Consider the following 72089-nt stretch of genomic DNA (forward strand, 5'->3'; position numbering starts at 1 on the left):
ATTCTAAGATCATATCGCAATGGAATCTCTCATCAAACTTAAATAGTTTGCTTCTCTTGTTATCCACCTTTTGTTACCACAAGAATCAGATTTACACCATACAATCATTTAACTAAGTACAATAATCAAAGGCTATACAATTTACTTTCAGTAATTTTAATTCATGCTCCCTTCAAGAGACTTATTCTACTCCTCTTAGATAGTATAAAAAAATTAAGTAAATAAGAGAAATTATGAACTAGAAAATTTATGACTTACATGTAATAATGTGGGAAAGAAAGAATGATATAGTGCATGGCATAAGTATCCTCTGGCAACTTCTCCTTACATTCTGATACATAAACATCTACAAGCAAGCAAAAAACCTTGGAACAGTGGAAATAAACGTAATCTGGGAACATTTATAAATAAAGTAAAACAGAAATCAAATAACACAAAGGCAACCATACCAAACCAGTGCGAGTGAAAAATGTCGACCACAAATCTCAGCGTCTCATATGGTTATAGTCGCTTATTTGCTGATGCAGCATCATCAAGATTCTCATTAAGGATCAGACTGCGGCTGCTCAGACCAATGTGAATCTTGATGATGCCACACCTGCAAACATCGACTGCCTCCAAGCTATCAAATATTACTGAAGAAGCAAAGGAGGAACAAGGAAACAACACGAAACATAAAACCCAAGAAGGGGACCAAATATCCAAGGTGAGGTTTTTTTTTTTTTTTTTTTTTGTGGAGCAAGAGAAAGGTCATGAAGATAAACGAGACACAGTACTAAAATAGTGATAGAGAGGAGGATTATATACTGTATCTTTGGATCAAAATATCAGGAAAAAGATTGGAAAAGATAAAAGGAAAAACAGGAGAAAGAGAGAGAGAGAGGAGATAAAAACTCTGAGGTTCATGCACTCCCACACATGGACACGAGCGCAGGCTGACGTGGGGGGATGTGAGTGGCAGGACTGGAAAAGGACGGTGGGCGGGCCCCACAGCCGAGGGAATCTAACAGCCCCCAAGCTCCAACGAAGGGCCGCCCATCTCCGATCCCTGCAACCCCTAAAACGGAAAACCACCATAGATGTGAACGAAGAACTGGGAGAAACGAAGAGAAGGACAAAAACAGCAATCAAATCCAATACACTCATCCATACTTCTTGATCCTCTCTTCTTCTCGAGAGAAGAGAAAAGATCTCTGTTGAGAAGAAAAAAAGGATCTCAGGATGTGGCATAAGAATATTTTCAGGATTTGGATCGCAAAAAAGCTATACATAAAAAGAAAGAAGAGAGAGAGAGAGAGCGCCATGGGAGAAGAAGGGAAGAGAAAACATCTCTGTTGAGCAAAAAAAAAGGATCTCAGGATGTGGCATAAGAATATTTTCAGGATTTGGATCGCAAAAAAGCTATATACAAAGATCTTTGAATCCTAAGAAAGAAGAAAGAGAGAGAGAGAGAGCGCCATGGGAAACCTGACAAGATCTGATAGACATCCAGCCGAACCGCCATGGCCGAGAAGGGAGGGACAGAGAGGACTCAGAAACGACGGAGGACCCGGGGGGAGAGAGAATAGGGGGCAGAGGGAGAGTGGGTTACAGGGGGTATTTATAAAGGGAGATGGATAGGTGTGTGGGATGATTTTGGTGTGCTTAGCTTTTTAAGTTGGTGGTTTCTTTGGTTATTGGGTAAGAGAGAAAAAAAAAAAAATTATAATAAAAGGGAGATTTAGACTGGCAACTGCTTAGCTGTAGTGAGGTGGTATTGTACTATTTTTTTTTTTTCATGGTTACCTGTTCCCACCACCTTTCCATAAAAACCCTAATTCCTAATTTGCCCGCTTAGAATTAAATATTCAAACCTAGGAGCTTGCCACTCCGATGTGCTCTCCGCCTTTTACTCCCCTTCCCAGGCTCCCAGCGGCTGCAGCAGAGAAATTTCACGTGTTTACCAATTACCATGCCTTGACATTTGCAACTCCCTAGGGAGAACGTCCATGCTACTTTTTTGGCGGTCCCCTTGACCAAGCAATTTTTTTGCTATATGTGTAGGATGAAACATGATCATCCATGCATTCAAACGATCAAAAATACAGATACATGTCATGTCAACTATGCCTATCCAAATACTATGATTTGATCCAGAGCATAGCTCAATTCACTTGGAGTATCATATTCTGAGCTTTGAGCTAGGATTGAATTTGATCTCTTCTACTTAAAACATGGGGTAAAATACTTAAAAAAATGTTATGGAAATAGATTGCTGTCAAGTACACTATTTCAACAAAGATGCATGAATCTAATAAAGATCGACAAAAAGCCTCTTCAGTTTAATATAATTCTTGAATGAAAATATTAAAAAAAAATACTTTAAAAAAAAAGGCCATGGAACTGTTCTTGGCAATACTGTTTACCATGTGAAGCGAGAGCAGAATAGGAAAAAGGCCATCCCATGGCGCTTCACGGTCAAAAAATTTGTCCAAGAGAAAGTAGGGTCATTATGGAAAATTCACTCCATCTAATTAATAAAAGTCCCATCCCACCATCTTCCCTTCAAGTGAGTACCCAAGCAGCCCCTGCAACATCACGGAACAGCAGCCATTCAACCCCCCCTCCCTCCTTCTCTTTCTCTACCCTCCTTTTCTTTTGCTAAAGACCATCTCCCCCTTCAAGTGAGCACCGAAGCTGCAACTGCAACATCACGGCACAGCAGCCATTCAACCCCCTCCCTCCTTTTCTCTCTCTACCACCCAAGAGGGGAGAAGAAACCGAGAGGAGAAAATTAAAAGAATCTCCACCCTCCAAGAAGTCCATCTCCAATCCCCTATCTTGCTTCCTGATGGCCCAGCTGGATCAGGAGTAATGTGAGGGAAGGAAAACCAAGACCAAAACCAAAAAAGAGAAGGGATGATAGATACGAGTGGCTTCAGGTGTGTATGAAGCCAACCAAATCCCTCCTCTCTCTCTCTCTCTCTCTCTCTCTCTCTCTCCACCCAAAACAAAACTACTGTCCCCAACTTCCCCGATTGCCCTCTGCAGGCCAGGAAACCCTCCACCTCCCTTCCATCAAGAGGGAAGACTCGTAGCTAGCTTCTGCTCCCGGAGGCCTTCCATTGGCCCGGGGCCTTAGGCGACCGCCTCAGTCGCCTAGGGCTCGGGCCGGCCCTGGGGCTAGGTCAAGTGAGGTATCTCACCGAAATGTGTGCATCTTACTACGAAGAAATTTAATTGAGATATAGATCCAACAATAATGTCAAGGATGATTAATTATAGTAAGATTTGTTTAATCGATATTTATCTAACCCAACTTAATGAAGACGATTTCAATTTCATCAATTAGCGGGTCATATTCATGTTGATATCTTATATTCGGCTTAATTCGATTTAGGTCTTCCAAGAGCTGGATTCTTGTCTGTCCATCTACCCCTTGGCACACTGTGGGTTACTTTGTGCCTGCCACTCATCAAAAGGTGCTTTGAAACTAAAACCAACATGCTGGCGAGTGAAGAATCTAAAAGTGACACATAGAAAGCTCTATTTAGTACCTACACATATTCTATATGTCCAAACTCGATCAATAGGGCTGTCTAGTGAAATTGAAGTAATTCCAAATTAATTAGTCAAGAAAATGGTAGAATCTTACAATGAAGTGCTTGCATAGATTTTTATGATTGACTAATACTAGACATTTTGGCAACGCATATTAGCCAAATGATTTTAATTTATTGATTACCGCTGTAGATGTAATTAATTTTTGTTCCCCTATGCAATATAATTTTAATTAAAATCTGGGGGACTATTCTTTTGCAACACCAAAGCTTACACTATGTGAAACCAAAAGATTAAGCATGGGCGTGACATTCAAAATGATATGTGATTTTTAGCCCACACTAAACCAAAATCATACGGCTCCCTGAATTGAAAAGGAGAGCGATAAATAAAAAAAATTAAGAGAAGAGATAATCAGCATATATAAATATGAGTATAATAAGTTTATGGTAATCTGGTTTGCTGGTGCAATCACTGAAAGGTTGAGCTTGGTGTGTGCTTGTATCAGTTGCAAATCGGTTGATGAGAAAGAGATACAAGAGAAAGCATCAAATATTATAGGAAAAGAACTTTCTTGCAATGTCTTCTGAGTTGGTTCAAATAAAATTCTGCTTTTGGTAATTCTTTGATCACAATCTAATCTACGACTGTCATAGTGAAACATCTAAGGTGGGAATGAGAAAGAAGAAGATGCATCAATGCACATATCTAGAAGAAGAAGATTATTTAAGAATAAAATAATTTGTGAAAGCAGAAAAGAATATCTAGAGGCAAACATTGAGTTATTGAATTGTTTTCTGCATAATTATATATTTTTTGTGATTCACCAATTGATTAATTGTATTATGGACTATGGACAAGAAACTATACATAACCTAAAGAATTTCAAGCATAAGTTTAAAAGACAAAAAAAATATTTATCTAAGAAATTGTAACAAATTTTAACTTTAAATGCTTGCATGCACCTGAAGTTTGCTACTTAACTTGTAAAGTCACGCCATATACAAATGTGGCTCGAATAATTTAGCTCTCTCAAGTTAAGGAGATGCCCTACCAACTCCACTGACAAAGGTATAGTAATTAATTTGTAATTTTCTCCATGTTTTGGTTTATCTATATAATATTCTGTGCTTTTCTCGTTTTATAGTAACAAGGCAACATTTCCTCAAAAAAAAAAAAAAGTAATAACACCATGATGATTCTGTTTGAGACTCACGCAATGAATGAAAAAGTGGTCATACTGAAGCCAAAAAAAAAAATAGAAAGTTGTTTTCGGGGCCCTCAATCATGGTTTAGATCCATGATCAGTATGATTGGTTACACCAATTCATGCTAGAAGGCTTTCTTTTAATTATTATTTTTTTTTTTGATGCAAAGCTTGTTAGAAGTTAAATGGCATGGTTAACTAATCCATATCAGGAATGTGTTCAATTCACACGTTCCTCATAATTTTTCCGCAACGCATTATAATTAATGCTCTCTAAGTCAATCATAATACTTTTGCTTATGGCGTATCGTGATTGACTGGGCATTAGTGTAGAATTGTCTCTTCTAAAGTGTAGAGTATATATCATGGCTGAGACAGGCCGGGTGTTGCTGTATCCCCCTCCTTTTCTTCTCCATTCTTTTTCTCTTCGCTTTTTGTTTTTCTCCCTTTCCTTTTGTTGGATTGATCTCTCTGAGATCTCCTTTCTTTGTGTCATTTCACATACTCAATGAAATGGAGACAAATTGTCACCATTTTATTAGAAAGAATTCATTGGAGGTCAAAAGAAAAATCTAAAGTATATATATTGGAGACCTGTAGTTAAAGGTGCTTTTGCAAAGTCTGAGGCGCCAAATGTCAACGGGAAGGTCAAGTTTTCCAACTAAATTCATGTCCTAGGCTGATAAAACCAATGTTCCACATAGAATTTTGTTGTTTAAGGAGATTTAAATACAACATAATGAAAAGTGAATCCATTTACTTGATCCTCGATAGATCACCCATCGAATTAAAAATATTTTTGCCATAACATGTTCCATAGAATTCCATTTCTCACGAAAAATGAAGCATAGGATTCCTAAAACCTATTTTTCACTTCACCAAGCAAATTGATTTTGGGCTGAATGCATAGTTTATCCAACCATTTCTTAAACAAAATTAGGTTGAATGTGTCATAACCCTCCTTTCCATGGAGTGTTGGGAATGTGGCATGGATGGTGCATGACACGCGCGCGCTCACACAGACAGAGAGAGAGAGAGCTTGGTTATGTTATGTTTGCACTTTTTTCCTGAGTGTAACATTACTTAATCCATATTTAGTTACATTGGAAATTTATATCCCAGATAGACTATATTCTTCTTGAGAGAGGAGAATATCTATTACTGTCAAATTCAAAATTAGTAACCGGATCATCCAAGTTAAAGATCTGTTGATCACCACAAAAAATGCCTAGAAACCAAAAGCATACAATTTAACGATTTCTAATCTATATATTATATGGATAAAAAAATGAATATTTCTATCATGCCGACATGCTAAAATATATAATAAAGTATGTTAACTGAAAAATCCATCTTATTTATCATAATCTATACATGTTAAAACATGTATACATTAATTTAATCAATCGATTTTGTTGCTTAGCTAAAACCCAATCTTCTATTATTTCAAATAAATATATTAGAGACTATTAAAATATATGATTTATGATTTCTAAATCTTTAAAGAAGATCTACCAACTAACTAAATTAACAGTTATGCTCAAATGCGGTTGTTGGGAGAACATATGTTGTTTTAAAAACCTAAAACCTGAACCACAGCTAGTGGGATCGTGCCTCCCCTAGCTAGAAAGCTTGTAACTTCATGGACAATAGTCAATAGGCTTGGAAATGAAGATATTTCTGGGACCCATAAGGACCCGTGCAGAGCTGGATCAAAGTTCAAGCGAGGTCAAGTCTGAACAAGCCTTACCTACCTTCCCATCATCTTAAAAAGGATGCAAGATGCTCCTCATGTATAACACCATCAAAGGCGAAAATTTCTTGACCAAGTTAAACCGGACATATGGACTCAACTTATTAGGTATCAACCCTGCTATAATAATGTTTCTGAACAAAACGTTAGCTGTGTCCAACCCTTCTCACTGTTTGCATCCACACGGGGACCCCATAGTAGATTTAAAAGTACAGAAACAGATTTGCAATCCCTTGTTTGTTGATCGTAGATTAGCTATCCAAATGATGTAGGTGGCGGTGGAACTTTTTTTTTCTTTGGCTTATCGAGTTCTACTCATAACTTTGGAAAAGGAAGGAGAAAAGAAATCCAACCATGATGACACGGTGGGGCACGGTAGCCGAATAACCGTTTGGAATGAATTGAAGAGTAGATTCCCTGCGTCCACGCCCTCCACCTGAAGCAGGCCCCGCAGCCGGCCGGTCTGACATGATCTCTGCCGGTTTATTTATTCGATCATTTATTTCCTTCTCCGATCCATGGGAACACCGACTCACCATCTTTTGTGAAGGTTCGTATCAGGAAATTATTATTCTTTATTCGAGCTTTGTTGCTTGTGGATCACCATGAACTCAGCACAAATCCAGCCAGGTGACTTCTCTTTACTTGGGAATGTAAGCTTGTTTGGATGCTAAAATAGCTCTCCCGTCGTAGACTGCTACTCCGTAATATATAGGGATCCGTTATGCAAATTTAAAAGATATAAATAAAATATGGTATAAAACTATTAATAAAAATAAAATAACTAAAAGTTAAAGCTTATATGTAGAAGTGGAAGAGTGGATCAAATTTGATCAGGGTGTCTCCTTATTCCTTACTGAAGAAGGAGAAACTAAGAAATAAATAAATCGGACAGAATTGTTAAACAATTATTTTTTTCTGAAATTGCAGTTAAGTAATTCAAATTAGATTATATTCGATGTTATATGAACCTCGGATGTTTGAATTGCACAATTATTAAAATCTTGTCTGTATTCATTTCAACCACTCATGAAATGATTAATTTAATGGCTTTCCATCCTTCTATTAGGAAAAAGAAAGTTGCACAAAATAAGCCAGTGGCAATTAGATAATGGAAAGTTACTACAACATGCATACATCATTGGAGAAAAAGCCCAATAATGAAGTTTCACAGGACAATGCGAGTACCAATTAAGCCTGTTAGGTAGCCCAGCATTGCACATGGTCTATAAATCGTTTGGCCTACAGTAATAAATTACATTGTTCAATCTAAACCCTCGTTGGTCGTTGAGATCGAGTCACAAAGTTCCCATTATCTTGTCCATTCTCCTGTCATGTGGTGCCCAGGCCACGCAATCTCCAAGCTCCTGCACACTGTTCATTTGATCAGGTGGGTGTCGGCAATAAACCTGAAGTTACTGCCAAAGAATCTTTGAAGTCCGGACAAGGAGCTGCCGCACAAAACCTAAAACTTAGAAAACGTAGTTAGTATCACTACAAAAAACTGATCTTTTTTGGGGCTTTTTAGAGCCAATACCGATGCTTATAAATGTCGGTAGTTTTGGCACTGACGCTTTCAAAAGCGTCGCAAAAGCGTTGGCTATATATGAGTGGAAATTTTTTTCGTCGATGCTTTTTGAAAGCGTCGACAAAAACGGAAGCTTTACCGACGCTTATAAGCGTCCGGCTATCTTGGCTTCCACCGACGCTTTTAAGCATTGGGCTATCTTGGCTTCCGCCGACCTTATAAGCGTCGGCCTTTGCCGAGCAACCTCATATATAATATCCTTTCAAGTTTTACCTCTCAGTCGATGAAGAAGCATGATCATGCTCAAGGAATTCAAGCCCGGAAATATGTTTCTTTTACAAATTCTATCAATGAGATGCTGCAACAAAAGAACAAATAATCTCATCTGGGTGCTAATGATGTTTCTTTTACAAATTATAATAAATTACATATAATATCATCAATGGTGTTTCTTTTACAAATTACAATAAATTGCAAAAGATCCTCTAAGCCCATCCCCAACCCCATCTGGGGTTTCATTTATAAATTACAAATTACATCACCTAACCCTACCCCCAACCCCATCTGGGCGATTTGTTCCACGGCCTCCGACGCCATCCAGGTATAATCCGACACCATCCCCAAACTCCGTCAGGGACCAGATCGATACCACTAATGGGATTCGATCAAGCAACGTCGATCTAGCTACCGGAGAACCACTCAAAGCTCCCTCGGCGGTCGGAGATCAACGGAGCGTGGGGTCAGTGCTCGTGGTGATGTCGCTGGAGAACACGGTGGCGAATCTGGTCCGAGCAGCGGTGGAGAGAAATAGACAAAGCAGGGCCGCCAACCGCTGCTCCCCCACATCAATTTGGTCCTAGCGACGGTGGAAATCTGGTCTAATAGTCACTCCCCCACACTGATTTGGTCCGGGCCGCCAACCGCTGCTCCCCCACATCGATCTGGTCCGGGCGAGGATAGATATCTGCTCTAATAGTCACTCCCCCCACACCGATATGGTCTAGGCCACTGATTGCTACTCCCCATGCACGCACTCCCTCCTCCTCCTCCTCCTCCTCCTCTCTCTCTCTCTCTCTCTCTCTCTCTCTCTCTGAGCTGCTAGGGTTTTCATCGATGGGGGGTTGGCTTTTTTATAATGGAGACTTGGCAGTTGAGCGTCGTGGTTGGTTTGGAGGATTCCGACGATGCTTTTAAGCGTCGTTTGGCCCAAGTATGTCATGATTCCATTTAAGCGTCGTCTTCTGCTTTCCCTTTTTGGCATCCAACGATGCTTAAAAGCGTCGTCTTTCATGTAGCTCCCGATGACACTTATAGGCGTCGTCGGAGGCCAAAGCATGGTGGTAGCTTTGGGTTCTGACGACGCTTGTTAGCATTGTCTTAATCTTGGATTCCAATAGTGGCACAAGTACTAGCATCGTCTTGGTTTAATTCCTGCCGACGCTACTAAAAAGCGTCCGCAAATTTTGATGCGGTCACCAGATTCTGACGCTTCTTTCTGGTGTCGACAAATAAGCATCAAAAAATCTTATTTTTGTTATAGTGTATCAGTGTAGTAAGGCTCTCACTAACCGTAATTATCGACATAATTAAAAGAAAGACTTAAAGAGGGACATGAAGAATAAAGAAAAGTGGACAGGGACTCTTCCTCTCAATACTAGCAATATATAAACAAGAGAGATGATAGCATGGAGTATGTGGATTGCAAGCACAAGAGGGTAAAGTAGACAACGAAGGGGAAGCTTTCAAGGATTTAATGGGAGAATGATGTCAATTGGCTACTCGATGTTAGCGGCCAATTAATAGTAGAGATGTTCCATGTTCATACTAAAAAGGATATACACGAGGCAATTTTTAATCCAACCCATCACATTTGCGAGGCGAATGTAGGTCAGCCAATCCTGACATGTCAATGAATTGGGTTGCATTCATGTCAAGGCCTCTCAATCGATCGTGTCATAGTGGGATTATACTATATGTAAATTTTTAAATATTTATATTTATATTTATTTTTTAAAAAAAATACAATATATAACATTGGACATTGATCTAATGACTTAAAACTAAAATGAAAGATAATCGTAACATAAATAGTCTAGAATTATGAAAATAGTATACCCATTTAATATAGTCCAAAACTAGATAGGCTTGGGCCTTGAATTAGTTAACAGATTAGTTGAGGATTATTGAGCTAGTTGTAGCTCAAGTTCGGTTTAAGATTTGTGACCTGTTAGCGTATCGGGTCGGATTCAGGTTAAGCCCTATGCATCTTGATCAAAAAGTTAATCAACTTGACCTAAATCCAACCCGACCCACTAATTTCTTTCCTAAAAAGATGTAACACCTCTCTCTCTCTCTCTCAAAAGATGTAAAACCTCTCCCTCTCCTCTTTTATTTCATAAGTTTATTCATAGCCATACCAACGATAAACATTTAGTGATCTTACTAAGATGTTGATAAATTTGCTTATCATAATAGGACTTGGGATTGCTATCACACTTGAATAAATGACTTTTTTTTTGAGAAAAATAGGAGATATCATCACACATTTCATTTAAGTTTAAATAGACAAAAAAAGAGAGAAAAGAAGAAGAAGAAAAAAGGGGAAAAAAGATATAGAGGTGTTCAACTAGTTTAAACACTAAAATGCAGCTTGATGATTAGTCCATATAATTCAATTCGAACACATATTTCAAACTACATGTTGGAACAAATCTTAATAAAATTGAAAAGAATAAAGATATTCGATGAAATAGAAAGAAAGCATATAGCATACATAGATTTATGTGGTTCGGCCAAAGGTCTACATCCACGAGCAAGGATGGAGCCTCACCAATGAGTCATGCAAAGGCTAATAGAAGGTATGGAAGATCGCAAGCAAGCTTATAGAATCAAAAGACTCTATGGTGAGAGAGCAAGAGAGTGAAGAGAGAGTGTTTGTGAAAAAGAAATGAGTCAGTAGAGAGAAAGGCGAGAAGGGGCAAAATAGAGGAGAGGAGAGGAAGAGGGAGGAGGGTAGAAGAGAGGGGGCTCCCTACCTCAAAAGGCCGAGCGTTTCTCTTTAGGAAGAGGAAAGACTTATGGAGTATCTTCAGAAAAGTTTAGAGAGATAGACGTATAGAAAAATCTACATATAGCAAATAAACTGTATTTTTAGTTTAACAAATCTAAGTTGACTCCTCTCCAATTTAGGTCTAAACTTAAGAGGTTAAGTCTTATAATCATAACTATCTATACATTGTAAAAGGCGTGATTGCAAGAAAATATTAAACCTAATACATTGCTATACAAAATACAATTCGTCACTAATAAATACCATTCGTCACTAATAAATACCAAGACGATTAAATAAAAAGTGTATTATGAAATATTATTTAAATAGTATTTTAGCAATAAAATAATATTTCTTTGCCTATTTTTATCACCAAACTTAAGGCATCAAATACTCTGACTCCGACCTTTTGGTGAAATTTTGTTTGGTAACAATATATGATGTCTTTATGATGAAAAATTATTATCATGAGTACTAGAAATTTTAATGAATACATATTCTTTCCATGAATTAATTATTTATTTTGACGATGATGTTAGAATCATTCTCAAATATATACATATGGATACAAGATATATAAACAAAAAGTAATTTTTTGTGATGAATTAATTTCATCACTACTATTTTTTTTATTTGGCAATAAAATTATATTTCATTGCATGTGAATCCTTAATTTTTTATGGGAATAACATTTCATCATTGATTATTTATTTATTAGTAACATGACGATTTTATTGCATGTCGATTATTTATTGATGAAATACTATTTCATCATACATTCTTCATTGTATAAATTTACAATAAAAATTAACTTTGTTGCTAATTATCTATTTAAATTTTAGCAAAGATAATATTTCATAATTAAATATATTTTTATTGAAAATGTATATAGTTTTACCACAAAATACTAACTATTTAATGATGAATTAGATTTTATCGCCTATACATCATTGTATAATTTTATAATAAATATTTTTTGCCATAAATTACTTATATATAATTTATTGGTCACTGTTGCTGGTGGTCCAAACCGAGAACGATTGGCACAGCGGTGTGAACGGGATTCCGTTTGGGTTGCCTTGGTTGGTGTTGATTGCGCTCCACTTTCCACCGGAAAACTTGCAAGCAAGCCTCGCACCACCACTGGGGTAGTGGGGGCCCTCCGACGATCAAGTCAGAGGAGATTGGAGGAGAAGGAAAGATAATAGTAGCCAGTAGGAGAATGCACTGGAAGTTCTTGCTTACCTCCCCCCTTCTCCCCCCAGCAGCATATATACCAGGCTGGGGGGTCCTTCTGGGGGGTTGGTCATCGTGTGGCACGATGGAGTTGCCACTGACATGGCCGTTACAGGGCGTCGTGGGGCAGCGCTGGGTACGGCCATGACAGGGCGTAGTGGAGCTCCGCTTTGTACGGCTGTTACAGGAGATCGTGGAGCAACGCCGGATACGACCGTTGCAGGGAGTAGTGGAGCAGAGGGTCGCGGCGTGCTTCAGGGGAACAGCCTGTCGTTGTCGAGAGATTGCCGACTCGGGGTCGGATTGCTGGATCAAGGGGCAGCCGACTCGGGGTCGGGCTGCGAAGCCGAAGATATCCGACTCGGGGTCGGACTGCTGGATCAAGGGGCAGCCGACTCGGGGTCGGGCTGCGAAGCCGAAGATATCCGACTCGGGGTCGGGTTACTGGATCAAGGGGCAGCCGACTCGGGGTCGGGCTGCGAAGCCGAAGATATCCGACTCGGGGTCGGACTGCTGGATCAAGGGGCAGCCGACTCGGGGTCGGGCTGTGAAGCCGAAGATATCCGACTCGGGGTCGGTTTACTGGATCAAGGGGCAGCTGTAGTCTTCTTGGGCGCGCGTGCCGGTCACGTGGGGCATGGTGGCTGAGTTCCCCCGTAACAGTAGCCCCCCACTTCCGAGCCTGGAACCAGAAGGGGAACGGGTGAAGGAAGTGATGCTTCGAGATTGCCGCCATCCCTCGGAGAGGCGCGCGCGCTTCGAGCTCCCCGGCGCTAAGCCAGGCATCCGAGGGTTAGGCCTCAGGAAATTCTTCCGGCGCTAAGCCAGGCATCCGAGGATTAGGCCTCAGGAAATTCTTCCGGCGCTAAGCCAGGCATCCGAGGGTTAGGCCTCAGGAAATTCTTCCGGCGCTAAGCCAGGCATCCGAGGGTTAGGCCTCAGGAAGTTCTTCCGGCGCTAAGCCAGGCATCCGAGGGTTAGGCCTCAGGAAATTCTTCCGGCGCTAAGCCAGGCATCCGAGGGTTAGGCCTCAGGAAATTCTTCCGGCGCTAAGCCAGGCATCCGAGGGTTAGGCCTCAGGAAATTCTTCCGGCGCTAAGCCAGGCATCCGAGGGTTAGGCCTCAGGAAATTCTTCCGGCGCTAAGCCAGGCATCCGAGGGTTAGGCCTCAGGAAATTCTTCCGGCGCTAAGCCAGGCATCCGAGGGTTAGGTCTCAGGAAATTCTTCCGGCGCTAAGCCAGGCATCCGAGGGTTAGGCCTCAGGAAATTCTTCCGGCACTAAGCCAGGCATCCGAGGGTTAGGCCTCAGGAAATTCTTCCGGCGCTAAGCCAGGCATCCGAGGGTTAGGCCTCAGGAAATTCTTCCGGCGCTAAGCCAGGCATCCGAGGGTTAGGCCTCAGGAAATTCTTCCGGCACTAAGCCAGGCATCCGAGGGTTAGGCCTCAGAAAATTCTTCCGGCACTAAGCCAGGCATCCGAGGGTTAGGCCTCAGGAAATTCTTCCGGCGCTAAGCCAGGCATCCGAGGGTTAGGCCTCAGGAAATTCCGCTCGTTGGTCGGCCAAGGCTGGCGCAAGCCGAGGCGACCGGTCGGGGCTTCAGGCTAGTCTGCTCCCGGGATGATCATCGGGTTAGCCTGGCATCCGAGGGCCGAGCCTCGGGAGATTCCGCTCGTTGGTCGGCCAAGGCTGGCGCAAGCCGAGGCGACCGGTCGGGGCTTCAGGCTAGTCTGCTCCCGGGATGATCATCGGGTTAGCCTGGCATCCGAGGGCCGAGCCTCGGGAGATTCCGCTCGTTGGTCGGCCAAGGCTGGCGCAAGCCGAGGCGACCGGTCGGGGCTTCAGGCTAGTCTGCTCCCGGGATGATCATCGGGTTAGCCTGGCATCCGAGGGCCGAGCCTCGGGAGATTCCGCTCGTTGGTCGGCCAAGGCTGGCGCAAGCCGAGGCGACCGGTCGAGGCTTCAGGCTAGTCTGCTCCCGGGATGATCATCGGGTTAGCCTGGCATCCGAGGGCCGAGCCTCGGAAAATTCCGCTCGTTGGTCGGCCAAGGCTGGCGCAAGCCGAGGCGACCGGTCGGGGCTTCAGGCTAGTCTGCTCCCGGGATGATCATCGGGTTAGCCTGGCATCCGAGGGCCGAGCCTCGGAAAATTCCGCTCGTTGGTCGGCCAAGGCTGGCGCAAGCCGAGGCGACCGGTCGGGGCTTCAGGCTAGTCTGCTCCCGGGATGATCATCGGGTTAGCCTGGCATCTGAGGGTTGTCAGGCCTCAAGAAATTTCGCTCGTTGGTCGGCCAAGGCTGGCGCAAGCCGAGGCGACCGGTCGGGGCTTCAGGCTAGTCTGCTCCCGGGATGATCATCGGGTTAGCCTGGCATCCGAGGGCCGAGCCTCGAGAAATTCCGCTCGTTGGTCGGCCAAGGCTGGCGCAAGCCGAGGCGACCGGTCGGGGCTTCAGGCTAGTCTGCTCCTGGGATGATCATCGGGTTAGCCTGGCATCTGAGGGTTGTCAAGCCTCAGGAAATTCCGCTCGTTGGTCGGCCAAGGCTGGCGCAAGCCGAGGCGACCGGTCGGGGCTTCAGGCTAGTCTGCTCCCGGGATGATCATCGGGTTAGCCTGGCATCCGAGGGCCGAGCCTCGGGAAATTCCGCTCGTTGGTCGGCCAAGGCTGGCGCAAGCCGAGGCGACCGGTCGGGGCTTCAGGCTAGTCTGCTCCCGGGATGATCATCGGGTTAGCCTGGCATCTGAGGGTTGTCAGGCCTCAGAAAATTCCGCTCGTTGGTCGGCCAAGGCTGGCGCAAGCCGAGGCGACCGGTCGGGGCTTCAGGCTAGTCTGCTCCCGGGATGATCATCGGGTTAACCTGGCATCCGAGGGCCGAGCCTCGGGAAATTCCGCTCGTTGGTCGGCCAAGGCTGGCGCAAGCCGAGGCGACCGGTCGGGGCTTCAGGCTAGTCTGCTCCCGGGATGATCATCGGGTTAGCCTGGCATCCGAGGGCCGAGCCTCGGAAAATTCTGCTCGTTGGTCGGCCAAGGCTGGCGCAAGCCGAGGCGACCGGTCGGGGCTTCAGGCTAGTCTGCTCCCGAGATGATCATCGGGTTAGCCTGGCATCCGAGGGCCGAGCCTCGGAAAATTTCGCTCGCTGGTCGTGCGCCTGTCGCTTGCCGCCCGACGGAATTTCTCCATGGCCAGCTGCGATCGTGTTTCTCCTCCTCTCCAAGCGTCGCCTGGGGAACACCAGATGGGCATTAAATGCTAATTAAGGGGTTACCTGGGAAATCGGATCGCCAGTTGCTGCTTGCGAGGAGTGTCAGTTAAGCGGCCGCGATACGCGCGTTCTTCGAGGCGGATGCGGCCTGGGGCGCGAGCGGAGATACGTGGACCTAGGGGTACAGGCCACCCGGAGTGTCCAAGTTCTACTGCCCACTTCACCAGCCGTCCCGCATTCTCAGGATTGCTGAGGATCTGCCGCAGCGGTTGATCGGTCAAGAGGGTGACAGAATGGGCCTGAAAATAGGGGCGAAGCCTCCTGGTCGCGGTCAGCAGCGCGAAGGCGATCTTTTCAGCCTTCGTATACCGCGTCTCGGCATCCCGTAGGACCCGGCTGATGTAGTACACAGGCTTCTGGAGCTTTGCCTCTTTCCGAACCAGTACCGCACTGACTGCGGTTGGGGAGACCGCCAGATAGAGGTAGAGCATCTCCCCTTCTTGCGGCTTGGACAGCAGGGGAGGAGACGCCAAGTATTCCTTGAGCTGGTCGAATGCTGCTTGACATTCGGCCGTCCAGAGGAAGTCTTTCGGGCGTTTCAACACCTTGAAGAAAGGTTGGCAGCGTTCGGCCGATTTTGCCACAAATCGTCCGAGCGCGGCGATCCTCCCAGCGAGCTCCTGAACCTCCTTCACTTTGGTCGGAGGGGACATATCTTGGATGGCCTTGATTTTGTCCGGGTTGGCTTCGATCCCCCGTTGGTTGACAATGAAACCGAGGAACCTCCCGGCCGAAGCGCCAAAGGCGCACTTCGCTGGGTTCAGCTTCATGCAAAACTTCCGCAAGGTGGCGAAAGTCTCCTCCAGATCCGTGATGTGCTGGTCTGCATGGCGGCTCTTCACCAGCATATCGTCCACGTACACCTCCATGTTCCGGCCGATTTGCTCTTTGAAGATTTTGTTGACGAGGCGCTGGTAAGTGGCGCCAGCATTCTTCAGACCGAAGGGCATTACCTTGTAACAGTACAGCCCCCGGTCTGTTATAAAGGCAGTTTTCTCCTCGTCCTGTGGAGCCATCATTATCTGGTTGTAGCCGGAGAAGGCGTCCATGAAAGACAGCAGCTGATATCCGGAAGTCGCGTCGACCAGTTGGTCTATCTGTGGAAGCGGAAAGCTATCCTTGGGGCATGCCTTGTTCAGGTCGGTGTAGTCGACGCACATCCTCCACTTTCCGCTCGCCTTCCGGACAAGTACGACATTTGCCAGCCATTCGGGGTAGCTGACCTCCCTTATGAATCCTGCCTTCAAGAGCTTGTCTACCTCCTGGTCGACCACTCGGATCCGATCCGGGGCACAGTGTCTCTTCTTCTGCTTTACTGGTCGGTGGGTTGGGTCGACGTTGAGGGCGTGAGAAATGACCTCCGGGTCGATCCCAGGTACATCGGCCGCCGACCAGGCAAATACATCGGCATTGGCTCGGAGGAATTCCACCAACCGAGCCCGAGCTCCCGGGTCGAGATTGGTGCCGACCCGGACCGTCCGGTCCGGGCGACCTTCCTCGAGGGGAACTTCGATCACACCTTCGGCCGGCTCCCCGTGCCGCAAGGCCACCTCGTCTCTGGCGTCGAGGGACTCGACGCTTAAGGCTTCTACGGGCTTCTTCCCTTTGAGAGTTGCTAGGAAACATTGCCTTGCGGTCGGTTGGTCACCTCGGACCTCTCCAATCCCGGCCGCCGTGGGGAACCGCATGAGCAAGTGGTACGTAGAGACCACCGCGCGAAGGGCGTTCAGTCCGGGTTGTCCGAGGATAGCATTGTAGGCCGAGGGAACACGGACGACCAAGAACCCGAGCCGCACCGTGGCTTCTGCGGGTGCAATGCCCGCAGTCACAGGCAGCTCAACGACACCTTCGGCCGAGACAACGTCACCAGTGAATCCTATGAGGGGGGTGGATGTTTTGTGTAACAATTGTCTGGACAAGCTCATCTTTTGGAAGGCCTCGTAAAACAAAATATCAGCTGAGCTTCCACTATCCACAAGAACACGCCTTACATCATAGTTTGCCATAGTGAGGGAGATCACCATGGCGTCATCGTGGGGGGTCTGAACCCCCTTTACATCTTCATCACAAAAAGTGATTACATTACCGACCCTCTGCCTCTTTGCGACGGCTGCCCCTGATGCTTCAGTCGAGCCCCCTGCGTTCCTCTCGGGCCGGGGGCAGCCCCCAGTGATAGTATGGATCACGCCCGCGACGGGTCGATTCTGCTCCCGAGGCTCCGGAGGGGCCGGGTCGGCCGGACGCGAGTCTGCGGGGGGACGTCGGTCGTTCACATATCGACCGAGACGCCCTCGGCGGATGAGAGCCTCGATCTCGTCCCGAAGCTGGAAGCAGTCTTCGGTGTCGTGGCCGTGGTCCCGGTGGTACTCACAGTACGCCCGAGAGGGCCTCCTCCCAGGGATCTTCTTCATCTGTCTCGGGACCGGGAGGTCCTCCCGCCCCTTGATTTCCATGAGGATCTGGGCCCGGGGAGTCAGGAGAGGAGTGTACCGGTTGAAACGTCGGGGCGGAGAACGAGGGCGTAGGGCGCCGTGGTTCCTCGCCGGCGACAGGCTTCTGCGCCGACGTTGAGGCGTCGGGCTCCTCCTCTGGCGTGCCTCTTTTCGCCTTTTCTTCCCGAGCTTTGGAGGGATCTCGGCGGCCTCCTTGCTCCGGTGGGCGGCCGCCTCCTCGGCGTCCGCATACTGGTTCGCCCGGGACAACAGCTCCGGGAAGCTCCGCGGCAGGCGTTTGTCCAGGAAGAAGGTGAGTCTGCCCTTTCGGAAGCCACGCTTCAGGGCTGAAAGAGCCACTTCCTGGCTCAGGTTCCGGACTTCCAGCGTAGCCTTGTTGAAGCGGGTAAGATAATCCCGCAAGCTTTCTCCCTCGTTTTGCCGGACATCAAAGAGGGAGTCGGAGACCAGTCGCCGCCGGCTACTGACGGCGAAATGGGTGATGAAGAGGCGAGTAAACTGGTCGAAGGACTGGATTGAGTTAGCCTCCAAGCCGGCGAACCACGCCCTTGCCGGGCCACGGAGGGTCGCCGGGAAGGCCTTGCAGAGGAGAGGATCTGATGCTCCGTGGAGGAGCATAAGGGTCCTGAAACTCTCGACGTGATCCCGCGGGTCCGCCGCCCCATCATAGGGCTCGATCGCCGGCATTTTAAACCCCGGCGGATTCGGGGTCCGCAGGATCCTCGAGGCAAGCGCCGGCTGGGAGGAGATCTCCAAGTCGGCGAAGGGATCTTTGGAGTGGCCCTTCAGGACCTGGAGTTGTCGGTGGAGATCGTCCACCCGCCGGTCCAGGGAGCGCGACCGATGGGTGGGAGACAAGGAGCACCGAGAGGGGGACCGACTGGAGCGCGGGTTCCTTGAGGACTGGGGGGTCTGGGAACGCGCCCGGGCCCGCCTCTCGTACCCCGCGCAGCTCCGATGGGAAGGTCCCGGCAGAATGGACCGTGCTCGAGAATCTTCCTCGCGCCGGCGCTCCTCCCCATGGGAGAGGAAGGAGCGCGGGTTGAGGAGGACAGGTGAGCGCTCAGGGAGCAGCGGCTCCTGGGCCCGCTGCGGCGCCCGAGACATCACACCCTGCAGGTTCTGCACTGCCTCCGCGAGGGTGCGAACCTGCTGGGCTAACTGGTCGAACTGAGCGGCTTCGACCATCTGAATGGGGGGTGGAACGGTGGAGTGTTGCTGAGAATGTGTTGGAGACGCAGCGGCCTCCCGGCCGGAGGCGCGAGAGGCCCCGCGACCGGAGGCATTGGAAGCTCCACGACCACCTCGCCGTGCCATTACGATCGCTCTGAGATTCGGGCCCTTCCTCTAGCGCCAACTGTTGCTGGTGGTCCAAACCGAGAACGATTGGCACAGCGGTGTGAACGGGGTTCCGTTTGGGTTGCCTTGGTTGGTGTTGATTGCGCTCCACTTTCCACCGGAAAACCTGCAAGCAAGCCTCGCACCACCACTGGGGTAGTGGGGGCCCTCCGACGATCAAGTCAGAGGAGATTGGAGGAGAAGGAAAGATAATAGTAGCCAGTAGGAGAATGCACTGGAAGTTCTTGCTTACCTCCCCCCTTCTCCCCCAGCAGCATATATACCAGGCTGGGGGGTCCTTCTGGGGGGTTGGTCATCGTGTGGCACGATGGAGTTGCCACTGACATGGCCGTTACAGGGCGTCGTGGGGCAGCGCTGGGTACGGCCATGACAGGGCGTAGTGGAGCTCCGCTTTGTACGGCTGTTACAGGAGATCGTGGAGCAGCGCCGGATACGACCGTTGCAGGGAGTAGTGGAGCAGAGGGTCGCGGCGTGCTTCAGGGGAACAGCCTGTCGTTGTCGAGAGATTGCCGACTCGGGGTCGGATTGCTGGATCAAGGGGCAGCCGACTCGGGGTCGGGCTGCGAAGCCGAAGATATCCGACTCGGGGTCGGACTGCTGGATCAAGGGGCAGCCGACTCGGGGTCGGGCTGCGAAGCCGAAGATATCCGACTCGGGGTCGAGTTACTGGATCAAGGGGCAGCCGACTCGGGGTCGGGCTGCGAAGCCGAAGATATCCGACTCGGGGTCGGACTGCTGGATCAAGGGGCAACCGACTCGGGGTCGGGCTGCGAAGCCGAAGATATCCGACTCGGGGTCGGGTTACTGGATCAAGGGGCAGCTGTAGTCTTCTTGGGCGCGCGTGCCGGTCACGTGGGGCATGGTGGCTGAGTTCCCCCGTAACAGTTACAGTGTTTCATCGTTAAATATATATTTATGGATAATATATATAATTTTATTGCATAATACTAACTATTTAATGATAAAATAGATTTTGTCATGTATCTATCATTATATAACTAATAATTTTTATTCCAATTATTTATGGTTAATTTTGTAAAAAAATTTACTTTATTTGCAAACTACTTTGGCTATTCTACAATAATAATATTTCATCGCTAAATATATGATTGATTCTTTTCAAATATATATACTATAATATATTTTTTACTAGTTTATATTGCATATATCTAATATATTTTAGAGGTAACGGTTATATATTGGTTGTTCTATATTCGACATGCATTTAAAAGTTTTTAATGGTTTAAATATGCCATTTACAACTTCATTCGACTATAATTAATTTGATAATAGTTTTTATACTTTAATGATTATTAATTAATTAAAAATGTATTACAAATAATTTATTAAAAATGAATAATATCTTTCATCTACTTTCGTAAGAAAAGAATATTTGATGCTTATTATTTTCAACGAATTATATATTATGTTTTTTTTTGAATTTTTTTGATAAGTTAGATATATTATTTTCAACTTGATTTGATATGATCTATTTGATGATCAAGTTATATGACTTAAATTAATTTAATAATTAGAAAACTATAGGTTGGAAACGAAATTCGCTATCAAAACTATTTATATAAAATATGGAATATAAATTATTAAAAGTTTTATATATTAATAAAAAGAATCATGAGTTATCTATTTTTGAAATACTTTAGAAAAATATATATGATTATAGAAATAGATTGAATTTTTTAATTATTTTAAAATAAAAAGTTTTCAAAATATCATAAAAAATAAAATAAAATTATCTATTTATTATTTTTATCAAAAAGAAGAAGATTGAATTTTTATGAAATAAATTAATTATGAAAATATGAAATACCACAATATATTTGAAATGAGTATATTTTAGAAAATAAATAAGTTTTGAATAAGTATGATAAATCATAACTTCATGTTATAAACTATTGTTGCCATGGTGGCTGAGTATAATGCAAGATGTTTTGGATTCAATCTTTTGTATAGGGTGTATGTGTATGTGTATATATGTAACATAAAATAGAGATTTAGGCAATGTTAAGTTGAGCTATATTTAATTTTTCTAAAAAAAACTGGAATAATCATATGGGAAGTTAAGCTCGAGGCCAATAAAAACTGCGAAGAAGATTTGTAGTCTGATTGCTATAGATGAAGTTTGATAATAGTTTAAGAAAAGAAAAAAAAGGTTATACCAATAGGTTTAGCTAGGCTATATGGTTATGTGAATTTTAATTTGATTGTCAAAATTTTTAGAATAAGCTACAAAATTGAATAAGTTATTCAATTTTTCTAAAATAACAAAACTATGCTTACCATGTTATAATCTTTTATGATTATAGCATTTTGAATATAATATTATTATTAAAAATAATTTGATATATTAAATAATAGTGTTATAACATATTTTCATCGTAATATCAATATCTTAAATATTATAGAGTTTTAGTAGTATATATTTCATATAAAATTGTTGCATTATATCAAATTATTAAGAGAATATAATATAAGTGTATGATACGGTGATATATTGTGTTATCATATTAATATTTTAAATCCAATATTAATATTAAATGATCATATGATGATATTCCTACTATTTTTTATATTAATAAAGCATGTATTATACTAATATTATTATTCAAAATATTTATAATATATATTATTATTCATACTAAAAATATTGTAGTTAATTTAAAAATATTGAATATAACATCATTACACTATAATATGAAATATATTATAGTATAATCTTGTCATATATAAAATTATTAATCATATATTATTGTACTTATACATTAAAATAATCTATTCCATATATCATATGTTTATAAATTACTTTTAATTTTAAATTTTCAATCATTTCATATAAATGTTAATATAATATGATAATAAATATTATAAACATAATATAATGTATTATAGAAAATATGACTAATATATTAAACATATATTAATATGCAATATTATATGCATTTAATAAACTATTATCAAAGTAAAATATTGTAGTGTAAATTTTAAATGTAGATACTATGATAAAATTCTATTTATATTATTGAATAATTAAATATTTTATTATGATAAGTATAATATTATTGTAGTAATATCATTATATTATAATAATTATTATAAAAATATATATAATAATAATATAATATTTTATTATAGAAAGTATTTCGTGATATGTCCTAGTTCTATAATACATTATTATAATATTATTGTGTTATAATATTGATTGTTGTATTTTAATATTTATATAATATAATTAATAAGTTAAAATGACAACTCTTGGTACAATGGGCATCAGACCATTTTGAGATGCCTATGCCTGAAAATGGGTGTAAGCACTACAAAATAATTGATATCTCCCGGCGCTATATTTGGCCTATACCGACGCTTTTAAGCGTCGGCGAATTTCTCACCCACGCTCCCCAAAGCGTGGCTCCGACGTCGGGCAGGTGGGCGTGGGGCCGATTTAGGCCGACGCGTGAAGAAAGCGTCGGCGGTCTATGCCGACGCTTTTAAGCGTCGGCTAAGGTGGCATATGCCGACGCTTTTAAGCGTCGTTAAATAAGGTGGCATATGCCGACGCTTTTAAGCGTCGGCAAGCTTCAAAGGCGTGCCAGTTTTCCAGTGTTGTGCCGACGCTTTTAAGCGTCGGCAAACTTCAAAGGCGTGCTAGTTACCCAGTGTTGTGCCGACGCTTTTAAGCGTCGGCAAACTTCAAAGGCGTGCCAGTTTTTCCGTGTTGTGCCGGTCGCTTTTGCCGACGCTAAAAGCGTCGGCAAATGATTTTTTTAAAAAAAAAAATTATAAAAGTAATTTTTAATACCCTGTACACATTATATTCTAACAAAACAAATACACTAAATCACATATATAATAAAATACACGTCACAAACAAGAACTTTGATTACATTCATATTATAATATTTGATTACATTGTACTTCAAAAACATTCTAAAAATATACATCTCAAATTCCTAAGTACACAATCTACGATATGGGGGCTATATTTTAAAGTTAATACTAGTATATAACCTGCATGATGCATAAGGTACAATTTTTGTTCCTTCTTCCAACTATTCTTCAAATACAATATAGCAATATAATAATTATGATGCACTCCATCTGCTTACCCTTCCTGTAGTTTATAAGCAGCCCACAGAAGTAACTTGAAGCCCTCGTGTCAGACCAAAAACGTAGGGCAAGCACTTCACGATTGTAAGTGCCACTCCCAAGCGAGGCTCAACCACAAAAATTTACATGGTTTCCATCTTCTATAGACAAATTACTCTTATCTTTGCCACCTGATACGTCAAGTTAGTGTTGTAGATATTGGAAGGTCAAATGCAGTGGGAAATCGGAGACCAGAGCCTTTGAACTTTGATACAGGGCATAACCAACAAAAGATGTTAGGCCCTAGTACCTGCAGGAAAAATTGATTTGAAGTTAATCAATAGCGTAATGACCAGATATCAGATATCCAGGTGCATGATCTCCCCTGAGCTCATATATATAAACAGTCAAACATGAAACAAACTTGTGTTGCGCACTTTAAAGAAGACACATGATTTAAGGACCAACCAATGGCTACCCTTTAAAATTAAGCCTTCAATTGGAACCATGATAAACTTGTAGCTCAAAATACAAAATGCCTTGAAAGCTAACTAGCCTGAACTGAGAGCAAGTGCAGTTGTAGTGAAGCAGAACCCTTAATGTTTAAAGAGTGAAAGAAACAAGGAAAGAAGTCATCTAGCGTGCACAACATCTTAGTTCGAAAAGATCCACATAAGAGTGACCGTCCTCTTCTCCAATGTAAACTTCACAGAACCATAAAATAAAGTAGATGCTAAGCAACAATAACAAAAGTATATGATTGAAATAATGTTGACCTTGAAAGTAGCAATAGAACATATCCAAGACTTGAGGAATGATGCTATCAAAGTGAGTCATCTTCTTCTTTTTTTCTTTTAGAGGAAAGTTACTCACACATGTTGTTTTATTAGAGTAACTACTCTGCAGCTGATCCTTCTGTGCATCATGAATAAAATTTCCAACAAAAAGAACCTGAAATAATATTGAAATAATTTATGAATAGGATTTGGGAATTATAATGTGATGATCTATGTTTCCGTAAACTAATTCGAGATAGATTAGAAAATAAGTACAAATTGTAGCTTGCTGGCTTAGCAAAATCATGCTACGACATGAATAAATATGAAGTACTTATTCTTGTGGTGTATAGAACGTGCGATGCATGTCCGTCGATGTTAATTTAATTCCTTGTTCCCATGACTTCTGATTCATCAAGCATTGCATCTGTATCTTAAAATCTTCCATGCGAATAAGCTCAGACTGCAGGTACCCCCCACCCCACAAAAGCCCCTCTCTCTCTATCTCTCTCTCTCTCTCTCTCTGGGTTTTTTTTTGTAATTTCCGAAGCAAACCTTTTCATTTGCAGTTGAAGCTTTGAAATGCACAGTTGTTGCCGGACTAGTGATCCAACTGGCAGAGACAACTACAGTTCCCACAATTTGAAGGGATCCCTCTCGTCAGCTTTGGTTCATCGTCTCCTTGGGGCTTGGGGACCCCAACCAAGTCATCTCATTTGTCTTGATAACTAAGGAAGCAACTTTTGACTAATTAGGTAACCAGGGGTAAAAAAAAGCCATGCTCCAAGCCCAGCCCAGCCTCATCGCCATATATTTCCTCTAGAACCAACAAAGACATATAAGATAATGCTTAGATCCAACAAAATGCCATCTCTATTCCTTTCCACAACTTCCATGTACGTTATATAAAGTCCATGAATCCACTACCCTAACCCTTCAACATCCATCCAAGTCTCTGTCTCCTCACAAGCGTATCAAATGTGGAAATGTTCTTCAGCAGAATCAGCACTATCATCAACAGACTCCTACAATCTCTTCAATATATAGTTACACATGTTTCAATGTCCTTATATGTAAACCTAATTTCATGGTTTTTCATGAGACAAAGTTAGAACTTGCAATGCAGCGTGGACTATTAAAAGCGCACATGCAGAAGACGACCACTATAGAGACAGCCAACATATCAGAGCATGAAGTTGATCAGAAAAAAGCCAACTAAGTATTTTGTTGCTTCTAAACAGGTATCAAGTGTATTAGAAGCTCCAACATTAGTACTGCTGTATACAAGAGCAAAGCCTTGATTCATCACCGGTTTATACGACTACCACAAACTACAGCAGCAGATCAAACCAAGCCCAAAAATTCCAAGTTTACTGAGCAAAAAGCCAAACAACAAAGAAAGAATAGCACCAATTCTCATCGTATCAAAAATTAGCATCAGCTGAAAATCAGCATCACTAACTCTTAAAAGCCATGGCAACCCTCCAATTTCAATCAGCATATCATCATGCACCAACCAGACTTGTCAAAACCATAGATAAACCCATAAACAAAACACAGAAACATTGACAAACATTTCTTCCTTCCCAACAAAACCAAGATCGACCGAGTCAGAGACCTGGTAGCATCGACATCCAACAAAACCAAATATAATAAATCTACATAAATAACAGAGGATCTAAGTGAGGAAAGCATTAGATCAAGGCCGCAAGAATTTGAGATCTAAGAAGGGGAGTGGTGTGGGGTACAACAACATAGCTTACTTATGAGCGCTATACTGGTGTTCCATTCTCATCAGTTCCTCGGAAGAGGAGGGGGCGGATTTGTGGGGAAGGGCGCACATGCTCCTCGCCCCAATCGCCCTTCCCAGCATCCATTGCAACGATCTCTTGGTCGCAATCATTTGATCTGCTCAGCAGCAGGAGGAGGAGGAGGAGGAGGAGGAGGACGAGCAGCAGCAGGAGGAGGAGGAGGAGGAGGAGGCTTACCTCAGAGGAGAAGGAGGAAGACGGCAGCGGGGAAGCACCGGCTCGCGATGGAGGTGGGAAGTCGGCGCGCGCACAAGTAGGGCATCGACCGAATTTTAGAGGGGGCTGGGCGAACGGAAGGAGGAAGACGGGAGCGGGGAAGCACCGGCTGGGCGAACGGTTTTCTAACGACGCTTTTATGCGTCGTCGTATTTTAATCTTTTCCCACCATGCCCGTCGTTGTATGTAAACCTTTACCGACGCTACAAAAAAGCGTCGGCAAAGGCTGGATCTGAGCCAAACTTTTCCGACGCTTTTCCCTAGCGTCGGGATAAAAAAGTCGGCAAAGCTCATATTTGTTGTAGTGAAGGAAGTCGATGCCTAGATACATGATCAATTTGCAAATAGTGTTTGGTGCCTTAAAATTTCATTTTTTGAGTCCTATAATCTTACAAAACACCACTATGAGGTTTAAATATAAACACTTTTATCTTACAATATTAATATGTACTACTTTGTATATCCAAATGCTTACTTGGCAAGAGTATTAAACTAGGTTTAATATGCCAATGAGAGGTAAGTATTCTTTTTTTAGTCTTTAATAACCATTTTACCCCCAATGGCATATAAAAATTTGATTTTCATTGCATTGGGGCACTTATGAAGATATGAAAAATATTGTTTGGTACTGATAACCCTTCAAATTTTTGAATAAAAAAAAGTGAAAAAAGAATAGTTATGATACTGAAATAGCTACTTAAAAATTATTCCTATTATTATTTAGATAAAATTTTTAAAATAACTCGAGCCTGAATATATTTTTGTATGTAAACACTTTATTGCATAAAAAATTTATAATAAGTTTTTTCTTGAAATAATTTTGCTTTGCACGAACAAATTTGATTGTAATAATTATTTTTTATCTATGTATGCTTCTTATAAGCTATTTGACATGTATAAAACTTATTTTAAGGGCTTGTTTGGTTGAAAATAATCTGTTATAGAAAAATAAATCCCACGTTAGATTATCATATTTGGTATATATAAAAAAAAAGATGTGAGAGATAGTAAAATAAATGGTGGATCCCATGTTTATTTTATTAAAAAAGAAGATAAAACAAATACCATTAGAGGGCGATATTTTTTTTCCATACCAAATTATCGAATAGTGGTAATTTAAAATTGTCATTGCTTGACGAAAATATCCTCACTTTTTGATTAAAATCTATAAATACCTTTTTCATATTGTCAATCCCACAACAATCCTAAATCAAAATATAATGCAAGATAACTATTTTTGGTAAATCTCTATCAATGGCTCATATTAACAATCTTCATGTACGTGGGCCATAAATAGTCTAGATTGAATAAAAAAAAAGTCTTGAATTATTAGTTGAGATAATTATTAGAAATCTGGCAATATTTGGATATACGATTACTTCCAACTAAATATTATATTTTTTAAAAATATTATTTTTTAGAATAATTTTTATACCAACTAAATATGATTTTTTTTTCTGTAACCAATTTTTTTATAAAAATAATTTCTGAGAATTCTCAGATTACCAGCATATCCAACCAAACAAACCTTAAATTTTATGTTAATCGCTCAAAGCGTTAAAACAGTAGGCATTAATTCCATCAGCCTCCAGCTTGGGTATGCGTCATCCTCTCGCCGATAGAGCCGTGGATGGCTTGAAATTGACTGCGCGTGATGGATTCAAACACCTCATTATGATACCACTCTAACTGCCCAACAATAGATTTTGTAATCTAGCCAGTGTTGGTGGGGCCCGGTTTGCTTCGCTTTAATAGACGGATGACGTGGCACGACAGTTTGAGAAGATGCGTGAGGATTTGGTGGATCACGTGGGAGGGCATGGTAAGGGGGAGGATTTGGGAGTACGGACGGAGCCGCCCCCTCGCCGAGGCACGTGATGGGTGGAGCACTGCGCGTGGTGTCGCCCTGTTCTTCTTGGCAACTCATGCCGTCCTTAAAAAAAAAAGTTAGAGGATTATAATATCATATACCTATCCTATATCTGTATCTCTGCATCTGGGTTAAAATTTGGATTCTTGGATAGATCAAGTTAAATACCCATGAAATTTGAGCATTGGAAAGAATTAGAACTCGGGTGTAAAGATTGACAACCTTCGACATGAAATCTTTATTTCTTAACTTAAGTGGCAAGCAGTGATATCATCCGAATTAATGCTTGATGTCTCTTTCCAAATTTTTTTCTTTGGTGAACTTATTTCGAGTATTCCTTCAAGTCTTCAAAGATTGGATTCAATCGGTTATTCACATTCAACTTGAACCATAGACGGAATTCCTTCGTTCCCTTTCTCAAAGGCAATAGGAAGATATCGATTTCAAACAAAAAGGCAATCTCGAGTGCAAGCCAAAGAGAAAGACTGCCATCTCAGGCATACCATCAATCCTACCATCCTATCATCAATATTACTAGTCTGTATGCAAAGCCTCCTAGTTTCATCCCCTTCTGTAATAGGAACTCCCTGTGGGCACTATCCTATAAGCAAACGCAACTAGAAGACAAAAGAAGAAGCGGTTCACAAGCTGCTACATCCAAGGATCCAACAAAATCATTAAACCTGGCGGCTGCTCGCTCTTTGATCAGTGATTCACCGGCCACTAGATCGATGAAGAATCTCTCAAAAATATGCTTTTTGATCAGTGATTCACTAGCCACTACATTTAGGGATCTCACCTTATTCTCAAACTTGGTGGCTCGATTGATTTGTCGAGATTTTTTTTTTACTTTATATCTTTCATATTTTTTTCATCCAAATTTTTTATTTATGTTTATGTTGTGCCAATCCAACACAAGTCCTTATTTGGTTTACTTAAATTTGTTTTCTTATTGATTGGAATAACTTAATCCTACCCACCAATCACTTGGTTATGCAAAACTGAAACACCTTATATATGCAAGAAAAGATTAAGATATAACAAAGGAACATCATTAGCTGATCATTACCATTTTCACCAAAATATTTGAGAATAAACAAAACTTAGTAGGTTTGGTATGTGGTTGATTGGTTGACCATCTTTCTTGGTAGAAAGAGATCTACATGCAATGAACTCCAGAACTGAAGTTTGTCCATAACGTATTCTCAACCCTCCTAAATTGAACTAAGGAAACTCCCTGCCGCAATAAAGGAAAAAAAAAAGCTTTGAAACATGAGGAGCTGGCACCTATAATCGAAGGAAAACTATTTTGATGGTGTGCTATGTAATTTTTTTTTATTTCCATACATTTCACATTGCTCAACCTATGCGTTCACTAGTGAGAATAATATACCAACCATAGAATATAATTGGGTAGCTCTAACATGGTACCAACATGATTAAATAAATATTTATGATAATTTATAGCTTCTAGTACCTTTTAATATAGCTAACTTGCCGGTTTCTAGATTCACATAGATCTTCACGAGCATTTAAAACCATTTTTTAGGGCCCCACATCATTTTTACTATGCACTATACTGCATGCACCAACATGGCCGTGCACAATGCTAATCAAGTCATTTCATTTTCTTAGGCTAATCATCGAGATGAATGTATGATAAATAAGACAATCTGATTGGCACAATAGGGGTCTATATGGTGCAGGATATAATTTTTCATTTACTAATAGATCTGCATAATATTTATGGATATGTTGTATGTGTGGCACATACATTTGTAAAGCTAGCTAACACTACCTAATCTCTTAAAATGATAACAAACTTAGACCTCTCTGTTGGATCAAACTAAACATTGAACAGCTATAACCAATGTAAATAATAGACATGTCCAACTTTGCACCCAAATCAAAAATTATTGCACAGTAATGGACCATCCTACCACCATCCCTAGCCCATGTACACAAGTAAAAAGGAGTAGCTAGCCTTCTAATTAAGGGATTTGTCCGACTTATAAAAGTTGGTTCAGTTAACAAAGGTTGGTGAGGATTTCAATTTTTCATGTGCGGCACCAACACTTCCGTGTATAATGAATTAAATGAGAAGTTTAGCCGAGCCATGTACCAATCTGTAGCCATATACAAAGTTCTATGTATCATGATCGGATCAGGATTTTTTGTAGTGCATGCTTTTCACCATGAAAAATCGTACACATTCGGATGTATGGCATATCATCTATTTCAAAAATAGAAAGCTATTTTCGACCTCTCAATCTACTGTGTTTAGCATGCCAGCAAGTTCGACACGAAAACATGATGAACATGATAGCTTATGGTACAAAACATGCATCATAAAAGATTCAAACATATCATATTCTTATTATAAAATTAAATTTATATTTTAATTAATATTCTACCGATCACCATGTATAAGCTCGGTATTTAGATTCTATCGTCTTAAAAATCGTGAAAATTCAATCCGTATATATATATATATATATATATATATATATATATGATGCTTCAAAAATAAAATTAACTTTATAGAAATTGTGCTTATTATTAAATATAATATTCAGAAATATTCAGAACTTAGTTTGATTGGCTCACCTAACGAATAATTTAACTCCTTTTTTTTTTTTTTTTTTTTTTTTGCAGTAATGGAACCGTTTCCTGTGGGAGGACATTGAGCAAATTAAGACGAGCCGCACAACGAGAAAGCCACCAGATTTGGCAGCTCTACGGTGTGCAGACTTTGGCCCACCGTGGGGGACACGGGCGCGGCTTGCACGGCCCCCCGGGCCCCGGGCCCCGGGCCACGGGCCGCTCATAGTTTTCATGAATCCCCCCCTTTTGCGTTAAGTGTGGGGCCTGCAGGTGAATGATTGTCATTCGGAGTCTCGGCAGGAAATCATAGCTTAGCGTACGGATCATGTGGACTTGGCCCCCTCATTGGCAAGGCTTTTGGTCTAAAAGGTGGGATCAGCGTTTACTCAGAACAAAAATAAGGTGACATCAGCGGTGGGGAACATTAGGAGGTGCACAACATTTTTCAAACTTTACCTTCTTTGATATGAAAGAATTTTAAAAATAAATTATATTTTTTATAGTTACATCCAATAATTTATAAAATCTACTCTTACATCCATTTAAATTAATAATATTAATAAAACTATTTATTTTAAATTAAAAATTAAAATTGCTCTTAAGTAGGAAGAAGGATACATGAATTTTCTTACATTTTTGATCTTGTCACTTAAAATTATTTTAGCTATTTTTGAATTTTTTTGACGTAGCATCTGGATATTATTTAAGATTAAAAGTTTGACTAATACTCTGTTAAGTTATGGGTTAACGTGCTGATAAAAAAAATCTAAGATAGATAAGTAAAGATTTTTCAAACCATCGGGTATAAGTGTAATTTATCTATAATCTTAAAAAAAATTTTGCAATTTACTCAAAATAATAATTTAAAATATCAACATATTGTTGATATAATGATATTGATATTAATTACTATTTTAGATATTAATTTTGATGTTTTACGAAATATGTCATTAATGTAAGATAGTGTCATAATGTTTATTAAGTAATATCTCTCGATGTTGATTTATATTAATCAAAATATTGATGATCGAGATTCATATTAGTATGTGCTCAGTGCAAATAGATACCACAAATAGACATGATCAATCTCTTGGTCATTGTAAGCATGAAAGGCTATGAAACAGGGCACAAGAATTACAAGAACTTACATCCTGGTAAGTGTCTGGGATTCCACAAGTAAAACTTGCCTCATTTGACTTCTAAACCAGCGTAGGTTTAGAACTTGTGACCCAAAGGCTTCTTGCAAGAGTTAAGATTCCCTGGGCTCCCTCGCACCATCTTTCATTCGGTTTTGGCCCACATCCGTCCTTTGGCCCTTGCCTGGAAGAGACTTTATGCGTCGTCTCGAGCCCTAGTCATTGCTAATTGATAGTTACATTATCGCCTCTGATTCGAGAAGTCAGGATTCATGGGTAGGTGGTTAATGGGGATCGGGTTGTATCTTTCACGCAAAAGAATGATTTATCTTTTTTTCCGATGGCAACCACTGGGCACGAAAGAATGATTTATTCTTCTTCACAATATAGACTGTTGGATCATACCTCGCACAGCTCTCAAATCATTCTGAACTCTTCCTTTCATCATCTACATAGTTAGCCAGTGCGCGATCCAATGATTAATGTCGCAAAAAAAAGATGAATCATTCTTTTGCACGAAAGATACAACCCGAATTCTATAAATGAGCCCTAGACTTGGGCTGTTATATCGGGCAAAACGGTGGGAAAGGGTATCAACTCATGCTGCAATTACAAAATATTTTAATGATCCATGAGTCGCACTATTCATCTGAATCATAGTTTTGCAACTATCAAATCATGATATGTGCCATCTACATATTCTAAATTATTCGCCGGAAGAAATATATATTTCTAAGCAATTTTAGTATGAGCAATGTAAATTATGATCAACAATATGAATCTCCAATATAAATAATTCAACATCGAGTTTTCAACCATTACATCTTTTACCAAAAGTTTAGACATATTGTTGAGTCTAAGTTTCTCCCAATACATACGAAAGAGCCACATAAGCATATATGAAAATGACTTGTTTCCTAAGTACACCTCATAGGCCTGAGTTAGGCGAATCCAACAAACTATGTCGGCCCAAACAGCCCAACATGATCAGCCTAATAACTTTACACACTGTTGGCCCAAACAAATAGTGTCCAAACATGTCAGTTTGAAATTGAGAGGAAAAGAGAAGAAAAAGGAGGGGGATGAAAGGGGGAGGGGAGATGGAGAGAGAAGAGGGTTCCCTGGCCATAAGAGGATAATAGCTTGGATCTAAGCACCAACAACTCTTTCTTTCTGAAAAAAAGAGAGGTAAAGGATTTTCTTAAAGTCTCTATTTAGAGTGCCTAGACCTACAAATTCCTGAGAAGCAAGAATGATAATTTAAGATCTCATATGTGGTAGACCTTATGCTGTCATTCATATTTCCTTTATTTTAATTTGATCGTGTATTATGAATGGAAGCTTGCCCTAGAGTCATTTCCCCAAGTTTAGCAATTGTCTCAAAAATAAAATGTTTATCACCTCCAAACAAAATCTTTCTTTCTTTCGTTCGTTCTTCCGAAGATTATGGGCCATTTTGCTGGGAAAATCATTATTTTTGCTACTTGTGAATATTATCCATGCCATCTTAATATATAGGCTTGATGGCTTAACATATATATATATGTAGGTAACATCAAGCAATGTCATCTATATTTAGGCCATACAAGATGCATCTGGAGGTGGGATTGATGTTATTGGCGAATAGAAAAAACTTCAATCTTCATTTGCTAGTGGAGCTAACCACTTCCTATCCCTTAAAATAACTTCTAGGCCTTTTATGAGAATACTGTGGTTATTTTCCACCATTTAGATTGGAAGTTAAGACTTCTCACTTTGAGGCAAGGATGCTGATTCCTGATAACTGTTGGCTAAAATGATTCTTGATCAGCAGAAACCCTTTAAAAATATAAAGCCCTTTAAATACTATCATAGAACTACCATGCATGAGTCATGTTTGTCATTCTCTTCACTTGCTTAACCACATACTAATAGTTCATGGCAAGTATGATACCTTTTCCACTTTCTTATCAGTAACATCATTCATGAGTACACAGGATATGCTTTCAAGTGTACCAGATGAATGGCATATCCGAGTTCCTCATAGCAATCTCTATACATTTTTTTTTTTTACTGTTGTTGCTTTTAAGATCATGAATGAGTTTGTTAAGCAACGAGAATTATAGGTTTTGGTATTTATACCTTCAGATATAGATTTCATGCCTTCAGATCTATACTGGTTACATAAAAGGTATGGACATGTCCCATGTGCATTTAGGCTGTAATATAAATCCTGAGGTGGGAAGGATGCCATTGGTGAATACTAAAAACTTCAATCTTTATTTGCTATAGTGGAGCTATCTCGCTTTTCATCATTTAAAAATGATTCCTAATAAATAATAAAATTACTACAAAGTTCGCATAATTATTAGTTACTGATCTTCCTCCAAAAATATCATATCTCCTAAATGCTATCATAGAACTATTCTGCAAGAGTTCAGTTTGTCATCTTTTTCGGCCCTTCAACCCATATTAATCGCTCATGATACTGGAGGGCGACTCGGTCACCATGATTGGCTAGATCCAGGGTGCCTCCAGTGGCAGTAGGGAGCCACTCTTTGCTTCGAAATATTTGGACTATGATGAATGATGATATGATCTTTTAAGCCAAGCATATTTTTAGGAAGACAAATAGGATCATGAATTGGATGGCTTCGTATGTGGCCAATCACTTTAGGAGCATGTGAATGAGAAAAAAAAAGCAAAAAAAAAAAAAAAAAAGTTGACTAGTACATTTTGAAATTTATTATTTTTTTATTTTATTGAATGTTTCAGCATTGGCATTTGCCTTAGTATATATATAAAAAATGCCTTTTGCTACTTTTGTGCTTGTGATGTCCTTCAAGAGCAGACAAGACACTTTAACGTGTTCTTGGTGGACGTAACATGTCAGACTCTCTCATAACAGTACTTATACGTGTGCCCGTTACTCTCTCGCCCGTGTTTATCAGAGCAAGAGAGCAAAACACAAAGTAGAGCTTAAACATGGAAAGAAAAAATTGAGATCCAGAAGAAAGAGGAATGAATCCAATGAACAACCTTTAGAGCTCAAGCATAGAATGGTTCAAGTCTTTGAGTCCATCATTCATGCTAGCTTTATGGTGGTACATCACCTCCACTAGTTTCTTCCTCTTCTTTTGGCCAACCCAGTATCTCTTGGTTTTAGTAGTGTGATCTTTAAAATGTTTTAATTTTCCCTATATTCTTCTTGTAAATATAGTTTATGAAATGTCTTTTCTTTTATTTGGAATTAAAGTTTGTTCAAAATAGATATTCACTTTCTGTAGGAATGGTTGAGTTTTCAAAATTGTTAGCATAAAAATTGGTTTTTGAATAGTTCTATTAATACAAATATGTTGATTTTGTTTGGGTCAGTAATTCTATAATTGTTTCCATTCAAAACTTTTATCAACTTATCACTATGCTATTTCAATTATGTAGAGGAATATAACCTCTGGTTCCTCATCACATGACTGAAAGAGGTGCTTAACTAGTAAAATGATTGTCAATCAATAAATTTGTTGGGTAGAGAAAGGGGTTGATAAAAACTATTTGATCTAGAGATATGATCAATATAATTTATTTGGTATTTTTTGCAATCATATCATATTTAAGAAGTATCTACTTGCAAGTTGATCAATTGCTCATTCTTCAAACTCGCCATATTGGTTTTACAATTTTCTACTTATATTGTAGGCCATGTCTTCTCTTTCAATCTTCTCTCAGTGCCTATTTCCTTATTTTTTATTTTTTGTTCAATCAATCATTTTCATATGATGTATTTTTTTTTAAAGTGAAATTGATTCCTTAATTTGCAAGTGTATAATATTCATAACTAGCAAACCATATGATATATGATTTTTAATTTTGGTCTCAAACCTAACCAAGAACTCTCTCCTGTACTTGGAACCAGGTATCCTTTAGTAAAGCAATAGAATAACCTTATGAGGACTTACAAAAAATAAAAATTAAATAAATTTCTTTAGAGATTTAAAAGAATAACCTTGTAGCTAAAATAAGGGTTGCCGAAACAGAATAACCTGTCTTTTTTCTCCTAGCGCGTTAAATCTATTTAGAATCTTATAATTAGGATTTGCTTCAAATATCTAAGAGTGTTTTGAAGATTTTTTAAGGCTACATTTGGTTATAAAATAAAAAATTCTGATTAGATAGGTTAAATGAAATAAGACCGTAGGCAGCTCTCTGGGTCCCTACCGACGCTGGGGTGCGAAAGCATGGGGAGCGAATAGGATTAGATACCCTGGTCCTATCCTAGGTTTAGAAAAAATAATGTAGGTTGGTAATATAGGAAGAGCATTAAAATATTCCAACTTTTTATTGAAGTAAGTTATTCCAGGATGAGTAAATGAATTAAGAGGAGAAAATATAAAGCATGTTGAATTTATTTTATTGCAATATATGTTCCAACTTACCAAAAAATGGTTTAATTCCTATGCTTAAATGAGTATTTGTGTAATTGATTAACTTCTTTCAAAATGAATAAATTAGATCCTGTGACCTACGAGTTGATTAGGGGTGCAAGTGCTTGGATTAACTGATGACCTCACCTGATTAAATGATGTTAAGTTTTGATTATTTTTTTTTTGGTATAACGGCGGCTCACACAGCTATAATGTGAGGTAAAGTCAGAAGAATCTAGAGAAAGGATGTGGCGTGAAAGTGAAGGGGCAGTTATATAACATATATATAGGATCTCTTCCAAGTGTTGAGTAACAAAGAAGACGAGTCACTCTACAGCTCTATTTATTTTTCTGAACACATGCACGATCTGAAAGGAGCTGCAATTCCTTACCATTCTGCGTGGGGAGCGGGTGTCTGCTCCCTTCTCGAAAACCTTTAGTTATAGGTTTAGATAAAAACCGGACCCGCTTTGGAGCTCTCTCCTTGCCGCTGTCCAACTCGAATTGACCCGATCCAATCTCAATGAATTTAAGCTAACACCAAGCCAGACTTATCCCGGGTCGAGTTCGGGTTACGTCTGGCTCTACGGACCCGAAATTCCCCACCATATACCAGCCTCCAATCGACCAATCGCCAAAGCTTCCAAACCCCCTTTCCCAAAACCGTCGGAAACCTAGCCTCGGCCCTCTCCGGTGGCACTCCGGCGACCTGGACTCCTCGCCATCCTCCCTTCGTCCCTCGGCCATCTCCACCGCACGCCGGAGACCCCGCTCTCCGAGCCACTTCTCTCGTCGTCTCTCCCCGCTGGCTTCTGATGGGATGTTCTTCTCGCGTTCACACCTCTGAAGGTAAGCTCGAGTTCCTCTTCGGTTTAATACGACGGCGCTTCTTGAAAGAGCCCCTCCTTGTTTGATCTCTCGTCACCTCTCCGTTTCCCTCACCTTCAAATCAGTGGATAGGTGTCGTCGGATTCGGAACATGACATCCGTTCTAATTTTAGGGGTCGTAAACTTAGTGCTCATCGGTTTGTATCCTTTTTAAGGGTAAAAGAAGGGAGAAATTATAAGGTTATTCGATTTCAGTCAGCACGTTTTGTTTTCTAGCGAGGGCTAACAATATATTAGCATAAAGATGGTTCCTTTCTGCTCTAAAGGGATCAAAGGGCCATTTGTAGTTCATTGTGTTGATCCCAAATGAACGCGGTCTGCACTTATGTCATAAAGATGGTTGATCTCTTGTTTTAAATAAAAGCTGAGGTTTATTTTGCCTTCTGAGCAGGTCTTATAAAATGGATTTTGTGGTTGTCTTGCTAGGTGACATTTGTTTTTGCTAGACAAGGTTTTCAACTCGATTCCTTTGATTCAATCACATAAATGATTGCTTAGCTCGATGGCATTTCGTGGTTTCTTCCATCTTTCATTTAGAATATTTTCTCCCCTTCTAGTTGTGTTTTTAAATTGCAAGGGTTCATGAGTTTGAGAAAATTTGTTAAGGACTTCAAGGTTAAGGCTCTATTTGGTTGCTACGAAAGGGGGGAAAAGAATTGTTGTTAGCAATGAATCTTCTTTTCCATTTTTGGTACAAAAAAGAAAATTTGAGGAGAAATAGATAAAATAGAAGTCCAAAATGTTCTCAAACACGTCTATAATTTTTCTTCTCCAGAATGTATCAAATTTGAGAGAAAATAACAACAGGGAAAGTAGCTTAGGCTAACTTCATAATATCTTAACCACTTTTTCAACAATTTTCTCCCCAATTTTTTACTACAACCAAACATGAGAAAATACTCGATTTTCTTTTCTTTTCTTCTTTTGATTTATCTTTGTTCTCTTTTATTTTCTCAGCAGCCAAATAGAGCCTAAAGGATTGCATATGGCACTCTTTCACTTCTTTAACAAAAATAATTATTAAAGGCTTGCTAGTTTGAGTTCAAGTCATATTCATTTTTCAAAGCATTATATATTGGCACACCCAAGGTTTCTAATAAGTATATAAAATTTGGAATTACATAGAAAAAGGAAATATGATGATGAATGCTGATTTGCTCATCTTTTCTATGGATATATGGGTTTACCACTGAATGATGGGGGCAAATTGGAAGAGTAAGGTGTGTTTTTTGGTATGGAGAACTACCCTATTATAGTAGTATTGATCGATCTCCAAGCTACTCCAATGGTGTTATAATGGCTATATTGAAAGTTTGATTGCAAATATCATCATAAGAAGAAGGGCAGCTACTAGGTGAAATGGGTACCGTGAGTCAAGAGAAAGAGTATAGCCCCTTGGGTTTTAAGGGGCAAAAAGGCTTTGGAGATTGGATTTTTATGAAGAGCCAGATGAAAAATGGTTGCAAGATTTCAATTCTACAATGTAGAACTATGTTGCATGGACACCGATATAAGAATCAAATTCAAACACCTATCTAAGTATTTGACTTGACAAGAGGGAAGGGGAGATACAGGGATACATAGGATAAAACATAATTTTAATTAAATTCTATATCTATATCTTTGAACATTGTCTACTTAAAAATTAAAAAATATTTACAAGATATAATTTGTTAAGATTCTTCAACATACATGTTTCTCAATTAAACATCCCAATTAACTTAAGGATATAATATGAACAATATTTTGCAAACTTATTTCAACACCTACATCCTTGACCAATTTCTAAAAGAGCAATTACTTGCTCTTAATATTGCAAAATGGGGAATCAAGCTCATTGTTGGAAGAGTTCAGCTTTCTTCCACTCTTTAAAAGTGGCTACCAAAGAACTTCATAGGTATCCAAGTGTCTCATACATATTTGAATCAGAGACTCATCCGACTCAAATACGCAGCTAACATAGACTTTTGGAGCTCGACGCAAGTGTCCAGATAACATAGATGCAGAATGGTTTGAACTAAGGTTATGAAAAAGGTGTTGAGATATAAAACTGTTGTTTTTGCATCTGAACGTTTCAGTTTTGGTGTTAGGAGTGCTAAAGTGAAGCTTTGTGTGGATAGGAGTGCCATTTGTATGGATAAATGGTGAGGAGAGATTTCTTGATATTTTATATTACAGGTTGTTCTCTTAATATCTTTATCAAAATTCAGCTGAAAAATTGCCAGCATGTGGTGATTAGCAAGGGATAATTAGCCTATCACTTTTAGGAAAAATCACTTCGATGAGGAAGCTATGGATATGGAAAGTCTCCTCTGCATGCTTGATATGCTTAATTTAAATTCTGAGATTTGATATTGTGGAACTTCAAAATGAAAAGGAAAAAGTTATCTTCTTTTTGCCAGATCTTCAACAATTTTATTTCTTCAGTGAATGAAATGTTATTTGAAGTGGCAAGTATGGAATTTAGAGCTTTTACTGTCACCCCCAGCAAGACTATGACTAGTTTTAATGAAGATTCTTATTTTTGGAAAATCTTGCAAAGGGTGATATTCATAGTGATGATAGCGTCTCTATTATATGGGGAAAAGATTTGTGACCGCTTTCTATTACATTGCATATTGACACCAGAAGTGTACCTTGAGTTGGCCTTTGCACTTCTCTAAGTTATTTAAGACATGCATTACTTGGGATTCATGTTGTATGTTAAAAAGGTAATTATGTGTTTGACTAATGTGTCTTAATTTCTTGTGAAAAATTTTAGTACTGTGTGTTGTCTTTTTGTATTTTGTAGTTTTTTTAATATTTTATACATTAATCCCTTCTAATCAAGCATGGATTAATTGTCTTACATATTGCATAGCAATGGGGGTTCGGCTGATGGAGGCCCATCCAATAATAAGGAAAGTAGGTGCACTTTTGTTAGGTGTGAATATAAAAATTAGGGAATTTTATTTTTATATGGACTCTAGAACTACAGTTTTGCAGACTCTAGCATTAAAATTTTATATACTTTTATATGGGTTTTAGTATTTTAATTATTTTTATGGAGCCTTGGCCTCTTATTAGGATATTGGGTTGTCTATATAAACCCATTGCTGTGTTAGTTGAGTATACAGTATGCATTATTGAAAATACATAATATTGATATATCCCCTTTCTTTCTATTCTTCTCTCCCCTCTTCTTCTTCTCCCTCTGTCCTGCATCATTGTCCCATGCCCATACCTACATGTGGAGATACTTTGCAGGGAACGATTCCACTTGGTTGCTTCAAATAAGCCTTTTTTGTGAATTCTGAGTTATTAATTGTTTCTCAAATGGTGCCACAAGCTACTGTATTGGAAGGTTTAAAGGGTTAAAGTTTATTAGAGCCCTATCACAGATTAGGGTAGTTGTTGAAGAAGAATATCATCTTGTATATGATTCTGGTTTGGGGATGACATCCTCATTTTTAAACAATGTCTTTTTACGATCTTCTGGTTGTTTTCTCAATTTTATTTCATGCCTTTCTGTCTATCTCATCTTTGAATTGCAGTGAAATTCCTTGTCATGTTAAAAGATATACCTTTTGCTTTAAAAAAAATTTGCTTCCTGATATTTAAGTTAAATAGAAAGGCTACCGGTGTATTTATTTTGAGGTATTTCTCCATGGAATCACTTCAGAAGACTAAATAACATAGGTATGACTGTAGGTTTCTAGATTAAGAATTCTACATAAGGATATACTGCACATTAGAAATTTATATATAAAAAGCATGACATTGGCAACGTTTATGCGGTCATCATTGTTGGCATCCCTATCTTTATGACATGTTTGTTTTTGAATAACTGGAGAGGCCCGCTTCAGTTTACTTGATTGCCTTCAGGTGTTTGTTCCAGCAGAAACATGATAGAATTCCAATTGAATCCCAAGGGGGGGCCTCAAAATTACTTTGACTTTAACCACTTTGGTGCTCAAATCAAGTTTGTGAACTCGAGCAGGCTAGAGGTGGGGGTTGTGGAAGGAAATTTCATGAGGCCCCTTCTATCCAAACTTGTAAAATAGACTACTTGGCTAGATTGGACTGAACCAACTTGGCTTGGTCCAATCTAAACTGATCTGGCCTGATCCAGTGAAACTAATTGATCTAGGCCCAAACAGGCCAGCTAATCTTGGTCCTTTTAACCCAACTTGGCCTGAGATGATCTTAATTTCATGTTCTTCAAAACAAACACCCAAAATTGCTGGGAAGTCCTTTTCCAAAGACTTCATGTAATGTAAATACTGTCTATATCACTGAAGTCTATTAAACAATATTTATTTCCCTACACTTCTGTCACTTTCTTTGATTTTTGAGAAGTACACTTCTATCTCTTTGATATGAAATTTTATGCTTTGTAATATATTAAGTTTAATGAAATTGTACAACTGGTGCCACCATCAATCAAATTGCAGTTATATCAACTATATCTTCAAATACACCCTATTCATATTTTCTAGTGATGAGGTTTCTCAACCTTCCTCAATGTTTAGCATGCTTCCTATTGTTTATTCATAACTATCGTCATTTACATGTAGATGCTCTTATGCTTAGCATGCATTCTATTGTTTATTCATTAATTGTTATCATTTACATGTGGAGAATATTCCATCAACCATTGTCTTGGTAAATTTTAATAATCGTATTATTGCTTGTTGTAGCCTTGCTTAAATTTCGGTTTTCTTTTGTACCTTTCAGGCCTATGATAATGCTAGCTTTTGTATTAGACTATTTTAGATTTGTTCAGTATGCTTGCATTTGACTTGTTTATCAATAATTATTATGCATCTTTGGCGTGGTGTTAGATACTATTTTTAGTTAGACAAGTTAGTATTTCTCGATAAACAAGTGTAATTTCTAGCATAAAGGAAATAAAGAGAATTGATATGCCAATGACAAAAGGGGAAATTTCTCCTATATACCTCAGCCTACTGATTGTTTGTCTTTTGGCAGCATATCTTTTGGTTATGGTACTTGCGAATGGATTGGTATGAATTATGGTAATTGTGTGCAAAGTGTAACAGCAAATCAAATTCAGCTTGGGGTCATCAATAGAAGAGGGGATTACAAGATCATGGACTGTACAAGGAACCTCCAGATATGGATTGGGATGCACTATCCTATTATAAAGTAATATGAGTTTTTGAAAGTAAAGGTGGCAAAAGCCAAAAGGTGTGGACAGGACTCGCTAGAAGCAGAAGATGAGGAACCTTAGGAATAGAAGGGGTCAATATATTGAGTCAGTAATAATAGATAATAACAAAGGTAAGACTTAGAAATGGAAGAGAGCACACAATAGATTGAGCAGTCAGCTTGGCTGATATAGGGTTTGCAATAAATGCACCTTTTCCATTACTATGATAACCAGAGTGATATTCATTATTATATGAATCATATCAACATTGGCTATCATTTCACTTGCCATCATTATCTTTTGGCATCTATTACAATGTGTGTTGAAGATTCTGCATAAAAAAATTCTGAATTAATATCGATCATCCATTGCGACATTGCGTAACCAAGATGCATTACAATTGCACGAGTACTAGACAGTTTCAATTGCTAGCACTAATGGCAAGTATGATGATTAAAATGAAGTTGAAGGGTTATCTGGTGAATTGGACACAGTCCTCTCTCTACTTGTCCCTAGTTTCAAACTTTGGATAGGACAATTGCGACCCCCCACCCTTTTGTCCATGACTTCCAAAATGATATTCTATAGCATCCTACTATCCACTACATAGTCAGCGGAACTATCCCAAATCGGGCGGTTCCGGCCGTTTTGAGCCGTACCGGCGGCCCATCGGTCCAATTCCAGCAATGGAAAGAAAAACCATTGCCAGAGGTGGAGAAGGAGAAGGAAAGAGAGGAAAGGAGAGAGTGAGCGGAAGAGGGAGGAAGATGGAGAGGGAGGGAGGGAGGCGGAGGGTGGCGGAGGCCGGCGGAGGGTGGCATCAAGGGGAAGCCACGACTGTTCCCCTGTTTCGTTTAAAACAGGGGTCCGACCGCTTTTTTAATTTCGTAGTTTTTAAGTGAAGTTGGCAAATCGCTTGCTGACTTCACTTAAAAATCACATTTTTTTTCCACCGGTCTCCCTCCCTCCCTCCCCTGTTCTCTTTTTTCCTCTCTCGTTCTCCCTCTCCCCCGCCTCTTTTACTGTATTGGTACGGGCCCGGCATGGCACAGCACAGGCCTGTACTAACTCGCCCCACCAGAGAACCCGGTACCGGTTCCGCCGACACTAATCCACTATCTATCCATCACCACCAAGCACTTTGGCATTTCAACTTTTGGTGGTGTGATCATTGATCGAACCCATCACTGTTGTCCACCTTCGCCCATGATATTACCCACATCTTGGCTATCTCGCATCCCCTCGATCCATGATAAATCTCAAGTTAATCTTTTATTTATGTCCATTCGGCATATTGGATCTTTCTAACTTCAAATATCTTTTGACCTCCATCTTGTTTGCCATTTGTTTATTATAATATACTTTTATTGCAATATAATAATTATATGATTTTTATGCTTTAATAATAAGTAATATTGTTATTCAATTACTATCAGATTATTATAACATTTTTACAATAATAATTGTATCATTATAAAATAATTTGAGATTATAATAGTTTGATATATTACTGTCATATATGTCTCTATATATCTATATATCTATATCTGTATATATTTTTCCATAAGATGTATTATTGTAATAACTGATAATTATTATATAATAGTTATTCTAATATAATTATATATTATGATATTTAGATTATAATAAGTATCATTATGGTACAGTAAAATAATTAAGTATATTATGATCATAAAAATGTTACAATAGTTATTATAATAATACATTAATATAAAATTTACTTGATATTAAAATAATTATGTATTTTATTATAATAATAAACGTATGTTTTATATTATGTTTATTAAAATAAAAGTTATATTTATTATCAAGGGTTACAGAGTGATGAGGGGACTCCTTTGAGGGCTAATTCCAATTGCAACAAATCTTGTAATTGTAACTGTTGCCAAATTTTCCAGCAGTTCCATTACAAAATTTGACCCCTTGTTTGCTGTTCAAATGCAGCCTGCAATTGCAAGCATCCAAATGGTTGTTTCAAATGCTTGCAATTTTTACATATAACCAGTGATCAGAAAAAGACTAGCAATAGCTAAATGTTGTTGTGCAGTATTGCTCAACCATAGGCCTCCTGTGATTGGATCTAATCCTCTGCAAAAACTGATGAAGTCCGCGTATTTTGACCAATTTAAGGTGAAAACGGGGGGTTGTTCCTTGGCAAAACTAGGATAAAGTTGAGCCAAAAGGTCGTGGTTCAAGATAAATTCATGAGGAAATGTTATCTCTTTAGGATCAACTCCAGCACCGAGAAATTAGTTAATCGGTAAAGATACATGGATTTGGTGCCCTGCCTAAGAGAGAGATCTTTGTCCTAGTAACCTTGCTAAGTGGTGATTCTACATAGATTCTACATTTTGAAACTAAGCCAATTTTGGGGCATCTTTGTGGCAGTTGCAACCCGCCCAATTGCAGCAAACAAACAGCCCTTAGCCTCCTTGTGATTGCCAAATGCTAGGTCCTTTGCTCTAGCCTAGCATTCTCTGCTTCCAACATCATCAATGTCCTTTGCTACCGTCTCCTCTTGTAAGGACCATGGCAGTGCATTGCTGATGGATGGGTCAAAGGAATAGGGCAAAGGCAGATAGAGGTGGTCAATGTGTCGTCAATGGCTGAGGAAGGGGAATAGGGTGGAGGCGGAGTAAGGAGGCAGTGAAAGGGTATTGCGGAGTGCCAGGGCAGGGAAATGAGGGGATGGAGGCATGGGAGAGGTGATGCTAGTGGTGGAGTTAGGGAAACAAAATAGAGTTAGAGGAGGAGAGGTGGTGGAGCACAAAGCTGATGGCAAAGGCAAGGGATATCAAATGGAGATGGTGGAAGCTCATCTTGATAGCCAAAGAAGGGGATGGGTGGAGGAGGTTGAGGGGAGTTGGAAGTGCATAACTGATGGTCGTCGACGGCCAAAGAAGGGGATGGGAAGAGGAGACAGAGAGGAGGTGCAACTGTGTAATTGATGGTTGTATGACAAACGTCACAAACAACATTGACCAAAAATAATCCATATTAGGAGCCGGCAGCCATGTGCTTGGGCATAGGGAATCCCAAAAAATTAGTCTGTTTATTTCAAGGTTAAACTTGGAATTTAAAAAGTAACGGTACTTTTTCCACAACTCGGAGTAAACTACTCCATCCTACATGGAGTAATTCATTCCGGAGTTGAGGTTTAGGAGTAGGTTAACTCCTCTACTCCTGGTTATTCTGCAACCAAACCAGCCTTAAGAGGCATCAATGATGGTTCATCCAAAAGTATAATCTATTAAGATCAGTTCTGATTCCAGTAAGATATGCTTTCTTCTTCAGTTGTTTAAACTAGATCACATTCTTTGGGTATGGAGTGGATCATGCTTGAATGAGCTTCAAAGATGCATATTAATTGTTTTTGTACCAGTTGCCACGCAGGTTAGATTTTCTTATATTAGATTCAAATAAAAAAAAGGTAAATTTACTATTTTCCTATCACATCCTAGATTTGCATAAACTATGTCTCATCTTTGTAATGTATATGAAGTTGATTGCATCTATTTGTTCCATTTATAATAGCCTTAATCTTGATTGACAAAGAGATTTTATGGTTTTGCAGGCTTATCGCTGCCCAGTGCTGCTAGTCAGTTATACCTTAAATCATGGATGGCCCAAATAGAGATGATCATGTAAGTGTCGATCAGCAGGATTCCTAAATATCTGATTAATCTGGTTTATGTTCTGAGAATAATCCTGATACAGGAAGGAGCGACCGTTGTGGGATTCGAAGTTCCAAGATCACCAGATTCAAGCTACAACAACCCCATTCCAGGAAATGAAGATGTAGCTACGGAGCCACCAGTGGTCCCACCTCATTTGCAGCATTCCTTGCTGCGCTTTCCGCCAAGTCAAGATGATTCTAGCAGTCTCCCATTGCCTCAGAATGTTATTCTTAACCACCTCTACATAGAGAACCGAGAGAGCCCGAGATCAGTTGTAGCTCTGGCGATCACCCATCGTTTCCGTTCAAAATATGTTACAGTTGTGCTCTATAAGCCCGTCCAGAGGTGAATCTGATGATTGGTCATTCATAGTTATTTTATGGGTTTGGTTAAATTACCGAGGAAATTTGACAGCACTCTTGGGTTTTGTGGCCAAACTGCAAATGCAGATCCATTGCGATTGGCCATTAGTTTAGAACGGAACAATCGTTATTTATTTGGCCTTTTGGGCTTCAGATGATGTTGGGGTTCGTTTCTCTGGAGTTCTGTAAGTCTATATGGGTGTTTTCGCTGAGTTATTCATGGGTATGGACTAAATCAATATTGTTACTGTAGTCTATGTTTTGAATGGGCTGTGTTCTTTTGTTCTGCGATCTGATTTGGACCTGAAATGCTGCGTAAACAGGTTTGAAATGTGTAAAATATTAGATGACCCTGGTTAAGCTGGTCCAGCCAGCTCGGAATCAGCTCAAAAGTGCATGACTACAAAATTTCTAAGCACTGTAGGACTAACCTTGTACACATATTTCAATATGCAAGTTGGGTATTAATGCTATTTCATGTAGTTGAAGGCTCAACTGAGACTAAGTTGTATTTTGTTGATGATATTACTGTTAATAGTTGCACTAAGACCGAACTTTTTTTTTGAAGGTTCAATTTGAGATTGAGCTGTATAATTTCACTATATTAGTGTTACTAATTTATCTAAAACCATGTTTTCTGGGTGGTAGAGAGAGCACTGTGGTATGACCCTTTTTTCAGTTCTAAGTAATATCTCAATATTACTTGGAGGGCTCATTTGGTTCGCGGGAAAAGAAGGGGGAGAAAGTGTAGTCAACGGAAAAGTAATGAGATACCTCTTATTTGATTGGAGTTTTCAAAAGAGAGAGACGGAAAAGTTGTATTCCTATGGGAATATGATTCTCACATTTTATGGAAAAGTTTTTTCCATGAAAAATATGGAAAAGTTAGAAAAGTAACTTTCCTATGAGGTGGGAATTACTCAATTTTTATTTTTTTTCCAAAAAAATTTTTCAGCATTAAAGAAGCATTAAAAAGATATTAAATGCCTAATTTTTATTAAGGGTATAATAGGAATTATATATAATTTTTTCAGGAAAGTAAATGGTCAACCAAACATAAACATTTTAGAAATTTGTCATTTTTTCATGGTCAACCAAACATGCTAAAAGTACTTTTCTAGACATCTTTCTAAAAATCTGCTTTTCAGGAATCATATTCTTAAGAAGAAAAATACTTCCTGCGAACCAAATGAGCCCAGATTGACTTGAATCTTAAATATATAAAGCATTATACTTATTTTTAACTTAGATTGACTCGAACGTGGATCAGGCTCAACCTGAAGCTGAATGTATTAGGTTGGGTTTGGGTTGTAGTTAACCAACTATACCTGAATGATTTGGTGGTTTTTATTTTTTTTTTTCAGTTTTGACCTGACTCGACTAATTGGACCCAAGCTTAAATCTGAAAGAAAACCGAATTGGGTATGCGTCATGCTTGACATAGCTCGTTTGTTGGTTCCCATGTTTGATATGGCCTCTACCTGCAATTCCATTGCTTTGCTCGGCTAGGTCTGGAGTTGGAGCAAAGATATCCTTGATATTTTATATCTAGCATAAGAATAGCCCTAAAGGCTCGCTGAACTTCATGCTTTTTCACCGGTGACCTCTCCCCGATCTTTCACCAACTTACTCTACCAGCACGAAGCTTTCCCCTTTCTTTTTTAGCAATTACCTGCAGGAAGCTTTCAGGTGCCAAAAATTCTCAGATTTTATGCCTTCATAAGTGAGGCCCTGCACCGAACTCTTAATTTTCTACGAGGTTGAGTAATTCCATTCATTTCGCCCTTCTTGGAGAAAGATAGATTTCGAGGAGGCCAATATTTCTACCCACTTTTTCCTTAAGAAAAAGGGGGTGGATAAGCCCCACTCACTTCATTAAGAAAATGAAGGAGAATACATCTTATAGACCTCACCCAGTGTATAGCTGATGTGGGACTAAATAGATACTGCATGAGTCCTCATATACTCTCCCCATTTAAGCTCTGGCATTCTCGGTAGGCCAAAGGTCCAAATCCATTCAAATATAATTACAAATACCATGATCAATCCATGGTTAGTCCCAATGGATTTATGCTGCAATATTTTCCAGTCCACATAAGCTATGGGTTGGATCTGCTCTGATACTATTTTTAACAACTCAAGATTTTACTCAAAAAAGTTAGCCGAGAGGTATTATTTGGGTTTCTTGATCTTGTATAAGTATCCAAGATCCACCCAGATGTAGAACTAAATACACGCCCGCATGGATCCTCATACCTCTCCTATCTTATGCAACAATGGTACTCTTTAGGTCAACTACAAGTGCCCCTGTGGTTGTTCTTGTGCTTAGAAAACCATCTGCAACTATTTAAGTGCCATTGCTAACTCATTTCAATAGGTCATTGTAGTGGTTAGCATATATTTGTTCTGACACCCACCACAATACTCTTACTCGGTTTACCAATGCAGAACCTTATCAAAAAAGTCTACCGAAAACATATTATTTAAGTTGATTGGTCTTGTATATAAGTACCTAAGATTTCTCCAATATATATTAATATAAAATTAAATAGATGTTAATATGAGTTCTTATGTACTCTTCCCCATTTACGTTCTGGCATTCTTGCCAAGCTAAGAGCTCAAATCCAATCGAATCCAATTAAAATTCACAATCAACTTGCTGTCGACCTCAAGAAGGCCCACATTGCAATGTCCTCTAATCCACATCTATCATAAGTTACGTTTGCTCTGATACTATTTGTAATATTTCATAATCTTATCTTAAGAAAAGCTAGTCGAAATATGTTATTTGAATTTTTTGGTCCTATATAAGTACCTAAATTATCTCCGGCACACAACCAACATGGGACTAAATACACGTCTTAATCATAGGCTTAAAAATCAAGGATAGCTGTAGGTGAGATGAGAACAACGACATAGAAACCTAGGGTTTAAGTAAACAAAACAAGTAATAGGGTAGTTAGAGATGGAGCTCGATAGAGTTTCCATTGAGGAAAGAGACATATCAAGTTTGGTCAGGGTTGTATCTTTCGCATGAAAGAAGTATTCACCTTCCTTTACATGAATCTATTATTGGATCATCAATTGCTTGCTATGAGATATGTGCCGATGGCGAATGCTGAAGTTCGAATCACTTTTAGATCTATGTGGTGGGTGATCCAACGATTGTTTCATATGAAGGAAGGTGAATGCTTATTTTGAGTGAAAGATGCAATCTAGACCCATCGAGTTCCCAAATGCCAATTTGAGAATGGTTCATCAAGCCCTAATTTTGCATAATATATATAGCTTAGCATCTAACTGGTATACCACTTGTTACCCCTGAAGGCTTGTTTGAATACAGCTGCAATAATCATGCCCGTTGGCTTGGATAGCCCATCGTGCATTACTTCATGATAGTTATTAAAGGGGGTACAACGTTTGTTACATTTTTTTGACTAGAAAACTACTTTTTCGTTCTTTTTCTATCTCACCATTTATTTCAGTAGCTAGCCTGTGAACAAAGCAAGGTGGAGTTATACGCACAATTGTGTAAGGAACTACGTACTTGTATACATTACATTTCTTCTATTGTCATTTACCTCTTATTATGAGCTGATCAGATAATCGGAGTAATAATATTCTCTGACTTTACTATGCTTTCACGATTGCTTAATGAAGTAGGTGGAGTTAATCTCCTCATTTTGTATAAACCAAATATTACCTGGATTGTTTATGGATTTTATGCTATCCTTTGTTGCCCTTGTAAATTTTGTTCGTTTTTTTTTTTAACACAAATACCATGGAAAGATGCAACGATCATATAGGCTTTGGTGGAGGAGGATGCCAACTAGTTAAGCGATGGCTACTTGGAATCTTCTGTCCTTGTTTTCCCATGAATGAACACATAAACTTTCTAGTAAACTCGTATTCTTTAATTTTAATTTTCTATATTTTATATTAATTACATTATTTTAGAAGTTTTGATGATTTTTTTTTTCACATGCATGGAATTTCTAGGTTGGAACTCTTGCCAAAGTACAGCCGAGTCCCCATCACCGTCTAGCTTTGGACTGAGAGGATGAGCTGCATTGCCCCTTAAATTGAATGCGAACCTTAGTTAATGGGCAAAGATTTCCAGTATCCAAGCTAGCTCTTTCCAACTACGAGCTAAGCACCGTCCAGATTCACCCACGTGTCTTATATGGGACTCGTGGCACGAGATGAAGTGAGGCAAGTGAGGATGATGTGTAAAGCTAATCGCTGACAGGTTGGTCAAGCCGCCCGTGGAAGTTTTTATGGAGTTCTGGTCTCATAATCTAATGCCCCATCACATGAGCATAGATTTAGGTTGACCTTTTTATCTGATCTTTGCAAGGAGAAATTATATCATACACCACGTCCACCAATCTCGCTATTCATCCATCAATCATCTTATTTCAGTTTTATAAGTTAATTATTATCAAGATGAGCGCATAATAAATGAGATCAGTAAGAATGAAGGGCGTGATTGGTGTAGTGTATGGCCATATGGTACTTACAGTGCGGGATATAATTTCTCCAAGTCAACCCAACAAGCTAAATAATGATAGCTAACTGTTTTGTCAAAAGCAAGTATGGGCAGAGAACTGGAAATAGACAAGTTGAGGGCTGACATGCAGCAAGAAAAGCATAAGCGAAACTATGTAGTAATCATCTACTTGCTAAGTAAACTCTTAAAATATCATGTAACTAATCAATGTGAAGCTCTTCTATTAACCCTCTAGATGGCAGACTTTATGGTTTCTAACTTTTGGGAATCAAAATATAATCTTCATATTAGTTGAGCGATTGTTTATAGGCTGAAAATTTTGTTTTATCACAGTGAAATTCACACCAAAAAATGAAGTGAAACTTAATTGATTTGTCATTAGTATTCTTCTATGCATGTGCTTCAAAAAATTATGCCACATGGCTTGCATGCATGCATGTTATGATATGATTATATGGTTGACTGGTCAAAATTATCATTTTTGAAATTGACATTTTGTTTTGAACTATTTAACACCAAGTATTATAGTACTACGAATGATGAAAGATCTTGTTACTTTCAGATATGCCAATCTTCATGTATATTGTTGACCTCTTTTCTATGGGCTTTAATTTTTGAATCAATTTGCTAAGCAACACGGTATTAAAGCTTGGATTACTGGTAGTCATGAGTTTAAACCTCCTCCATGAATGAGAACTGTTAAATCTGACATAAATTATTGTCCTATTCCCTATTAGCTTAAACTCTTAAAATTAACCGACTAATCAATAAAATACAATAATATTAAAAAAAATCTCTATAGAGCATCACCGTCTAGTAAATATGCTGACCAGGGAACAAAATTATACTGGGCAATGCTTACTCCAATCATAATATTTACTTAAGAATAAGATAAATTTGAGATTCAAATATTCTAGCTAGCTACAAGCACAAGCAGCAAAGATGCATGCATGCTATATGGACCATGAGTAGGTTCCGATGGTCCACTTAAATTGCGATATCTCATCCCATATGCAATGGCAAATGCTTCAGAGCACTCTCACTCAATATTTAGTGCATGAAGTTGGGGGGAAGGTTTTCCTTCCTCCACTTTGCCTAGAAAAGAGGGGGAAAAAAAAGATGCATGCATGAAAAGTTTTCATTGAATTTTCCCCCATCAGAACCAATTCTTATAGATTGCATTGCAGCAAAAGGATTTTTTGGTGTGCATCAAATGGGAGCCCTATGCCGACGTGGTGTCTACTGCAATTGCTCCAAAGCCAGATTAGTTGACAAATTTCGGACCCCTAGGAGTGACTTTGACATAGCCAAAGGAAATTGGCAGTAAAGAGGACACGGGTATCCTCCCACCTGCATGGTCCGGAAGAAAGAGCAAAAGAGGAGGCCCTCGGCTCCACAATGAGCTGTGGCGTCCCTTGCTGGCCTGTCTTCACGAGTCTATTTAAGACCATTGCCCTCCCTCCCACAAACTCCAAGCTCTTTTAACCCCCTCCTTCCCTCCCTACACCGAAAAACAAAAGGAACTACAGGCCACCAGCGCTTACTCAAATGTCCGCTCTTCTCGCCATGGCCTTCCTCTTTTTCATACTCTCGTCTCCTCCAGGGCTCGGAGTTGTCGGAAATTGCTCGTTATGTGTTGCAACCGCTATGAGGCCGGTGAATTCAAAGCATCGGGAGTATGCAAAGTTGCGACCTTACCCGCGTCGCAAGCATCGGTTCTTCCGTAGCTGGGAGATCACGGGGTGCAAGCCAAGGGTTTTCCAGCCACCCCCATCGGCCCCAAGTCGGTACGTCAACTTTCACACTCTTGGCTCCATGCCGTGCAACGACACAAGGGGACACGAGAAACCATAAAGCTTCTCCGAGGAGTTGCGAGAAGGGAATCTGATATTGTATATGTTTCTCCATTTCTATGTTTTCAATATATATTATTATCAAGAGGGTTTGAGAGTGATGGGAGATGCATGTCTTCCATCGTTATAACAAAGATATTGTACTTCTTTATCAAAACAATGAGAAAAAAAGGGGTCATACATAATATTATATAGGCTGATAAGCATGCAACCATAGTTGTAGAGTACTGTACAGCATTTGATAGTTGTTAGAAGATGGATGACTATCAAAAAGTATACTTATAAATCGTTTTGTTTAATAGCTGTCTATGTTTTAACGGCGTCCATCGAGAGCTGCACGACATTAGACTGTATGGCCCAATAGTCATATCACTAAATGAATAAATAACAAAGTCTCTCTCTCTACCAGCTGCCTAAGATTTCTAGTTAAAGAATAAGAACAGGTAACACCGTTGATGCAGGAGGAGGGGTGTCTTAGTTTGGCCGGAAGCATTCCGGAACTTACCTACCTCATTTGAGGTCAGAAAAATAGAGGTGTTTTTCAACTCTTTTTCTTTAAAAACATCACGGGTAATACAAGTTACAACTTGTTTTAATTTTTTAGCTGGAAAATCTGGAGGGATTGTTGGCCAGAAATGATGCAGTAATAACTGGTGTACCATGTTACAAACGCGCATCGAGTAATAGAGGCTTCTCACTATTCGCAAAACCAAAAAAAAGAAAAAGAAAGAAAGCTTCTCTCCGTGATGTTTTCTTGGATAAGATTTACTCAGATAAAAAGCAAATTACCAGCCAAATTTAGTTTACTGATCAAATAAACAGCAAAATTCTAACCAGATTCATCTGGGTTATGCTAACCACGAGCACCTGGAACATGTCTTCCAAGCACTGGGTCCGAATCACCATTAAGAAGGCTACAACATCTTAACCGCAGGAGATCCACTCTCTCCAAGGACTACCAAAGAACAATGATGGGTTATCCCAGTCCCGGCCGTACCCAAGTGCAAGAAAAAATTGCAAACCAATGTGATACCAAGGGGCCAAAGCTATGGATAGAGCTTCCGGAGGAGTGGGCTTTGTTATTAGGAATAAGCATGGCAGATTGATTGTAGCTGGAGGTCGGAGCACACCAAGATTGACGGTTGTTGGGGCATAGCTACGAGCTGTCTGGAAGGGCATCCGGAATGCGAGATGTATGTTGGGGGTCGACAGATTGTGCATTGAAGGAGACTTTGCCATGGTGATTGACTGGATACAGAGAGTGGATAGATATGGTGATGGCCATCCTTTGATTTGGGATACTCGTAGACTGGTTCAGAAGATGTTAGCTGTCTAGATTGATCATGTGTATCGTGAGGTGAACAGAGCTGCAAACTGGGTCGCCTCATATGTGGCTCGTCACTCTGGGGACGTCATCTGAACTAGTCTAGCATGTATTTCCCACTTGTTGCATGGCTTACTTTCTCTTGACTTGGTAGGATGTACTCAATCTTGATTTATTGAAAATGAAATGCCGTTTTGACCCCAAAAAAAACGGAGGGGCCAAAGCGAAAATTTTTCATGAAACACTACCTCCAACCCCCATTGATTAACCCTATGAGACTTTTTTTTTGCTGAAAATGGTAGTATCCTACATAACGTGTATGGATACAACCAAGAAAGTCAAAAAGCAAAATATCATGGAGAGCACTCGGCTACTCCGCCTCTCCTATCCAAAGGTGGTCCCTAGAGTGGTTGGCAACAAAGGACGCTACCTAATCTACGACCCCATTGGCCTCTCTAAACACATGCTTCACCTGAAGCACCATCTTATTAGTAACCATGGCCCGAATATCTCTCAGAAGTGGGTGGTAATAGCTGACCCCCCTCCCTCCCGAAACCTGCAGAATCCATCCGATGACTGTCGCAGATTCGCCCTTCAGAAGGACCTCTCTCCCCTGCAAGGCACGCCAAACGTAGTACAATCTAGACTAGGCCGCTCTCAGCTCCGCTTCTGGCATTGAGATGTCGAACAACTGGCAGCCCCCGGCTGCGATCACTCTAGAATTCGGCCCCTAACAATGAAGCCCGCACCTCCCCTCCTGCCGCCCTGCATGACACATCTATCGAAATTGACCTTGAGGAAGCTCGGGAGTGGGGGCTTGCAGATGAAAAACACCAAGCGAGACACTCCACGAGTAGATAAGAAGCCCCAGATATTCCGAGCTGTCAAAGGTCTATCCGACTAGATGGCGTAAGAGGCCTCCATTGCCAACAGTCGCGCCCTCTCCACCAGCACCTCCGGTGGGGGGCATCTCTCCCCAAAAGTCCATGCATTTCTAGCAAGCCAGATCTCATAGGTAGTATAGATCGTCTGCACTACCTCCGATTTGGACTGTAAGGCCCCCGCCAATCGACGAATAATCTGGAGAAAGGCCGCCACATGACACCAAAGCACCATGGAAAACCTCAATTGCCTCCAAACCCTCCTAACACTGACACTCAGGGCACTAGGGGGGATACCAATGCCCCTCTCGAATAGCAATAGTCTAGTCGGTAGCCTCCCCCAAGCGAACTTCTAGAGAAATAAAGCCACTCTGGGGTGCAAGCCGAATCGCCAGATCCATCTAAGGTCCACCCCCAACTCTCTCCAATCCTGGACAACACTGCAGATGTTGGCTACTCTGACCCTAAGGCTGCAGGAAGAGCTCCACACCCTGACATCAAGGCAAGGGTGCCCTGAAATTGGGAGCGACCGAATCCGCTCTGCAATAGCTCCCTGAACAACTGATCAATCCGGTGGGAATCCCACCCCCCACCTCCAGGTAGAAAAACGTCACAAATTCGGACTCCATTCCCAGCCTCTCGGGTGGCGTATTAGCTTCTTTTGTGAAAGGATGATTGTGTCATATTGAGGCACTCTAAGTGTTAAAATATTTACAGAGGAATACAAGAGAAAAAAAGAGAAAAATAATTTTATTTTTTTTATTACATTCGGTACATCTCAGAAGTTATATATATTGTACAGACTCCATATAAAAAGAATAATATAGGATGATATATGAACACAATAATAATGTAAAAAAAAATTATGGGTGATGCAGTTGTTACATGATTTTAAAAATTATGCTAACATCCTCCTCAAACTCAAAATGGTACTGTAGGTGCCAGTTTGAGTTTGAAAATTAGATTACAAATATACCTAGAAACTGATGTACTACAAAAGCTAAAGTAGTAGTTCAGAAGCTGACGTGATAAACTAGGAGCTGACATAGCAGCTTAGAGACTGACATGGTAGTGGATCAAGAGCTATGTGGCAGTGCAAAACATGATGTGGTAGAACACGAGTTGTTATAGTAACTCAAAAGTTGATATAGCAGATTAGGAGTTGACATAATAACTCGGAAACCAATATGGCAACCTAATGTATCAAGCTAATGTGATAATATAGATTTTGATATGGCAGAGCAGAAACTGACATAGTAGTTTAGAAACTGATGTGGCAAATCAGAAAGTTAACACAACAACCTGATGTGTTTGGTAATACAACGTAGCTAACTAATGCGGTAGAGTAATGCGTCCAGGGACATGACTGACTAACATAGCAAACTGGTGTCTGTTGATGTGTCAGTTCTTGCCGGGGCATATAATTGTGATGGGTGGTGAGAGAGGAGATAGAGTTGATAGACGTATACAGGAAGCTAGATCTTCATTCAAGTCTTCTACAACTAAGTTTCCAACCTATTCATATACTTTGAACCAAATACTGATGACCCTAGTTTAGGTCTTAACTTGGTTCGGGCAATGAATATTGCTGCACTTTTCCTACATTATCTTGGATAAGAGGATTATTTAATTACAGCTTGGATTAGCATCATCTAAAACTATTTGAACTGGTGAGACCCAGGCCTGGCCCATTTAGAGCCAACCAGGGAGCGGCCCAGGAAGGGCGAGTGGACCAGCGGGGTCGCATGGGACCACGTGAACAGTTTTGGATGCAGACGCTTATGGCCTCAGCGTACACAAATTCTATCTTTATCTATTCAAAAATTTATTCAAAAATTTATCACTTAAGTTTTGCTAAGAACTTTAACCTAGGATTTAGGGATATGTTATGAACTTATAGAATTTTAATCTTGCAAAATTTAAAGAATTTTTAAGACTATTTGATTTGTCGAATGAAATATCAAAGTGACCTGGTACGCAGAGTAAGACAAAACAGAGTACTAGTTTTGAAGTTGATTGAAACACAGCTTAGTTTTGTAGTATTTTAATGTGATTTTTAGGGAGCTGTGTTTTGAATACTCTGATTAGAATTAATATTTTTTCATTGAACTGTAACTCTACTTTGTAATACTTGATAACTAATTGTCTGTATGATAAGAGGTGAATGAGAACACTTGATCAATTGAGTATGTGGCTTGATCATCAAAAAAAGTATATGGCTTGGGTTTGAATCATATTAACTAGCCATGTTTTATAGATACCTAGTCATAGGGTGTAAGTATGACACTGTTGATATTTAGTCACCGGTATAAGCATGTCCTATCGATAACCGGTCATAGGGCATAAACGTAATAATGGCTGCTAATAAGTTACATTTACTGGTACCTATATTATGGACTCGTCTATGGAATATCAAAATTGGGTATTAGTTTTAGAACTTCAGAAGAGTATAAATATTTTTATTTGGTTATATTCCTTATAGTATTTTTTATACTTGTATAAAAAAATTATTTTCTTACACATATCATTTGACACTAAATATATTCTTAGGAATATGTGGGGAATACTTACTAGGTTGGTGAGAATATTATCATGAGTTTTCTCATTTTGCAAGTGTGATTTTGAGAGTATGATTAAAACAAGGCCTGGTATTCAATATGGACTGATGTTATCTTTGGAGTTTGTTTTATTGAAAGTTATCTGAGAATTTCTAGTTAGGTTGAAGGTTTGAAAGCCATATAGAGTTAGAACTTTATGATTTAATTTAGGTATAGTTTTTGGGATGGTTTCGGAATTATTAGGTTATTATATATTGGGGTGCTTAGTTTTTTTTTAACTCAATATATGATTGATTTACAGGTTGAATGCCTTGCATACTTATAGAGCTGTATCTTCTAGGTGTGTGGTAGTTGCCATGTCTTCGATCTATGGCACCCTCAGACAGGGTCATGAGAAAATTGTTAAGTTTTTTAACAATTTTGAGGTTCATTGGTCCTTTAATAAGGTTTTTAATAATTTTGAGGCTCACAATTGGTTCTCTACGCTTTGTGCCCTGTCTATCTTAAACATCATGAACCTCCTCCGCAAGATACAAAGTCCTCCCAACGTTGTAGGGTTATTCAAACATGTGCAAGTCCCATTGTTCAGGCAAAACTCGCATAAGATGATGTAGTTTACATGTCCTTCCATCAATATCATCAACTTATAGGCCCAACTGGTGTCATTTTGATTAAAAAAGTTGATCACATTAGTTGCCCCAAAGTTTATCCTATATTTAGGTTTGCAAGGTATTTTTAAAGAAAAAGAAGCATAGACTATTTGAGCAATTGCTCTATAAGCATTATGTTGCTAATTACAGCCATCAATGTACCTGAACATTAGAAGTTCTGCATCTTAACTACTAGCTGGAGTTAGGAGAGGGGCTATGAGGAAAAAGCATACTCAAGCAGCTGCAATACATGAACTTCTTATTAGTCTTTTTATCCCTTCATCTCCACATTTCTAGGAAATCTAGTTAGATAATGAATGCTGTGGTAGTTCTTTGAACCGTGATTTGCTTAGGGATGGCAACGTAGGTGGGTTGGGGAAGGTTTGAATCAGGTGAAAAAATGTTAGGGAAGTAAGGGGGAAAATGTTTGAAATAATTTATTTCTAGAATGCCAGTGCAAACAGAACCAAACCTGTGCACTCGGTGAGGACTTGAGCGCAAAAAAGTCCAACACGCATGCAGAACCTGAAACTACGTTAACAAAAGAAAATATTTTTCCCTTTATGGGAAAACAATATGAAGACAAAAATATTGCAAATGAAGACTAAAATCCTTAAGAGAAAACTGATCAAACAATGTTTCTTGTCTCTCTTTTGATACTGCTAGAAGATCCCAGATCAAAAGAATACTTTTCTGGACCACAACCTTCTCTAAACTAATCAAACAATAAAGTATCGAAAAACTCTTACAAAGGAAATCGATCTGGAGATCTCAATAATAATGAAAATGGACTTATAAATGAGTTTCCTTCTTTTTGTCTTTTCCTTCTTCAAAAAGAGGGGCAAATAATCTGCTCAAACAATGAGGCCACCAAGGTTTCCTCCAAAATGTCTTCTATAAGTCTTGTTTGGTTAGCCATAAGTGGGCACTCGAAGTCATTTATGCAACACCACAGATTGGGTGGCCTCGTACGTAGCGAATCACTCCAAGAGAACCCTGTGGATCGGAGAAGGGGAGCTACCTAGAGCACTCTATACTAAAAGTGTATGAATTATCTGTTGCAGCAAAAATAAAAGGCCATTTATGCAAGAGGTGACTTCAGGCATGTGGTTGTTCTAAAGTGGCCTAAAGTGTGACAGAAAACGAGTTCCCACAGTAAGAAGAACCGGGCTAAAAAATATGGGAAGCAACTTCAACTAGTAGAGGGCTAATATTACTTCAACATAGTGGCTACTACGCATCCACATTGAGGCAACCAAACATGAGTTTAGATCCTCTACAGTGCACATTATAGAGTGCAGTAAGATTATAGATGACCACTACATCTCAAAGATGGGCAGCTCCGATTCATTTCTCAAATACAACAAGGCACCATCAGTGCTATACATAGCACGCCGTGGTGATAAAGGAGAGCTACCCATTTTTGAGTAGATGATATGGTAGCTATCCACGATGGTACCGCACTCTTCGGTGCAAAAGTCATCTTTCACCAAACATACCCGATAGAAAGTCTTTGCCCAAAGGTTCTTCATACCAGCCCATAGTCTAGAGATTTCACTCTAAGAAAATGGAAATCATACCGAACTCATCAAGTTCGGCTCGAGGTTAGGTTCAACATTAATGATTATTTAGGATGGAAGTAAAAGCCTTCAATTATTTTTCTTTTCTCTCGAGAAATCCATCATGCTTTATTATCACTGTGAAAAAAGCTCAAAGCCACAATTTCTAGCTGTTGAATTATTTCTTGAACTTGTTCCAAGGCTAGGAATATTAAAACGAGTATGAAGTGAACAGATAAATTTCAGATCAACCTAAATCAAGCATTTTTTTTCATGAGGAAAAAGACTTTCTTTAGAGCTTGATCTACTAACCTGTATTTTCTTCGTGTCATCACTAATACTCAGCAAAGATCAAGTAATAGCAGTGACTGCCATGGGAAAAAAGAGTGGGCCAATATCATGCACCAGCATGTGCCCATTTAAGAAGATAGTAATTCCAAGTTGGAAAAATAAAGTAAGATTTTAAATCCTTGTCTTGGTCATAACCCGGCCGAAACTTGCTCCTTTCAAAAGATCTTCATGGGCTCGATCATGGATGACAATATTTTTTAGGGATCCCTATTGGGCTTAAATGAGACCATAAATTCAAGAGCAAGTTCAAGAAACAACTCTAGCTCAACACCATCTTAGCCTCGGATATACTAAGCCAGTCATTAGAGCCATGGGACCGAAACCCAAATGAGACAAATTTCGAAGACCCAATCAACCGCTGATTGAGATTGGGTTACAATGATTAGGTCTCCTACAAATCTTGTCTTTTGACGATAAAGGCCATGTTTGAGATTGCTTTTGAAGAGGCCGAAAGCACTTTCTGGAGTCCAAAAGGCATTTATGGGTGTTACATAGATGTTAGGTAAAAATTCTGAATAACTTTCTAATCTTTCTGGAAACTGAAAAATTTCTACTTGCCAAAAGCTCTAATTTGAAGCTTCTTCCAAAAGTGCTTTTTGAAGCCCATTATAAAGCTATTTGTGTTACCAAAATACCCCTGAACTTTGTAACTATTACATTGTTTATTATAATATTTAGAATAAAATAAAATATATGAATTATAGATTAACAATAGTTTGCATTATATTATATTAATATAAAATAATATTATAGTATAATATTACTAAAATAGTAGTACCACATACATATATTATAATAATAATATACTATGTAATTATGTATCGTTATGTATAATAATAGTTGTAATACTTTGTACCAAAATATTGTATTATAATTATTAAGTAATAATGGATATACTATATTATATTATGTTATGTTATGTTATAGTATAGTATATTAATATTATGACAATACCACATTATTATCAATATTTATCATAGCAATGATATTTTACTAGTATAATATTATTATATTCTTATAATATGATACTAGTGTATCATAATAGTATGCTATTCTAGCATTATACTATTCAAAATAAATAATTTGTACATTGAGAATACTTTATTATAACAATTCTTTATAAAAAAAATTGGCAGCATTATGCAATATTCTTTAGTATCATTTTCTTATACAAAAAGCAACACAATACTTTAGAAATGTACTTACCAAATACCAAATAACTTTTTGCTAGAAGTTCTACTACGAAAAGTTCTACTTCTAGAAGTTTTACCTGCAAAAGCGCTACCACTAGCAGCAATTTCAAACAAGACCAAAGTCATTTCAACTGTCCGTAAGGCATTGGATCATTTCAATTGTGGAGGAAAAGAAATAGAAAGACATCTAACACCATTCCCCCAAATTTGCTTTAGTTAAGAAGAACCCTAGTTTACCCATTCCTCCTCCTCCATGAAAATCTTAAAGGGAGCTTCCCATTGAAAAAATAGAGAGTAATGTCTTCATCATCGATAGATACACATCTATGTTCGACGACAACCCTTGCTTGAAAGGAAAAGTAGTACTTGCCGTTTCATGAGAAAAGTGGATGTAGTAGGATAATTGTGATTGAACAGCATATTACTCATGTGACTTTTCAAGAAGCTTTTTCTAGCAGTTTGTTCCATTTTTCTTGTCCTGACTTGTCTTGTTAGAGCATTTCAGATAACTCTTATCAATAAGTGAAGCACATCCAGCCTAACCTATTTTGATTTTATGTGTTCAAACCCATAAAATTACATACTACATGCTTGACCCGCATGTGAGACCACTGCATATGCGTGACTCCCTTGTGGCTGTCAGACATTTGTCTTTTGTTTATAAGGTGAATGATCCAGTCTTGCACTGTTTTCAGGCAATTCAAGGACAATCTTAAGACTGGTCTTCGAACTACTTAAACTTCTTTGTTAGCAAATCAACATACAAATGCCTAGTTTAGCTTTCTTCTTAAGATGCATGCCTGTTGGCTCCATGAACAAGCAAGTTGTTTGATGGATGCAGCTGGCAGCTGTCATCTTTTGTTTGTCTCATCTTGAATCCATTTTTATTCCTCATTCTGATTCAATTGTTGAGACAATTGAAAGTAGTGTTTACTAACTCACTTCAAGATGCACAGAGCTTTAGATGCAAATTGACTGCATTAAAGGACTAGAATGCATCTAAAGTATGCTTAGCATGCATCCAAAAATTAATTTTGATTGGTATACCTTATGCTAAGGCAAATTTGAGCATTTTTCATCATAAGGTGGACCTATTTTCTCATTAATCTATCATAAGAGTTGGAGCCTACTATTTTTTTTTTTTGGATGACAGCAAAAACATATCATTAAGTTTGTCAAATGTAGATAAAATCTTCTTTATTACAGAACTTAAAAGGAAAGCAGAAGACCATCAACTATTCTAAAGGTATTAGTCTTTAAAAAAATGTTCTGAAATCCTTACACAGTAGAATAAGAAGCAAATATTAGCAGTTTTTTAAAACAGGCACTGAAGAAGTGCATTCCTCTTCTGTCCATAGTCAGCATTTTGAAAGGAAGCATTATACATACAAATTTTCTCTTGCATGGACCACCCGTATATATGCTTGGTCTTTCATATCTATAACGTTTTATGACTATGCTAAAAGAAACTTAGCGTTACTACACTGTATACATCAATACCAATATTCTCTTGCATGGACCAGTTGTATGCTTTGTCTTTCATACATACAATACTTAGTTATTATTCTAAAAGAATCCTATAGTTACTATCTCCAGCTTTCGAGATGATTTTACTATGTTTGTCAATGGTGGGAATATTAATTCAATCTAATGGAAAAACTATGCTCAAGTCTCTCACCCATGACTTCGGTTTCTAGGTTATAGTTTTGTACTTCTAAAACATGTAGTATATAAAATACATAATATAAACTACATTATAATTCATAAGGGAAGCCTTTCCTAATTAAACAAATTAATGAAATTTAAGCATATGTACAAATGAAATGGCTACCAACCCTCAAAATATATCCTAATTAAATTAACTCTTCCTTTCAGGTGAAAAGTAATTATTTTGTAAACAAGCACAAGCCGAGCAAGCACAATAAATGTGTGAATGGATGATAGTGAGTGATACAGGGAAAATTTGATAGTTGATCATGTACATATTCAGTGTGAGACAAATCAGAAGACAGTAGTATCACGAACGGTTTTATAAAAAATAAAATAAGGCTAACACGGATCCAAAAGTAATATTACATGCACCTTTAAAATCCATTTTTCTTGTACAAGAACATTGACATGGTCGTAACTTAGCCCAAGCTTGGTCCACTTTGAAGGCCTGCTAGCTTGGGCTGGCCATGTAAGATACACACAAAGAAAAGGAGGGATGGGAGGTGTATTTTAGGTCAGGTTTCAGAAACGAACACAAGATGAAACCCAAGCTAGCTTGCTCACACACCATTTGACAGAGGGCTAATTAAGCTGGAAGCCAGAACCCAAGTGAGACAAAGTAACATAAGCTTCCCACTGAATTATTCTTCCCACATATCACCTTCATTTTCTGCGCCAAAGGTATCATCCCCCACTCTTTTTGGTCCTCTCCCTCATACATGCACCCTCTCCTGGCCTGTCAGAGACCACAAGAAAGAGACATAGAGCAATCAAAGCCTGAGGCCCCATCTCAAGTTCTGTGAAGTCCAAAACTGTGGAATCTCCACCTTGGGTCATGGTGTGGTGGACTCGCACAATTCCCACAAGGATATGGTTGGGGGATTAAAAGAAGCTCTCGAGTATTAATCCACTGAGCAAGATCTCAAATCCATAAAGAGCAACCACCAGTAGAAGTTATAAAAAACCACCATCTCTCCCTCTCTTTTTATCTACTCCCACTCTTCCTCCTCCTTAGTTTACGTGGCAAACTTAGGGAGGGAAGAGAGGGGAAAGCGAGAGGTGCAATGGCCAAGACAGAGAAGAGCTCATCGTGCTACTCGTTTAGCCGGAGGTGCCGGCTGTTGGCGAGGGAGCAGAGGTCCAGATTCTACATACTTCGCCGATGCATTGTGATGCTCATGTGCTGGAGAGATCGTAGCGACCCATGACCATTCTACAATAAGAGTAGACAGAGATGTATAGTAGCACACTGCTTGATCTCAAGAAAAAGCTGTCATTGGAAAATGTAGGTCATTTTAAGATACAGCTCAATATATATTTTAGGAGGCATTACTATATGGACTCATGTTACTTATGTATTGGGATGTCATGTCTTTTGCTTTTTTTTAAGTGATAGTCACAATGGTTCATGTGGTGATCAACTCATCCTTCAAGAAGGGGTCGATCTCATTAAGAAAATTATTCAAAAAAATTGCTAGTTTTTTTTTTGCCCTTCGCACTATATTTAAATATGAGAAAGATGTAAAGTATTAGGATTCCTCTTTTTCCCTTAGAAAGTTTTTTTTTGTCCTTCATCAATTAGTTATCTAGATCTGGTTCTTTGTGGGTCATATAGATTGTGGTAATTGTCTCTTGATTTAGCCACTAGATGTTTCTTGGGTTGGGCGATTAGTATGCCCTTTGGTCTTGACTTCCTTATGAACTGCTATTTCTTTCTTCACTAAACATTAAGTAACACCTCAGAAAAATGCTTTTATTTATTTACTTCTTATATTTTTTACATGAAAAATTATGTCATTTCATGAGATATTCTTTAGGTTTTGAAAGCCGTAGTCACATGAAGTGTTGGGTACTTAATCATATTGAGCATGATGTAAACATTCAAACTGACTAATTTTTCTCCGGACTGTAAGCTTTGGGTATCATGCTATCCTCTCAGTTAAGAAAACAACTACAGTTATTTAAGCTTTCTTCAAGTGGATTACTGAAAAAGTGTCCACAAGTTTTTGTATGATTTCTAAGCAAATATTTATAAGATAATCATTTTTGAAGAAGGGGCAGTGGTTCTTCTCTCTCTCTCTTTCTCTCTATCTATCTATTTGTCTTCCCCGCCCCACGCCCCACGCTCTCCCTCCGACCCACGCCATAGCAACTTCATTAATGTCCTCTCTCAATGATAAAAAGTAAAATAGAAAAGAAAAGCCAAAATCAACTTTACCATCGCACCCATTGGGTACTCCAACCAGGATCCATTGCAGTGCATGGACCACACCACAGAGTGTTGTGCAACTCTAGATGGCTGTTGCTGGGTGATGGACAACCATCAAATAAAATAGTCCATGAGCACATACTGTCATACATGGTGCATGTTATTTGATGGTCATCCATCTTCTGATGACGGCCGTCGAGGGCTGCAAATAGGTACCATCATACTAGAACTTTACATCCACACCATCTTTTCCTAGAGTATCCATAGGATATGTTATGTATTTGGAAACGGCAAAGCTATTGGAACACATGTGGGGGGAGTTGTCCGCATCAATTTCATGGAAAGGATTGTCCACTTTGCCCGGGCTAAATTTGGTGTAAGAGATTGCAACCTTTATGCATGCAGATATGACCAAACAATTGCCATTTGGAGGTTCAATTGCAACCTATATAATTGAAACGGGCTCCGATGTCAGTAAAAAGAAATAGCTAAGAACTTGTAGTGCCCATAAGTTGTCAAAGACTATAATGTTTTAATGGCATGATTCCAGTTTTGAAGGGCACCAGGTCAAGTGTCCAGAATGAAAAATATGTCTTGACAAATGTTTGCTGATTTTTTTTTCTTTTTTTCTTTTGTGGCTCATGAATGCCTACAACATAATATCTTCCCTTTTCATAATATGAAGGTTAACTTCCCCTAGCTTTATCAAAAATTTAGCAAGTAACTTGAATCACTGAGACTTGCCATAATTCGTCATAGCACTAGTGTCAATGTTTGCCCTCCAAAAATTAATTTTAAAAAAGTGATGAGCTTGAGTAATGGTACCAGAGCAAATTCGGCTCATAACCTATGTAGACTAGGGAATATTGCAACATAGGCCCATTTGGACTACGCATAAGTTAATCGTAATATTTGTGATTAGATTTATAGTACTTATAATTAGATTTGAAAGAATTTAGACCTTTAGCCTAAAGAAGAAGCTAACACTTAAATAGGAGGAGTACGTGAGGACCCATGCGGTCGTATGTTTAGTCCCACATCAGCTATACACCACGTAGATCTTGGATACTTATATACAAAGCCAAGAAACTCAAATAGTATCTTCTAGCTAGCCTTTTCAGTGAGATCCTTGATTGTTAAAATAAATCTGTTGTTAATTTGGTTTTGAATAAAAATTAAAATTGTTAGATGGATAGTGCCATTATGAAAAATGGTCCTCCATGATAGAACCTTGGTGGAATAGGACATCATATCTCAAGAAAAGCACCTTTGTGTGATCAAAAAATGAAAGAGTTTGGCCATTTTTCCAATGTTGGAGCAAGGGATGTAGAAAGCCATTAACCAGATAGGGAGCAGCCATAATCACAGCCAAGAATGCAATAGTCCAACTGGCCTAGAGGGTTGTTGTCAAGTTGAAAATGAATTACTAAGTGACTATGAATGGAGCCTACTTTAATTCATAAAGGGCACCATCAATATATGGGATAACGCTTGTTGGTTGAGGTTAATTATGATTGCCACTATTGCATTATTCTAGTCTAAATAAGAGAAAAGTTCACTTAAGAGAAGACAATACTTATGGGAGGTCAATAAACTAAAAAAAGAATCGGATGTCTACCTTTCATTACCAAATGAGAGGATACAATTAAGGATTGCAAGTTTTGACATGGGTAATTTCACAGTTAAAAGGTTTTTTTTTTTTTATTTGGGGCCCGCAGGAAGAAACTCTGACATCACATAATGTTGCCATTTTTTTTTGGTACATACATAATGTTGCAATTAACAATGCATAACAGATCAAGGCATTGAAAAAAGAGCCATATTTTTTTTCCTTGAGAAGTAAAAGGGTGACAATGATGTTTTAAAACTAATGTTTATTTTTTTCTAAAAAATAAAATAGTTATTAGGGATGGTCAAATGGCTTCTAAAGAGATTGTAAAGGTTCGGACTATAGAAAAAGATATTACCACAATGTGGAGGAGTTTTTTAAATTTTTCATTTTTTTAATGTGATATTGTACGTACTTTGACACTTCTAATTGAATAAGCATTCCTACAAACTAACTTGATTTTTTATCTTGCAGGCTCTTTCTTCTTCTTCTTCTTCCTCTTTGAAATAAAGGGAGCTGATACCTAGGAATACACTACCCAAAACCCAAAATATTTGGTGCTGGGTATGACCAAATGGGGTAAACCCATTTGGAAAGACCACAATTTCTAAATTTTGGGAATTTTTTTATCTTTTCCAGGCCAATCGTAAAAAGGATTAAAATAAATAAAAGGCAAGAAATAGAAGAAAAAAAATATTGCAAGTTTTGTAACATACAACCCCTTCAATTATACAAGGAAGGGGAAAAAATTAAAATGTGCCTTTTGTAAAGAGACCATTATAAACTTATGATTACCATAAGTTATACACAGTCCACAGATTGGGTTTTGATTAGTCTATAGGATTACCATTTTGACTTCAAAGTTTTTATAAACTTATAGCCCACTCCTTCCTAATCTTGTTGTTATTCATGTTTTCTCTTTACCCAAACTTCTAGAATTATTTAAATGGGATATTTTTGAAGCAAGTATACGTTTCATCAAATATGCGCACAAATCGATGCACTCAACCCAAATGAATGTGGTTTATATCCACAACAAACAAGCCAAGTTTCATAAATGATAACCAAGATTCCTCTAATCAAAAATATAAGGTCATCTCTAAAATTTTGATATGATGTCAAAGAACTCTTCACTCCAAGTCCCCAAAACCATTATCATAAAGTAATTTGTGTTTGTCAGACTATGTTGGCTAAGTGATTTTGCACTCTGAATGAATTTGCAAGCAACTAGGAGGTCATATGACTATCAATATAGTCGTACACAAGTGAATTACTTTTTCCTTCAACCTTTATTATGAGACCTCCACTCCTCTTCCTAGGGTCTCTAGCAAGCTCAAAGTTTGAATGTGCTTCACCTTTTCTTTTGGTAATCGACTCTCAACTACTTGTTTAATGATCATCAAAAGAATATTTGACCGAGGACAAGAACTTTATGAGCTACCAACCACCCACTACATGACTTACTCTCTACCATCTCCTTTTCGTTTATGAGTGCCTACTTATCCCATCCTTAGTAATGAAAAAGATAGGACCCCTAATCATTGGTACTTAAGTAGTTGTATCATAGGAACTTCAAATCTCAATATTATTGCTTCGAAGAAAATACAAAATCTTAATCTGTAGGAACAGTACGTGGAACTGCAATTTAATTTGTCAACCATTGGCTCAATAGGCCAGTTATGATAGTGCATGGATTTGCTTTGATTATTGGAAGTGGATGGCGTTGTAATAATTAAGAACCACCCAACTCTTTTTAAATTTTTGTTTTGCGGGATATAATTGTGAACTAGTGACAGAATGTACATGTTCAAGTGATTGCAGATGCAAAACCATGGACACCCAGAATTCTCAATAGTACATATACCATATCAAGCCATGGCAATCTCTTTCTTTATGAAAACTTCCCTCAATATCATGGATACTACCACTACTAGCGGGCATGCAGCAAGAAGCCATTTAATCGACTGATAATGTGGCAAAATCCAAGTCCAAAGAAGATTGCCTAGACCATGAACACTTCCCACAAATGACCTAATGAACGCCCAACAAGTTGATGCAACCTTAATCTAAAGCTTCATCCTCCTAGAGAATATGTACACTGAAAGAGACTATTTAGCTTATCGATAATTTGGCAAAAAAAGTTGCCTGTATATATTTTTTTATAGATAGAGAAAGAGAGAGGTTCAATATTTTTTCATTACAATGAGTAATAATTTGGAGAAAATCATGATTGCAGTGAAGTCTCGTAACATGAAGCCACTAAGGGGAGTTTTGAGAGTTTTGCGATATGGAGGGAAAGTAGGTTTTGTCCCTGTCATTCACTGGGTTTGATAGCAACAGGCGACGGGAAGCCGACAGCAGGAATCCTTGAGAGGGTCCGTCAAAAGTACGGCTCCCAGCTCACCAGGGCTGCCGCCCGTGCACTCCCACCCTACTCCTGTTCTCTCCCACAATTCGACGTTCGTACGAAGATATTATCAGAGAGAAAAATCGCCATTGCCGTGAAGTCGATTCTAGAAGGATACCTTAAGGGCTACCTTTCTTGCTGAAATCAAGATCCAGAAACCTTTGGGTAAGCTCACCAGTCAGTCACCACCCACATTCCCTTGGCTCTATTTCCGCGTACTTAATATGAGGTGTATAGACTTCCAATGAAGAACGGATGGTTTGGTCAAGTCTGGGCATACGCACCTGCAATGTTGCATGCTCTGGGCCCTGACACATCGGAGCCGACCACAACAAATATGACAAATCGATAAAAAGAAGCTCGCCACAGGCCGACCAATAAAACCTGCCATATGGCCGACCCTAAAAAAGGATAAAGAATTTTTTGAATTTCAAACTCCCTTCCAGTTGATGACAACTCGATAATGAATGCTAACGGATTCCATAACTGCGTAATGAATGAACGATCTGGGCAGACGAGATGTGCCGGTGTAACATCCGGATACATGATCTTTAGAAGATGCACAATCTATTACCAATAATGGCCCGTGTGCCTAATTTCCTCGGCGACGGACCCTGGCCGTCGCCTCTATAAGTGCTCCTTCAAGTAAATGCTCCTAAGCTCTTTTAATTATTTCCTTTATGCTGACACTTTGCCACTCTCACAACATCTTCATTGTTTTCTAAAAATTAAGTTTGACCTAGGCATCAGATGGTCCCCCACCGAATACTCTCTAGTAAGTGGACTTTTTTTTGTTGGTGATATTTCATATCAAAGCGCGACGCTGGAGCTAGCATCCGAGCATTTATTTTACCTTTGAGACGTGCAGCAATCTTTAAGTCGACCTCCAATTAGGGCAACAAATCAGCTGACCTTTCCGGCAACTTTTTTAGCTCCGCACCTAAATCGATCCCGGTCTTCAGCAACAATACGTACACTATAGGTTGTTATTATTGTTATAAATTTTTTTCTTGAGAGAAAGAGAGGGAGCTCGACTGCATTTTAACTATTCGTGCTCAAACACTTTGATACATCGTAGAAGACTTGAACCCAACCTTATTATCATTGAGACAAACCTCAATTTATATTTTTATTAAATTTTATATATTATTTTTAACTATGAAAGAAATATTTTTATACAAATAAATTTGAATCCTAGATATCTCTAACATGAGAGAGATATCGAGGGAGCAAAAGGGAAGTTATTATAATGCACTATGAAATTGAAAACAATGTTTCTATTTTGGCCCTACTTGTCAACTTTGAAATTTGAAAATGGCACCGAGTGCGAGCTGTTTACACTGCATACTTATAGGGATGTTGCTTCCGAATAAAAAGTCCATTTATGGTGTACAAGAGGCAGGTCTCCAAAATGGAAGCTTTGTTTCCTATTGTAGCAGAATGTTTCAGTTTTTCATTAGAGTTTGCTTATGCTTACCCTAGGTGATAGGATCCTCCAGGTTGAACAGTTTCCAAAGTGGTTTTTTTTTTTTTTTTTTTTTTTTTGCCTAAGGCAAATGTCTTCCACACGTGGGGACATCGTGGGTCCGATTCACATGATCGTTTGCAAGTACGCATTCAAAATTCATATGATGACAGTTAGATATTAAAACGATTGGCTCATTATTGATTCCACCAAACAACAAGCATTAATGATTTGACTTAAGGTAGGCTTTCATATTCATAAGGTTACTAATTATTTTGGGCCATGGCAATTTAAAACATGCACATTGGGTGCACAATACCCTAGATTTTGGCGCCTCGACCCTATATAGGAGGTTCAATGATTGAGGAGAGATATTGGAGTTAAAGCACAATATAATATTAAGAAGGCAAGACTTCAAAGAAAGCTATAATAGTTCGATTTCTAGGATTTGAGTTACAGGGTCACTGGGTCCATCAGGTCAGCTACTAGACCTTGAGGCTAATTTGCATAAAAACAATTTAATTCACTTATTCTATCCTTCTTCGATGAAATATTCGTTTGAATATATAGATTAAATCATTTGTAAAGGAAGATAGATATTTCTAAAATGTGGGTATTGGATAAATGTTGAATTTTAATTCCTAACTTATTTATCTCAATTATTTCAAAAATGATTCTCTCCTATAATTTAACTATCCCTTCCCCCCCAACTTACCCTGCTATTCTAGCTAATTTGAAATTTACATTTACCGAGAAAAACAAAAGGTCCAAGTCTCATTAAGAAATAAAGACCTTAAAATATAATTTGGCAATTTAACTTAAGAGATTAAGCTATTAAATTTTAGAACAAATCATTTATATCAATCCACCTAGTTCATACTCAACACTTGCTGCATCAACGTAGAATATTGCAGCCACCATAACTCCATTCTACAGCCTATATATTACCATTCTTCATAAGAGCTGCCAAATTTCAATGTTTATATAACTCTAAGAATTATCCGAGATCATGAGCTATTAAACTCTGATAGCACTTGTTAGAAAGGAACGAGGAGTTGGAACTCAATTCAACTTCCATATTTAAGTCATTAAATTTTGAATCAAAGCCATCTATGTCAATCCATCTACATTTTGCTAATTATTCTATATAAGATAAAATCTTATATGTAATCTTCTTTATAAAACAAAAACTCATGTCTCTATTTGTTAAAACTCAAAGCAATTACTTGCATCAAGAAACTAGTTCAAAACAAGAACCAGATTTTCATGCAAAGGATCATGACTATAATATCCAACAATATCATCAAGCTATGCACTTGACTCACATCCGCCATACATAGAATGTAGCTAAAATATCAGCAATCTAGAAATTAAGTTTACCCACAAATGTGTAGAGAGAGAATTTACACG

The 72089-nt window shown here is 39.2% G+C and overlaps 1 protein-coding gene and 2 long non-coding RNA genes across 3 annotated transcripts in view; 1 reads left to right on the forward strand and 2 right to left on the reverse strand.

Moving 5' to 3' along the window:
• LOC113461071 overlaps positions 1-1270 on the reverse strand; it is a 4982-nt gene extending 3712 nt beyond the window's left edge. Inside the window, exon 1 of the long non-coding RNA XR_003383071.2 lies at positions 259-1270. This is a non-coding gene — a long non-coding RNA (uncharacterized LOC113461071). The remainder of the gene's footprint in view (positions 1-258) is intronic.
• A 21992-nt stretch (positions 1271-23262) lies between these two features.
• Positions 23263-26397, reverse strand: LOC120110865. The gene is made up of 2 exons (XR_005511985.1): positions 26252-26397; positions 23263-26171 (listed from the first exon to the last, which is right to left on the reverse strand). It is a non-coding gene; the product is annotated as an uncharacterized LOC120110865 (long non-coding RNA).
• Positions 26398-36891: 10494 nt separating this feature from the next.
• On the forward strand, positions 36892-46709 carry LOC103710914 (SNF1-related protein kinase regulatory subunit beta-3). The gene is made up of 3 exons (XM_008796843.4): positions 36892-37149; positions 45936-46005; positions 46079-46709. The coding sequence occupies exons 2-3, from the start codon at positions 45979-45981 to the stop codon at positions 46385-46387; spliced, it is 336 nt and encodes a 111-aa protein (XP_008795065.2). The 5' UTR covers positions 36892-37149; positions 45936-45978; the 3' UTR covers positions 46388-46709.
• Positions 46710-72089: the final 25380 nt, after the last annotated feature.

The sequence above is a fragment of the Phoenix dactylifera genome, chromosome 5 (genome assembly GCF_009389715.1).
Source record: "Phoenix dactylifera cultivar Barhee BC4 chromosome 5, palm_55x_up_171113_PBpolish2nd_filt_p, whole genome shotgun sequence".
NCBI classification, from domain to species: Eukaryota; Viridiplantae; Streptophyta; class Magnoliopsida; order Arecales; family Arecaceae; genus Phoenix; species Phoenix dactylifera.

What these genes read in the sequence shown, in the direction of transcription:
- LOC103710914 (XM_008796843.4), top strand. Translation starts at nt 45,979, where the DNA reads ATGGATGGCCCAAATAGAGATGATCAT. An exon ending in GCCCAAATAGAGATGATCAT is followed by an intron (nt 46,006 to 46,078) that starts GTAAGTGTCGAT and finishes ATCCTGATACAG; the next exon opens with GAAGGAGCGACCGTTGTGGG.